The 68,874-nt window shown below is 53.1% G+C and overlaps 3 protein-coding genes across 8 annotated transcripts; all 3 read right to left on the reverse strand.

The window, feature by feature from the left end:
• Window positions 1-985: 985 nt before the first annotated feature.
• REXO1 (RNA exonuclease 1 homolog) lies at window positions 986-42,782 on the reverse strand. Of its 4 annotated transcripts, none has more exons than XM_027471801.3 (16): window positions 42,465-42,778; window positions 26,640-28,423; window positions 23,399-23,500; window positions 20,658-20,859; window positions 19,871-20,034; window positions 18,080-18,217; window positions 16,956-17,079; window positions 15,751-15,864; window positions 14,430-14,567; window positions 11,943-12,056; window positions 11,215-11,288; window positions 7,602-7,712; window positions 7,112-7,227; window positions 6,794-6,932; window positions 4,121-4,241; window positions 986-3,411 (listed from the first exon to the last, which is right to left on the reverse strand). In XM_027471801.3, exons 1-16 carry the CDS (start codon window positions 42,646-42,648, stop codon window positions 3,323-3,325), a joined length of 3,714 nt encoding a protein of 1,237 aa, XP_027327602.3. In that variant the 5' UTR covers window positions 42,649-42,778; the 3' UTR covers window positions 986-3,322. The 4 variants fall into 4 exon arrangements, 3 of the variants coding, with proteins under 3 accessions (XP_027327602.3, XP_071885359.1, XP_027327604.3); XM_072029258.1 differs by lacking the exon at window positions 42,465-42,778 and adding an exon at window positions 30,439-30,490; XM_027471803.3 differs by lacking the exon at window positions 6,794-6,932 and having other exon boundaries at window positions 42,465-42,782.
• Window positions 42,783-49,425: 6,643 nt separating this feature from the next.
• Window positions 49,426-56,509, reverse strand: ABHD17A (abhydrolase domain containing 17A, depalmitoylase). Its single transcript, XM_027472058.3, has 5 exons — window positions 56,297-56,509; window positions 54,670-55,164; window positions 52,389-52,583; window positions 51,344-51,523; window positions 49,426-50,425 (listed from the first exon to the last, which is right to left on the reverse strand). The coding sequence occupies exons 2-5, from the start codon at window positions 54,981-54,983 to the stop codon at window positions 50,200-50,202; spliced, it is 915 nt and encodes a 304-aa protein (XP_027327859.1). The 5' UTR covers window positions 54,984-55,164; window positions 56,297-56,509; the 3' UTR covers window positions 49,426-50,199.
• Window positions 56,510-58,230: 1,721 nt separating this feature from the next.
• On the reverse strand, window positions 58,231-68,131 carry LOC101790678 (AN1-type zinc finger protein 5). 3 transcript variants are annotated; one of them, XM_072029259.1, is made up of 7 exons: window positions 67,777-68,131; window positions 67,359-67,481; window positions 65,189-65,362; window positions 63,576-63,669; window positions 62,747-62,865; window positions 60,979-61,089; window positions 58,231-59,019 (listed from the first exon to the last, which is right to left on the reverse strand). In XM_072029259.1, exons 1-7 carry the CDS (start codon window positions 68,114-68,116, stop codon window positions 58,871-58,873), a joined length of 1,110 nt encoding a protein of 369 aa, XP_071885360.1. In that variant the 5' UTR covers window positions 68,117-68,131; the 3' UTR covers window positions 58,231-58,870. The 3 variants fall into 3 exon arrangements, with proteins under 3 accessions (XP_071885360.1, XP_071885361.1, XP_071885362.1); XM_072029260.1 differs by lacking the exon at window positions 67,359-67,481; XM_072029261.1 differs by lacking the exon at window positions 67,777-68,131 and having other exon boundaries at window positions 67,355-67,487.
• Between the last annotated feature and the right edge of the window lie 743 nt (window positions 68,132-68,874).

The following is a 68,874-nucleotide window of genomic DNA, read 5'->3' on the forward strand; positions in this document are numbered from 1 at the left end:
CCAAACACACACCTGCACCACCAGCGTCCATCTGTCCAACTGCACATCCATCTGCATGCCCAAGGCTGGGTGAGCTGTGCTTTCCTGGGACCAGAGCTCTTGCAGCCCTAAAATCCTGTCTGGCTCCAACTTTTGCAGTTTCCCCAAGATGAGACTCGGCCCCTTCCATCCGCTGGGCTCCGTTACAGCAGCTCCGGGCACCACAGGGAGCTCCCCTTGGGGCTGATGATGGGGCTCACCCCAAGGAATCCATCCCCTTCCAGCACCCCCCCAGGTGTCCTGCAGGAGGGGGACATCGCGGAGGGACAGAGACCACCCACTCCAAATGGGATCACACCAGGGGAGGGGACACCAGAGCTCAGCACCTCGTGGGCCCGTAGAGGTGGCTGAAAAAGCGGCTGAGCCGTGACTTTGACAGCATCCTAAGTAACCGCTGCCATCGCCAAGCCATCACCAGCACGTTAAATAAAACACATTGCCAGTGAGGTCATCTAATAGCCTATTATTTTTTTATTTGAACTTTTTACCTTCACCTCTTCCTCCGTGCTGAATCAGCTCCTTCACTTGGCACTTTAATTCCTGCCCCATTTGTGAGATTGATAGGGGCTCTCCCGAGGAGCCTGGTCAAGCAGCGAGAGCAGCAGGGCAGGCGCCAGCTCCCCGGGCTCTCGCCCCAGCTCGGGGGCAGAGGTGGGATCCGGGACCTGCCCCGCTCGGGGCTCCACGGGCACCACCTCTTCTCGGGCACCACCTCGCAGCCCCAGGGGCGCCCGGACTTCTGCAGCAGCCGAGGGGCAGGGATCTCTCAGAGCCACAAAGCTTGTAAAAGGATGGCAGAGCCACGTCGGGAGGACATGGAGGGAGTGAGGGTGGCATCAGGTTCAAGGGATGCTCGGGGAAGCCTGCCCAAGCTCCCCTTGGGCTGGCTCCAGCTCCCCTCCCAGCCCAGCTGCAGGTAAAGCAGAGCCAGACTCAGGAGCATGCATCTAGTCAACACCCTTTTATTAAAAACAATTACAAAAAAAGTTACAGGTTACAATATTTATATACAACCCAAAAACCTCTCACCAACCACAAACCTATTTTACAGTGTTACAGCGCCCAGGGGTGTGGGGGTTCAGGGGCTGCCCATCATCACGCTACGGGGAGGCAGTGACAGCACGCGGCTCTGACACTTGCTCTGACCCACACCAGCAGCGCTCGTCTCCTTTCCCCACTAACGTGCCATGGAAGGGGCAACCTCCCCCCATGGCATCCCACCCTGAAAGCCTCATTTTAGGGCATCTCAGCTGAACCGTGGGTAGACAAAGGGGAAATGACCGCGAGCCCTCCTGCCTGCACTGCGCTGCAGAGACACTCTGCCTTCCCCGAGCCCGGACGCTGGGATAAAGCTGGGGAAACGGCTCCCCAGCAGGACGCAGAGCACATCCTCGTCGGGAACAAGGGTGCTGGCTCTGCTGGGGAAGGCAGCTGCTTGGGAAGAGGGGAGCTGGGCCTGCATGCCCGGTACCTGGGGAACCTGGAGGCTTTGAAATCAGTGGGCTGCTACAGACAGGCACCATCGCTGCAGCCAGGGGTGAAGATAAACGTGGGGATAAACCAGGGAAAGAGGCAAAAGCAGGAAAAAAGCTTCCTGCCCTGGGAAAGAAGCTCTGAACTGTCCCTCTGTCTCTCCCATGGCCTGGACAGAGACAGCATCGTTCCCTGCAACTCGCAGCCTGCAAGGACAGCCAGATGTGGCATGGCCTGCAAAGCTCCGGGGAAGCAGCAGGGAGCTGCACAGCCCCTGCTTTGGGCAAAGAAGGGGCTGGGATGCCAAGCCACTGCCCACCAGTGGAAACAGAGCAGGGATCCCAGCAACAGGAGCTGGAGGCATCCCACCTGTATGCAAAGGGACCACAGCAGCCAGCGCTGGGAACAGATGCTGTCCTGGGAGGGGATGGGGCGATCGCTGCTCTCACACCACTGTCACAGTGCTGAAAGACCTCACCTACCAGGGAAATCAGCGCTGCTGTCCGCCATGAAAGCATTTAAGCCTTGGCAGAGAGAGACTGCCAGCACCTCTGAGTCTGCCCAAGCTGCTGCAAGCACAGGAGACACTCAAGAATTGCTTTTGTCAGGGGAGCCAGACAGACAACAAGTGGCTCTTCTGCTCTCATTAAAACTCCCAACATGTAAACTAGTTTAAAAGAGTATTTTCACCTATTGCTTTTGGTCTGACCTGCATCAAGTCCCTGCTATCAGGGACAGACTGGTGAGGAGCTCTGCGCACCTGTAGATTGTTGGGGCCATGGAGTACAGTCTTAGCTGTCCCCACGTCCCCCCAGAACTTTGATCCCTACACATGAGCTCGCGGGGGATGCTCTGGAAGCTCAGGGTGAGAGGGAGGACGGCTCATCCTGACCTGCAAAGCTGCAGCGCCTGCTTTCACTGCTGTCCTCCTCTGCACAGCTCCTGCCCTGGAAGGCTGCACGTCCCTCCTGGGCACAGCGAGCCCAGCTCGTCACAGCCCCGCTGTCCCTCGCATCCCTGAGGTCCGGGCAAGGTCTGAGGCTTGTGACTTCTCCCTCGTCCAGCTCCTGCAGAAGCAGGACGCCAGCACTCACCGATCACTTGGGTCACAGCAGCTGGGCACAACCCTGACCCAGGCTCATTCCTCAGACCTGCTGCTCCACACACGCTCTCAGGAGCTGCCTCCCTCTCTCGCAGCTCTTTCTCCTCCACGGTGGGTCTGCATTAGGATCTCTTTCAAGATGGCTTGGTCCTCTGCTCTCTCCACACCTCGCTCGCCATTCACACACCAGCTACATAATCCACTCACTTCACAGCTTCCTGCCAAACCTTATTCCATTTCCCTCCCTCTCCAAACCCTGCAGGAAGCTAACTGCTTTGAAGTACAGAGGCAATTTAAGTTACTTTTGAAAAGAAAAATAAAAATCTACCTTTAACTGAACCAGAAAGATCCTTCTGCATGTATCCAACCTACCTCTAAAAGCTTCTCCTAAGAAACAAGGAGTTCTCTCTGGTCGTGCTACTCAAAACCACCTTGCCATGCCTACAAGGCAACTGCTGTACCACAGAGAACCCCTCGGGCAGAGTAAAGAGGATCTGAGAGCCACTACCTGGACACAGGGACCGGCAAGCAGTGAGCTGGTGCCGTTCAGCTGCACCAGCAGCAGTCCTTAAGTCCTGTAGATACCTGCAAGTGCACGGGGAGTCTGGGGTAGCATGCTGCTGCGTACAGGTGGACAGTGTAACTCTGAGCATTTATTGCACTGCTTCAAAGAGGTGGAGGAGGAACAGGAGAGAGAGAAAGCGCAAGTCATCGTTTCACTTTAGCATCTTCTTTGATCTTCCAGACCATCAGCTCCATGCAAGCTCTGGCATCCTCGCTGGAGTCGTGCCCTTCCACTGGGGACAGAAAGACAAGGACAGCAGTTACGTCCCCTGCTGCATGGGGCTGCTGGCAGCACAAAGCCCAGAGCAAGGTTTCCCCAGAGCGGGTCCTGCCCGACACGGCCGGCCCAGCTGCTCACTGCCCTTCGCCACAGCAGGCACAGGGCATCTGTGATCGCTGTGAACTACAGATGGATTTGGAAGTGGAAGAGTTTTCACTAAACACACTTTTGCTGGACTTCAGCCTTGCACCATTCTTGTTTAATTAAGGGCTGAAGTGCTGCTACTCTGTAGGCCCCGAGGCTACTGGCCAGTGAGGCCTCAAGCTGCCCAGCAGCATGGCTCCAGCGTACTTGTTGAAGGCTGAAGGGAACACTCCATGCTTCAAACGGAAAGGTCAGTCCCACTTTGCCAGAGAGAGAAGAAAGACCACAACATGGCCTTGACAGGGCTGCCTCTGGCCCTCTCACCCCAGTCCCCTGGTCCCCTCTTAGGGCAGACAGGGAAGAAGCAAGTGCTGCTGGCCCTCAGACCAGGGTTCAAACAAACTGGCAGGGCCCGCACACGCTGGCCCATTCACAGCGACTGGCAGGCACTGCGCAGAGGGAAGTTCAGGAGCAAGAGGACAGGGCCGGGGGAGAGCAGGGAGGGAGGCAGGTCCAAGGAACTGCATCCAGGGGGAACGGGATGGCAGACCCTCACTCTCAGCTCTGCCTCATCTCACCGTTGTCCTGGATGATGCGCTTGAGGTAGTCTGCCATCAGCGTCCGGAGAGCCCGTTTGTAAGGTAAACCCAGCCGGTGGGGAAAGACAATCGCAGTATCCACCACTGTGCCATGGATAAGCTGGAGAGGGAACAGGAAAGCAACGTGTTTATTTTCCCTCTCCCACAGGGATGGGCGCTCCTCAGGATTAACCACGCTAACGCAACCTTCCGGTCAGCCTCCCAGGCCCTGCGCAATGCCCTGCCGAGCTGCAACACAACCAGTTTTGCAAGAGGCTCTGGCTGAATCAAAGATGACTCCCCCTCAAAGGCTGCGTGCAAACCAGCTTCCCAGTGCTCTGCCAGCCAATGTACGTGCCCTCAAAGGCCTGCCTACCCACGCGTTCAAAACAACAGAAATTCAGGGCTGCTTCAGTTCACGCAACTCCAATTCAGGACAGGTTACTCCTTAACACCCTGGCCTGGAGAAGCTGGCAGACCTCCAAGGTTGTCTTTTGCAATGAAAAAGCCAAGGAACCAGCTGACCCCACAAAGCTTGTTACAGCCTTCCAGCTGGTTCTCGAGATGTGAACCGAAGCAGGAAGGATGCCCAAATGGTACCCAGTCCATTGTGTATCACACTGCTTCTAGAGGAAAGGCTTAATCTTCAAGGTGCACACCCGCCTGAAAATTTCCAGTCTGTCAGCAATGAAAGTCAACAGGAGGTTTTTAACCAGCACAGCTGAGCAAGGCTGTAATGGGACAAGTACATCTTGTACTCCTGGGCATACAAATATACAGTAGATGGGAGGGAGGCCCTGGGCAGCCCCATGTTCAGGTCCAACTGCCTGGGGCACGCAGGGAAGACAAGAGGCTTTCTGTCCTCTAGGGTACAAAGTGTCATCACTCATCACGCTTCGCGAGGAACTGAGGATGCTGAGCAGGTCAACACACTGCCTTACCCTGCACTTTGGGTGCCTGTGGAAGACCTAAAACCCACATCTGACAGACACCATAAACATACAGTAAGCTGATTTTTTTTTTAATCTGAATTTCTTACTCTCAGGCTAAGACAAGATTAATCCTCTGTTGACCAAGAACGTATGCTCAGTGACAGCTAAAGAAACCTGCATGCAAGCAGTTCCACATAACGAGTACAGGAGCAAAACACGAGGTCCAAGAGATAAATTTATATGCCTGACCAAAAGAAAGCTCTGTAAGGCTCAGCACAGCGTGACTCAGACAGGACCCCGATAATCCAGTCTCCTCATCTGCCTCAACTCTTCCTAGGCACCAGCTAATGTTGCGTGACAATTCCTAACTTCGTCATTAATAGTTTCATAGCCCAGCTCCATAAATGCCTGAAAACAGCTGCAGTTTAACAGAAACAACCTGCTACGCTCTTTGGAGTGTAAAACTGCCAACATTATGGATAATCTCTCCTAGACTGCAGTCAAGTTTGGCACCCACCCAGGCACAATGATAATTACTTATGTAGATCAGGAAGACTGAGGAAACGGGATAATATAGCTTTAAATAAAAATTGAAATGCTATCACCATTTGGAGCTTGCCATGGCCATTAGCGAGATGTCGACTTTACTGCCACAGCCTTCAAACATTATGACTTGACATGCCACTGCCTGTCACACTCTGCTATATTGCTCTTGGGTTCGTTCTCTTGGCAGCGCCTGAGATGCTAAGAGAAAATCATGCTTCTAAGAGGCCAACAGTCATTTTGTACTGATAAAACTGTAAATAATTTTTTTTATGATGATGACGAACTCTCTTAGAGGCTGGGACAAAGGGTGCCATGGAGAGGTAAAGCGCTTTGCAGACATTAAAACCCCCTGCTTCCAAACCACTGCCGTGAGTTGGCAGCTCCAACTTCTTCATCAAAGAAGCTGCATGACAAAGAACGGCTGGAGGAAATTCTGGCTTGTGAGCACAGACTGAAGCCTTGGCTCCTGCCAGCCACATGCTTTCTCGGTGACCCTAGCCAAACCCCCTGGGACCCGTGTTCAGAAGGCAGCCCTCCCTCCAGGACAGCAGAGATGGCTGAGAGATGCACAGAGCAGGCTGACGCAGGCCAGGCAGGAAACAAGACTGCTGAAAGGTCAAAATAGCTTGATCAGAATAATGCCACAAATCACAGCAAACAAGGCAGAGAACCTCAAGGACAGCTTACAGTTAGGAGAAAAAAGGCAGTTATCTCCAGTGCAGAGGCAGAGAGACTTGTCCTGTTCCTCCAGCAGTTATTGTGGACATCCAGAGGGCACAGGAGACCCCTGAGCCTACCCTGCTCATGCCCTGATCCTGGCTGAGCACACCTTCAGGCCAGTCAAAGGATGCTGACACCACTGGAGGATACTTGACTATGTACACAGGTGAACAGCAAACGATTCGAGATCAGTCCTTCCAGCCAGCCCTGATCTACTCACCCCTCCCAGTCACCCCAGAGAGGTCTGTCCCCCAGGGCAGCACCAGTCACTAAAAGCTGGGGGGAGATCAGAAGTGATGCACACACCCCACTCCTCTACTCTTCCGTCTTCCCACTGCCTCAGAGACAAGAGAGACCCACTGCGTCCTCCAGGTTCTTCCTACAAATACACTTCCTAAATTAAAAGATGACATGTAACAGTCACCAGGGTGGGAAAGAACCAAAGAGAGATGCAAACACAAGACATGCGAATTACCTTTAGTGCAAATAAATCGCTTTCCAAGCTGTGCCCTATCAATATGGTATCTGCACTGAACATGTTCAATAGGACGGCTTGGACATCCCGCAGGGTGATACTAGTGTTCTCCAGGTCCTCTTCTGTCACACCTGAGAATCTGCAGTGTAAGAGCAGAGAGGAGGGCTTCCTTCACCAAAGGAACACCTCAAGACCCAAAAAAAAGTTCCAGCTGTTAGGAAGTAGCGCTCACTGGAGTTTCAACAAGTTCTTCCAGAAATTCCTCCTAAGTTCTTGATGCTGACCACAGAGCTCTAACCCAAGGAAGGCTGTCCTTACCTGGTGTTATAGTCCACCACCTTGGTGTCCGGTTTGACGAAGGTGTCATAAACCACTTTCAGGTCAGAGTTGATCACAGTTACTCTTGTCAACTCCAGTCCTTGCTTAGTGTAGCACTGCAAGTGACAAAGCAGACATGACGACAAATGCATGCCGACCACAGCATGGTACCTATAAGACTGTTCACCAAAGCACTGCAGATCCCAAAATGCAGTTGGTTCATTGCAGCAAAGCCAGCCAACAACCACTGCTCAATACAGGCCAACTAGCTGCTGCTTTTCAAAGTTAAATGTGGTCCCCAAATGAAGCACACAATGCCCCGACTAATTAAATTTACATTTCAATTAGCTCTTATTAATGTAAATGTCTGTGGTTTAGACTCCACAGCAGGAAGGAAAGAAGATGGTAGGGAAAGAGTTGCCCTTCAGACACAGCCTTCCTCAAAAAGCCTCATTTTGCTTGTGCATTGCCCCTCTGGTTAGGAACCCACCATTTCACAGTCTAATGCGTAGATTCCGGGGTAACCATCAGTCGTAGGCAACTTCTCAAAAGTCTTCACAAAGCCATCAAGGTTCTCTTTCCGCCCGTCATGTACATGTTGCTTAAAGGAAAAAAAAAGGAAAATGATTTGTTGATGGAAGGAACAAGAAACCCAAAACTCCATTTCAACAGAACCACTCACTTAAACAAAACAAAATTTTAAATAATTTCTAAAGGCTAACGAGAAATAAGACTTGCCTACTAGTTGGCCTGAGAAGCTCACCGCAAAAGCAATGTAGCAGCCATGTGTGAACCCAATTCCAAAGCAGGATCAGAACTAGAGGCACTGTATTAACAGCTCACTTAGTAGCAATGCATCGCATATCTAAGGACTAGGAGACGGCCGTCTCAGGTAGCTTCCAACTTTCAATTCAGAGTAGAATTACTCAGAAAGGCTCACTCGGTGGTCTTACATGGATCTACTCCAGCTGCTGGTTTCTGGATTCACCTGTGACTGAGACATGCCCAGCTGCAGGATTCTAATGTCAAACATTGCTGTCTGAGCTTTAGTATCAAGTGTATCACAGCCCAGAGATGACACGAGAAGCTAGTGGAATGAAGCAGCAGAAAATGTCAGTGTGTACAGACAAATAAGAGCCACTATATTCCGAAACCAGACAGTTCACAAACATGAGCTTACTGCCTTACCAGCACTTGAGGCAAAAAATGGAAACCATTTCCAGCCTCTCCTCATCATCCCCAGCTAAAGCTCTAGAGTCAACAATATTCAGCGCAGAAAAGCTCCCCAAGCTAGCAGGAAAATTCAGGGAGTGTTTCCATGAGTGGCATAAGCCAACGCAAGACTAAGCCACTGTTGCAAGAGGCACTCCCACTCTCCTTTCCTCCACAGCCACAGACCCCACCCTGCCTGCCCTGGTACTATTCAGTCAGCCTCAAAGCCTTCTTCTCTGGGGTGTTTTGAAGTGGATCATTGCACTGAGCCAGTTACCTTCATCACTGTGCCTGCAAGGAAGCAGGAACACAGAGGGCAAAGCAGAGGTGGTGACTGCCCACTAGCATGGTTTTAGGTCAAATTAAATTGCTGCACCACACCCAGAGGTGACATGCTCTCTCCCTTAGTTCCCAGTGGTTTCCTTTGTTTAAGTTTTGTTTATCCCTCAATCTCAACATATTTGTGCATAATCACAGCAGTCTGCATGCAGCCTCCGTCATGCTTCTGACAAATCTCACCCTGCAAGGAATCAGCCTGCACATGGCATCACCTCAGAACAGAAAGGCTAGAGAGGACAAACCCAGGCAGTTGTAGAACTGAAATATGTAGGCAGAGCAGGGATTTACATAATTTCCTTCACCAGTCATTACTGCGGGTAATAGAGTACATAATAATAAAACCAGCCAGAGTAGAGAGAACTGCATCATTTGCAGTTAACCAGGCGGCTGGGCCAATACCGAGCCTGACCTCTCCCTGCATCCAAAGCCAGCACTGCTCCAAGGCTGCATGGTTCAATTCCCAGGAGCAAGAGGCCACACTTGTCAATTCTGCATCTATGCCCACGAATCTGATTGTTTTGCTAAAGAAATGGGTAGAACACACTACCAGGCCAACAAATAGTAAAAATTCTCTCCCATTCAGCTTGATCCTTTCCCTTCTCTGCTATGCAACATAACTGAGCAGTGAAGGAAAAACAAATGAGGTGTTTTTCTACAACAGCTGATGTTCTACAACTGTCCAATTCTTCCTCGCTGAGAAGAAAGCAGAAAAGTTGTTTCGTTTTTTCAGATCCAAGAAAGAAGCGAGCAGACTCAGCTGTCACAAAGAACAGAGCAGCTCGACTGGTCTGCTCCTGGGGAGCTGTAGCTCCATGCACAGCTCCACCCTGCCACCTCCTGCCACAGGCGCTAACTGCAGCATGATCCAAACACACATCCCAAATGCGTTTGGAAGGAAAAGGCACAGCAATGCTTTTCTAACCAGCTATGCGCCCCGTTATTTAGAATAGTTTATTATAAATATTTGCTATTTTCAATGCCTTCAAAGCTGAAAGATGTAAAAAAAAAAGCTGTAGCCCAAACATCCCCAAATCCCATTCCATATTCTCATCCTGAGCAGACTGGGGACTCTGACCTTAAATTTACCAAAAAATTCATCTGGATGAAAAAAGCAAGAAAGCCAGAATGTAGTGATCTGTAGCAGCACAACAACTAGGAGGCAGATGTGAAAGGATGCCTGAGCCCTGGAGCACTGACAGCATGCTTCATTGAGTAGGAGGCTATTAGAGAAATTGTATGTTTCTTATAAGGCCATGAGGTTTTATGGTCTACAACAGCCACGTAAAAACATGCAGAGAAGTCATGTTTTTATAGCCCCATCAATTTCTCCCGACTTCCCTGCTGGATGTTTTTTTTGGAACACTGATTAAAAAAGAGATCCTGATATCAAATGAAAAAGAAATAGGAGGAGCAGCCACATGCCTGATCCCATCCATGCTTCAGACTGGGCAGGACAGGCTTTTAGGGTTCATGTGCTGACAGGTCTAGTTCTAGTTGACAAGCCTTAAATTTTGCCCCAGAATTCACTTCCTAGTTCTAGCTTTTGGCCAGAATAATGATGGCACACACCTCTCCAGAACTCTGCTGGCTCTGTATCACCTGAGCACTTTCAAACAGCAAGACAATAAGATGCCCTACAACAAATAGCTGTGGGAGCCCCTTCTACTGGACATGACCCTTTTAGATCATTTGGTTCTGAACCATCTCTCTCTGCATGGCAGCTGCCAAATGTAAAAATGCCACTGAAACAAGGGACCAGGAGAATCCCTAGACCTTGGGCAGAGGCCAGAGACAGATTGTTCCCTTCAGTCAATGGACTGAGAGCCAGGGGTGCCTGGCTGTTGCGTAAGGAAACAAGAAAAAGCACCTGTACAAAGGTATCCCAGACAGCATTCAGCTCGACCAAAGGGCCAAAGCTCAATTCCTGAGCAGGTTTTAGATTCTGCTTTCTACTGATGTGATCCTTTCCCCACCCTCCTCAAGAGGAAGCAATATCTATGGGTTACAACACACTCCTTGGGAAGGTTCCTCCCCTTAATAAAACAAAGGGCGTGCAATAAATGGAAAACTAAGAAAGGATTTGGCCTACAGCAGAAGTTACCTTAGCACAGGCATCTAAGAATTAAAAAAAAAAAAAAAAGGGAATAAAGGTTTTGGCCACTGTTGTCAAGGCTCTGAGCACGCTTCTTAAAAGGAATTTCCTTTTTTCTCACTTTTTCAGTGTTTCCCTAAAGAAGACTATATCCAAGTTTTTGCTGGGCAACTTAACCCGCTGTCATTTGCTTAGAAAAAGTGCTTACATTTTGCTTAGAAAAATGTTAAAAAATTTGCATCTGCAAAATAGAAACCACTTCAACTCCAAACATTTGAGATTCTTCCTTCTTGCCAAACACCAAATTTTCTTACCTTTGCATAGCAAAAGGCATTTAAGAAGTACTTGCTTTTTCTCCCCAGGGGAATCCACCATTCTTCTAAAGGCTCACACAGCCACCACCATTGCAAGCAGAGGACAAATGTCATTGAGAATAAAAAGGTGTTGCTCAATAACTTACTTTAGCAACCTGGCAGCCTGGTGAACCCACAGCTCCTGAGCAGCAGCTGTAATGAGTTTCCCATCCACCTGGTACTGAAAGAGCAAGAGTTAAGAGTCAGAGAGAAGAGACCTAAACTTCAGCTGACAAGTGCAGAGATGTCCTGAATGAACACAGCAACAATAATTTGCAAGCAAAGGGAAAAAAAAGAGATTCACAAGTCTCTCATATTCAAACTGCAGAAGCCACCTACCAGCAATGGCACAGATGAGCAAAGCAGTTTGACTTATTTAACCAGCACAGCTGATTCACTGATCATGGATGCATTAGCAGAAAACTACAGAGTTCCAACTAGGCTACTATCTTGCTGCAAATGAGTTTAACCAAGACCGGTAAACTCACTCAGGCAGCAGAGCTCTATTGTTCCTAAGTCTCCTAAAAGAATGATCTTTGAAAATGTACAAGATGGTTTGTGCCTTTTACTTTTTTCTTTTTTTTTTTAAGCCAAAAAGATGAACCACCTCAGTTCCAGACACGTTTTCATATTTTAGGGACTGTACCGCTGCTCCCCAGCAGCTCTTTACAAGGCTATGCCACCCAGTGACAAAACTAGGAACTGCCACAATCTGCGAGCGTGACAAGTCCCAAAGCTACAAAATGTTTCACAGCAACTCCAATCCAACACAGACTCTGTTTTCAGATCTAGAGTACGTCTAACACGTAACTGAGCCCTCTTTGAAGAGATGTACCTCTCTGCTTGCGTAGCCTTCCCCAGTGATGGACACACTCCTCCTTGCGAATGCAGTTTCCAGAGGCTGAGACCATGTACTCAGTGCCACAGCGACAACAAATCCTGCAGGAGGCTTTAAGAGAAGAAAGAAGTAAGGGTCAGGCCTCTCTAAATCCTGTTCCTGCTAAACGTGGCCAAAGCACAGGGAAATCAATCTCACTTAAAGCCCCAAACACTGTTGAAATCGGCAAACAACAGTTCCTGTTAAGGGATGGTAAATTTCTTTTCAAACTCTCACAAAGACAAAGCAAACCCTTTGAAAATGGCAGTCTTAATCATAGAATCAAAGAACATCCTGAGTTGGAAGGGACCCATAACTCCTGGGTCCCCAAAGGACCACCCAAGAATCAGACCGTGTGCCTGAGAGCAATGCCCAAATGCTTCTTGAGCTCCAGCAGGCTCGGGGCTGTCCCCACTGCCCTGGGCAGCCTGTCCCTGTGCCCAACCACCTCTGGGTGCAGAACCTTTCCCTAACACCCAGCCTGACCCTCCCCTGTCCCAGCTCCATCCCTCGGGTCCTGTCACTGTCCCCAGAGAGCAGAGCTCAGCGCCTGCCCCTCCGCTCCCCTCGTGAGGGAGCTGCAGGCCGCCATGAGGCCTCCCCTCAGCATGCCCTGCTCTGGGCTGAACAAACCAAGGGACCTCAGCTGCTCATCATGTCTTCCCCATCTTTGTAGCCCTCTTTTGGACACATGCTAACAATTTTATAACTTTCTTCACCCAAAACTGCACATAGTTGCAGCATTTACTCCAAATCACTTCTCAGAGGCAAACATAAAACTCCCCGCTGGTCTCGGTGTGCGGCTCCAACTCTGACTGTTCGCATTTGCTGTGCTGTTTCTCCATCCACAGCAAATTATGTTGTACCCTAACATGGTTATTTTAAGAAACAGGAGAAGTCATTCTTCGGACATGGGAGCTAAGGAGGCCTGGTTTCCAGGGGGTCTGTGACTTGACACTTCCAAGTGACATTCGAGTTCTTCCTGGGCACAGCTCTTCTGCAAGGGTTCCCTGGTATTTAAAACAGGGAACACTTACAGCACAGCCTGGCCCTCGAAGAGGCAGTCAGGGACTTCTCCATCCTGTCCCCTGTGCCCTCAGTAACAACAAAAATTCAGAAACAGGAGATGCAGAAAAACACAGAAAAGGAGCTGACTGTCACACACCTGCTCTCCCAGCAATTCCCTGAGTTCCAGTGTGAGCATTTAAACTGCTAACACATTGTCAGGTCCCCGACAGCTTGGCATAACACCAGTCCAGTCCATTTTCATCCACTGACCACAGTCACAGCATTAGCAGACTGACAAGAGATTTTTTCAAACAAGAACAAACTCAAAGATCAAAATGCATCTGCAGAAAACTACAGATGAAGAACCAGCAACACCATCTCGGATCCCCTAATGGAGCTGGCTGGGTAACCGAAGAAAAGGGCTCTAACAAATACAGTACTTAACAGTGTTAATGCAAGAGAGCTTTCGTACAGGTTGCTTCAGCAACCACGGGACAAATGTAGACACAAGGTGTTAACACGGATGAGCACTTAACACACTTTAGCAAGGTCTCTCCAAAGAGATGCTCGGAGGAGTGTGGCAAAGCACCTTAAAACATACCACAAGTACGCATTTTATCCCTACTGCATCACAGTCTGCTCTATTCAGCATTTGAGAAGCATAAAACCTACCACAGGATACCAAAAAATTCAAGGAGGGGAGGACCCTACCCTTTTCCAGAGGAAACCTGAGGGATTGTTTTGTCCAGCTGCAAAAAGGGCTGTTGGAAACTACTTTGCACAATGCCATCAAGTGACCAAGCCAACACCTGCGTGGTCCAAACCAGCACAGCACAGCCCACTGCAAAACCAGCCCAGCTCTGGTTCAGTCACTGTCACACCATAACAGCAATTTGTACGCAGAGACCCCAAAGAATCCTTCCCCTGGGAGAGGGAAGCATCACCAGATATTGACCAGGAGCTTCTCTACGCATTTCCCTGCGCCAGCAGCAGCCAACCTCCTGGCTGGTGTAATGTGCCTGGGGTTTGTCTAAGTCCTGAAGCCTGCGCTGAGTGAGCAAGTGCAAAACGTGCCCTCACAGGGGATGGCCAAAGGCAGCTTGCTGAGGGAGACAACCTGAGCGACTCAGTCTTTGGCAGCGATTAGAAACCTCACTGAGCCCCACACACCAGAAACTATAAAACTAACATTCTCATGGCATGCTAACTGAAGAAACTCATCCTTCAGAAAAGCAGCAGGCTCCTGCAGCCATGCTCCTCTCCTCCACAGCCGGCTGGCCTGCACATGTCTCAGCCAAGGAGACCCATCACAACAGGAGCACCATGCCGAAACCAGTAATGTCTTTATGCAAAAAGACCAGTTGCAAGCAGGACAGGCATCTTCACCTGTAATGTATCTAGCAAAGACTGCAGAATGAAATAGCCAGCAGAGCTTACAGTCAGTGGTTTTCTTCTCCTCTGCTGTGAAGAGGATGGCACGTCCTGGCTTCTCTGGGTGAGGCATTGGGTAACCATTTTCCTTTAGCTGCTCCTCGGTCATGAGATATTCCTTCAGTCGCCGGTACAAGGCAGCTCCTGCACGTTTCAAAGACAATGCTGAAGCCAAACCACAGAAACGGGTGCTGTTTCTTTTACTATTTTCTGCTTTGTCAAGCCACCTGGCAGAAACTCCCTCTATTTTCAACTCGCTTTCACTGCCTTTGTTCAGTATCGAGAGGGAAATAGGTATGGGGTTGCACTTTTCACATCTGGTCATCGGTGTACAAGCTTATTATTAACTTCTCCAACAACCAGCATTAGGTTAGTAAGTCTGGAAGATGCAACTGAAACAGAATTCTTCCACAGGGCTCACCTTCAGGCCTTCTTGTTAAAATGGGGGAAGTCTCACTTTAGTAATGTTTAAAATGCTTCAACAGATCATTTGTAACACAGCCCAAAGAATACCCCTCAAAGGCCACCCACAGTGAGCTAAAAAATTCCTTATCAGAAGCTTCTTCCCGCTGTTGGTTTTATTTTTTCATTCCATAGAATAATTATAACTTCTTGCACTCTGCTCAATATCTCTTCTTTCACTGCTATGCTAAACTCTTCCAATATTGCCGTGCACCCTTTGATGTTGCTTAGCTGAGCTATACAAGCCCTTTTAAGCTTTCTTCATGTCAATTCCTTCTGCTCTGTGGCATCTCCATCTCTTCTCTGATCTCCTCAACAATTTGCCTGTATCTCTTAGCAACCTGAATACCCATAACCGATTTGACCCCACGTAAATAATGCTCATGGCACAATCCTTTGGCTGTGATATGACCTTACTATGACATTCCTCAATGTGAAAATGAGCCCTGCAGAGCAGATGGAGATATCAGCATGTTTGTCTTGAATGTGACAGACACGTTGTAAAGTACTCCTTCAGGGCAAGAAAATTAAAGTAAAATCCAGACAGAAGAAAGCCTAAAAGTCAGCAATATCCAAAACACAAGAGGCAGTTCTGAACAGCTATTGATGCTACATCAAAGCCACATGGAGTACATCAGTGAACTCAGCCCAAAGCAGGGAAAGCAAGGAATGTGCTAATCGGTGTGGCGTATCGTTTACTGAGCAAGTCTGCAGCACCATACCACAGCTGGGTAATAACTCATAACATTATCCACAGATAAATCACAGCACTTCATGCATCAGCAAGATCCTGCTCTACCCAGTCAGTCTGTTATACCTCCAGCTACAATTGACAGGTTACAGCCTCATGGGAGCAGGGTCTTACCTGTTAAATCCTCTGCTCTCAAGCTCCCTGACCGGTTTAGGGTAAAGCTGGTCTTCGCAGCAAGCTTCCCTCCCAGCACAGCTTCGTGGGACACCACTTTCTTGTTACTTGTCTCTGCAGTGAGAAGAGGGAAGAAGCAAAACAGGACAGAGATCAAGTACCCAGGTGTAATCCTGGAAGAATAAGAGACTTCAGTCCTAGAGTTTGGGGCACTACACATAGGCAAAATGAGAACTGCGTTTATCCTCCTGAATTCTTGCTCTGCTCCAGAAATTGATACACATACAGTGGTGGCCTATTCCTAGCATTTCATTCCAGCGCTACAGGGACCTTTCTTTTCACACTGTTAGTCAACAGCAACTTTTTAAGGACATACAAGGACATTTTTACAGTTTCCCCAGAGGCTTTGGGAGCTCTACCTGCTTACTCTGCACACCGAGCCCCCAGACAAAGAGAGGACTGAACACAGAAGCAACTCGACCCAGTCAGGTGCTGCATGGTGGGATCATCCATCCCCAGCAAGCAGCTTTGTTGTTAGGTCCCCGCAGACCACACTCCCACACTGAATCTTTCAACTTGCTTTAGAAGGGCCTTCAGAGCTCTAGAATATGCTCAGCACATCAGATAATGGCAGATAGGTGTTTTTTACTAATCATTAACTGGCAGCCCTCTCCTAAAGGCCAGCCTCCCAAGTTCAGCCGCTCTGACTAATGGCCACGAAGGTAATGAAGACAGAGGGGAGAAAAAGGAAGAGACCAGGAAAAAAAAAATCACAAGAACAGCACAAATTGATTGTTTAATGTACCCTCTCGAGAGCCAATAATGAAATGTCTTAACCCTCTTCGTTTCTCTCTTGAAGCTTAATGTGTGTAACAGATTTCTGTGGTGATGGACGAGTCTATCACTTTGAAGGCATCATGTGAAAGTTACTCCATTAGCGGGGCTTTTCATTTTAAAGAACTTGTGCTAAAAAAAAAAATCCATGTGGCATTATCTCCATTTAGGCTCAGACAGCCAACAAAGCATTGCAGGACTTGCCTCTTGAAGGCCCATTAAAGCTTGCCAGACTATAAAAAGCTAACTGGAGTTGTTTGCCTTTCAGCATAATGCTTCTGAGAAATGGGTCTGTCTTTTCAACAAGTTCCTCTCCGTGGCTTCTAATCCAAGCAGGGCTCCAATTATTAAACCACAAACGTGGTACGTACTGTTCGTACTGGACGGGGAATTGGGCACTAGACTTCGGAGCTTCTTTAAGGTGTTCACTGCCACATTCAGGTAGATGTTGCGACTGGTGCTGCGTTCGTAAGCTACCTTCTCTTCTGCCAGAGCCTGCAAACAATGCAATTCATTACCACTCTTCCCACTGCTGCTTTTGGAGAAAAGAAACATTGCATCTTAAAACACAGAATCCAAGTAAAATAGCAAAAAAAAAAAAAAAAAAAAAAAAAAAAAAAAAAAAGCGTCAAGTAATAAACTGGAGCACGGTACAAATAAATCCTGGTTCTTGGGCCTGCTTAGGTGAGTCAGAGAAAAAAAAACACGTTTTGAACTAAGCACTGAAAACATTTTCACGCTAAACCTTCCCTGACAGGTTAACACAGCAGTTCTGGAACTGCCTTGGAATGGCTGTTTTCCCCACTTCAGTGGCAGCACAAGGGAAAAGCAAAGCTCCAAAATGCGCTAGAAAAAGACTGGCAAACAGCCACTCCTTGAGTGCGATAGAAACATTGTCCCTAAGGAGCTGTGAAGGTGAAATACCACAAAACATCCTCATAGCATTTTTTTCGGTTACAAAACATGTTGTGATGTCCCATATTTAACCAATTAACATTAATGCCAAAGTTTTCTAATAAAACATGTGAGATTCTCAACTCTGCTTTTGGAAATCCTACTGTAATATTCCCTACTGTTAAAAGGCTCCTTAAATGCTGCACAGCTCATAAGCAGCAAGTTTTGCCAATTACATCTACCTTACATCTACTGCGTGCCCAGATTCCTGGAGGTGTTTGCTACTCTACTAGAGCAAAAGGACTTTTGTCTAGCTTGAACATAACATGCATCCCCCTAAGCCCCTCTTCTGGGCTCATTAAAAACAGCATGCATGCTCTCCTAATGAAGAGAAAGATGTTTTTTTTTCTACTGGAAACCTCCACTGGAATTTTATCTTCTGTTGTCCAGTCTGGAATTATTTAGTGCCTGTCTCCTCTACAGACACATGTGGATAGGAGAGTTTTCTGGGTTTGCTGCAATTCTGGAAGGTTTTGGCCAACGCAGAGGACTTTATACTCTACTGCAGATTTATTCATAAGAAGCAAGCACTGGTACAGACCTTGTCAAATGCTTCCTGGGAGGAGGAACAGAATTTCAAGCACTCATCAATGAAGAGATTGAGGTATCTTTGACGAATGTTTGTTGGGACTTTAGCACCAAATTCTGTGGGAATAACAGGCCTCTGTAAGCTGGTGCTCTAGAGATGAGACAGAGAGAGAAAGAGGCTATTCGGGGTTCCAGAAGCATGATGCTTCAAGACTGACATTTTCTCTTATGTTACTAACAGCAGCATGACTTTCTTTCTCAAAACCTGCTCAAAGCTGAGCATAACATGCAGCATTTTGGTTCTAAAAACACTGCTTGAAGCTTTTGTGCTCCCCCACCCCCCTTCAATATTTGAACTACTTTAAAAAGCAACCACATTTCTTTATGCAACTCATCCAGCAGCCCGGGAGTCCCAGTAGCATTAGTCACGACACAACATTTGCATATACAAGCATCCCAGGCCATGAAAATAACGACATTTCCATTAAGAGAGTCGAGATTAGCACAGTACCAAGCATCACAATTTGAGTTTAAGGCATGAACACACACCACCAGTTAAGTGCATGACAAACATGTTTTTTCTTGCCAGTACTCTAGTCGTAACAAGGGAACAGAGGCTCACTTCTGGCAGGCTGGCAGCCAGCTAAGTCATCACGCTTTCTATGGGATTCCTGTAACTTTTCTGAAGTGTTTTTGTCTTCCTTTTTACTGCCAGTCATGATGGTCCTGAAAGGATTTTCCCTTGCATGACACGTTCTTTGTGTACAAAAACTGCATGTTGCAATGAGCTATGACCTACCACTGTAGTTTTCCCATTTAACACCAGTTTATCTTCCAGATTACACACTCTGCCTCTTTTTTTTCTTTTTTTTTTTTTGAGAAGAAACTGTACATTCACCTCTAAAGTACCCAATTGTTTTGTCAATTCTTTCTTCACCCCACCCAGGAGACGTACATTAACTAAACCATCTGCTGCAAGCTGTAATAAACATAGCTCTAAGGAAGATTCAGGCCTGCTCAAAGGGGAGCAACAGGACGTAGCTCAACAGGAAGAGTGCTCGTTTTCTTCATGAGTCTTCTGCTTCCATTTATCTCTTTCTATTCCTTTATCTTGTTTAAACCTGTTCAAGGGGTTTGGTCCTTTTCATTATGTATGTACACACATTTTCTCAGCCTCTAACATGACACTCTTAAGAACCTCTTTAACAATGAGAAGTATTTTATGCTTTCAGTTCTTTTATTTTTCTTTAGCTTCAGCTTACACGTCACTATCAAAAGTATGCTAAGGTTGGGCAGGTATCAAAAAAAAAGGGGAGAGAAAGAGAGCTTTTCCCCCAAATATTAACTGCAGCATGAAGTTTACACGATCACATTTTAATTACAGATGTTACTGTGGGACATTATTCATAAACACCTTCCTGAGTCTGACCCACAAAGGCTGGGAGGGCCTTTAATCCAGCCACGCCATTCGAACACGAGACTCCAACTCCCTGATACAAACAGCTACAAACCTAGCCAGACAGCACAACAGAAGACTCAAACTGAAAATGAGCGATCAATATTCAAAGAGATCAGAGCAGCACTTAAGTATTTCTATCTTTCTAAGCTCCTACCCCTCAAGTGTTTAATTTTTTATACAATGCTATCGAGGAAAACCACAGGAAGAGAGAAACCCATTTAATCAACCTAATCAAATCACCACTTCTCAGAGTGCTAAGTTTGGAACAGCATGGTTAAACATAGCACTCTCAATGGGGAATGACCAGAAAAGAAGCTGCAAAGGCAGATGTCACATCTCTTTTACCTGTAAGGAGGGAACGTGAGCTATCCTTTTCTGCACAGTGGTGCTGGTGGTCTTTGAAGCCATCCCAGCTAAGGTGCAAGACTTCAGAGAAAGGGTGGGTGCTTCAGAGTCATTGGAAGGTGTGACACTCCTGCCAGCAACAGCCTTCTTGCTGCTCACGAGGCCTGCAAGGAACAGAAAACATATTTAAGTAGAAATCCTACCACTAGGCATCAAGTTGTGATCATGAACTTACGGTGCTGCAAGCTTAGATTTTCAAATGGAAACCTCCCAAGGGATAAAAATCGGGTAATTTTACCTCCTTCCAGGCAAGGATGAAGGAACCTTCTGCCAGGAAACATGCCTTGTTTTTTTGTTGTTGTTGTTTTGGGGCAACTGAGTCAGTCGAGTTTAAAGAGTTAACCCTGTCACCTACGATGCACTACCTGCCCATCAGGTCAGCGCTGAGGCCTTCCGACCACAAAGGGATGCTGATGAGCATGAATTAGTACTTCCCTCTGCTTCAGCCACCTCCTCAAAAGCTTCAGCGGAAGCACGAGTGAGGAGCAAACACACTCCAAAGATGAAACAGGAAAGAGATGCGCACTTAGCCTGTTGCTTTTCAGAAAAGGACAGCACTTGTCAGTGGAAAGGCCTTCCACTGGTCCCCAAAAGCAACGATTAAAATTGTGGCTAGTACTACACCTCTTCTGATAGCTGTATCCTGGGAAAAATTTAAGCAGAAGGCGGTGTCTTTTCAACAGCAGGGAGGACAGGATAGGGATCACAAGTATTGCTGCTGGCTTACTTTGTTTGACTGCTGCAGAAATGGCTACATTTGGCACGTGAGCAATCCTCCTCTTTTCTCCTGGCAAAGAGAGAGACGCCTTTTGAACTGCCACAGCCAGCTGTGCTGCCTGCTGCTGAGCCAGCTGGATCCTCTGGTAGCAGACCTCCTGAGCGGTGGGTGGACGGTACGGCCGGACTACGGGCTTGCTCGGGACCTCTGCCTGCACAGACAAAAAGGTTTCTACAGCCACCAGTCCCCACCCTTTAGCTTTCATCCAGCCAAGCAAGGCCTCTATTCCCTGACCCTTCCATGTTAGCAAATACAAGTTTTTGAGAGAAGACCCCAACCGTCTCCCAGAACAACTTAGTCACCCACCAAAGTGCAGCATTAACGAGTCGCCCTCTGGCAAGACCTCTCATCGCTGTGGGATCTTCCTAAATTGGTAGGTGGCATTTGAATTGCTTGTTTAATGGCCAGGGTGCCTGTTCTCCATCACGGTGCCCAGCCCACTTCTGGGCTCCACGGCCACTCTCAGCTCTACATCTCGCACTGGAAATCAATCTGGCCCCGTGCTCCTGAGCCCCCCTGTGTGCTTCTTTACCTTACACTGTGAGGAAAAAGCAGCCAACTATTCTTTCCTCTTTGCTACACGATGGGGGAGGTTTGCAGCTCCCTCTCCTCCTTCACTGTCTTCCCCATGCTGAATTACCAGTGTCATCCACCCTTGCAGCAGTTCCCCACCTCCCAACAGCTTTGTTTTAACACTCTAGTTCCTATAGCTAGCTACAAGCTGCACATGCACACATTTATGGGATCAGACCACTACATAAACTGAGCGCTGAATTTTGAGCAGCCTCTGCCCCTGCCTGCTTGTGAAGGCATTTCACCCTGCAGCCGTTACTGGCACAACCCCATTACACATGTATTTCCTTTGATGTCCAAATTCAGGTTGCAGGAAAGGTGCCAAACATTATGCCAACAAAGAGAGAAAAGTTTTCTGGTAGCAGAAACACAAGAGAAGCAGCAGTAGTACAAACTTCCCCATGTTACTTAACAACCTCTCAAGTCTGAGAAGTGGCCCCTCCCTCCTGAAACGCCTTCAGGGGACAGTGCCCCTGCTCAGCCCGTGTACCACGGCATTTCCGAGACCACAAATTGGGGGGGCAAGCTGGCTCCTCCTGCATTCCTGGCCTCTGATGCTGACACCAGCTTCTGGAAACCAAACTGAGCGCAGCCAGCCATTAAATGATAATTACAGACTTCCTAGCAGGACGGGACACTCATTTTCTGCCTCACCTTCAATTCCTTTGACCCACCATTCCCCCCTGAAAATTAAACTCAAACTCACGCAGAACAGAATCACAGAACAGCTTGGGTTGGAAAGGACCTCAAAGAATATGTAATTCCCACCTCCCTGCCGTGGGCAGGGACACCAGCTCGGCTCCCTCCCCTTCAGGCTGCTCAGTTTTTGAGCTATAAATCACAAGCGAGGCTGAGCAAATATTAAACTTGGAGGGACGTGGCAAAGCACGAGCCTCAACTCTGCACGCAAAAGCAGCACTTCGAGTCTTGCAGCACCTCCTGAACAGACTTGGCAGCAGCAGCGCTGAGCTGAGATACTCCAGGGCAGGCACGTCCTGGTGCATGTGCACAGCAGCTGCTGCTGAACACACCAGATCGGCTCTGTTTGCCCGTGCAATGACTGCACTGGTGCTCACATCTTTGGAAAGCGTTTTGGGATCAGTTGTCACATTAAGAAAATGTATTTAAAGATTTGTACATGTCTAAAAGGCACCCATTTGCAATAAATATTTGAGTTAATGAATTTCCAACCCATTTGTTTCAGTCTCTTATCTCTTCACTTGGAAGAAAGGGTCCTTATCAAAGCACATGGACTGGCTGAAGATATGTAGTTAAATAAACAGCATTGTATTGACCTCAGGGCTTCAAATTATTAAAAGCAAAGAAACCTTTTTCAGGCAGAGCAGAAAGGAAGAACAATTAATTTGGGCTTCCCAACTCAAATCAGTGCTTAAGCTTCCATTCTTATCCTGCTGGGACATAAAACTGACTATCTGTACTCAGCACCTGGAGGGAAACACATTAAACCCTCAGAGAAAAAACATGAATTAAAATCCCAGTGAGAAAGAAAGAAAAAAAATCAGAATATCTTTTTTTTTCTCCTCTGTACTTAGACTATTTTCACAATTGCAAAAGAACGGTATCAAACAAGACCCTGTTGGTATCTTTCTTGAATCTGAACAGATATAAATGTAGTAAAGGTTTTCAACATCTGACAAGATTCTTACAGCTATCTTTTAGTTCCATGAGATAAGAAGTACTATCAGACTCAGACTGACCTTGTGTAGATTTAATTATTTAATCTTAGTGATTGAATAAAGTTATACTGTAGAAAAATGAACTCCCCCAACGAGTTACAAGATGCACTTACTCTTCCTCAGCTTGTACTTGTTTTTATGAGAGCTCATCAGAGTTCTGCTGCTGTTTGTAGCAGATGCCTAACCATGTTTTTCAGAAATCAGAAAGGGGAAGAAAGACATCTGATGTACGAGGATTCCAGTGCAAACAGTTCGTACGCTACTATCACAGTGGGGGGGTTGAAACTCTATGATCTTTCATGTCCCTTCCAACCCAAGCTGTTGTACGAATCTGGGACTACACCCTTTTCCAGTGGCATAACAGGACAGAAAATCCTCACTTTAGACATCTAAACTTTTGCTCCTGAGAGCTGCACTTACATTTCCTTGTTTGACAAGATGAGAGATCCTTCTTTTTTGGCCAGGAAATAAGGTAGTTAAATTATCTTCTGTTTTTTCTTCACTTACTTCCTCTTTCGACAGCTGGAAAACAAAACAACAAGCTTCCAAAATTGAACAGACTCGAAGATCCCTCCCAAAAAGAGCTGAAAAGCCTCCTTTTGGACTAACAGAAAGACCTTGCAGGTGGCAGGTGAAAACAACACGTGGTCAGCTGCTGAACTACAGAAATAAGACTTGTTTGGAAGCCCGGAGCCGCCAGTGAAGCCAAGGAACAGCAGCACCACTGCTCCCACCCGGGCAGCCGGCCGTGAGCTGGGCAGCTCTGGCACCACGCAGCACAGCCCCTGCCTGCCCCGGAGACAGGAGCTCCCTTCCCTGCCAGCCGCTCACACCTCACCTTTCACGGCATGCTTAAAATCCAGGATGTTTTGTTGCTTAGTTTTGGGGGTGGCTTTTTTTTTTTTTTTTTTTGGAAGAACTTCTGAGCTGACTCATTTTCCCGTGGCACAGCGTGCTCCCGGAGCACATCCTGAAAGTGTGCCCAACACCAAACCACCCTGCCCTCACACCACGTTTAGGGGAACCCTTCTCTGCAGTTTTATCTGTGGCCATATCCACAGAACGACTGCGGTGACAAATGCCCAGGTGATAGGTCTGAACAGCAGAAACCCAGGAGGACGTCAGAGCACCTCTCTAGCTAAAGCAGCTTCTGAGCTAACGTCTCCGGCTTACTCCCAGGGGAGAAGAGAAAGAACAAATGAAAAACAAGCTTTAACATCTTCTTTGGATTTGACTGGGCTGTTCATTTATATAAACACACTTCACGGGTCTATTTCTCAAAACTCTAGCTGCTCTCCCCTCAATCTCGCTTTCAGTTTTCCACTGCAGCCTCTGGGGAGGCTCTGAGCCGAGGTAAGGCCGGCAGCCCTCCAAAAATCGGGGACAGAGCCGAGGGCGGCTTTGGGATGAGCTCAGGCACCTCAGCAGAGCTGTGCTCGTCACCACAAGGGCATCCTGCAGGACTCACGCTGAATCACTCAGCTCTCGAGGAACTTGCTAGGCCTGTCAGTTCGGTCGCATCCCGAACAACCTCACAAAGTTATCCTTCCAAGTGGAAAAGTACCACGCTGCTCGTAGGGACCTTCCCTCCAGACCCAGCACATGGCTGAGACCAGACCACAGGGGCTCCAGCTACAAATGATTCAGGAAACAAAACCAAATCCCCAAATCCCCAGTGATCACTGCCCCCCTCCCAAAAAGCAGCAGGGAAGCAGGTAACCACCAGCAAGCACCCCCCCAAAAAGCACCTCCCCACTGCAGCGCGTGTTCCTCCCCTCCAGAAGAGCACAAAATTAAGCTTTGGTGCAGGAATATAGGGAAACAGGCGTGGAAAGGCTACTTGAAATGGGAAACGCAGGTGGCTGCTGACAGCTGGGCATTGCCACCAGATGCCCGGAATAACTGCTCGAAGAGTACCGCAGCCCCCGGGTCGGTGCTTTCTGAATCCAGCCCATTTCGAGTCTTCTCACATTTGGAAAGCCCTAAATGAATAACTGTTTCCCCTCTATAGATGGCGTGCCCTTAAAATATTCTCGCTTAAGTTGGGCAATTTGAAGAAACAAATCCAAAAATAAAGCTCTCTTTCCTAGCTGAGAATTACCCTGAACTGAAAAAGAAGAGCAGCTGAATTTTAAACAAGCAAAATCGAGTAACGCTGATAGTTCGAAAGAAAATTGTTATACTGAGAACTGCTTTATACTAAGGCACTTCGTATTAGTGTAAAAAAGGTCTTTAGGATTCAGCAGGACAGAAGAAGCTTGAGTGCTCCTGCTTCTCCCCTCCCCACGCCGCAGATCCCAGCTCACTTCATCCTCCACAGCCGGAATCGTGGCTGGGAGAATTTTGTTCACGGCCACTTCACCCACCCAACTACCAAAAGCCTCAAAACCAGCAAGTTTCTGATGTCGTTTTCAGAGAGAATAAAACTCAACAAACAAACCCACTGGGAGAAACAGGTTTTCAACCACGCAGTCGTGTGGCTCCTGCTGCACTCTCCCTGCCCCTCTTCCAGATCAATGACCCCACAGGGAACCTCGCTGGGTTTGAAGGGCTCTGAACTGGAACTCACTGGAAGCCCCAGTGGAGTCCCAGTACCCCCACTATCTTTTGGATGCGGGACAGATGCAACTGAAGCTGCTGAGCCATTCCTTGTCACTTGGAAGCACTCGTCCTTCTGTGCCCCGTGTCCCCCAGCAAGTCCCCTGCCTTTGCCAGCTGTCCCCATTGAGCCTCCCGGGGGACACAGCTGGCTCAGCCACCTCGGTACCTGCGGGCAGATGTGCCAGCTGATAACACTCGAAACACATCTGGGCTGTTTGCTCAACAGAGCCAAATTTGTCACTTTTCTTTTTTTAAAGCTCTTTTCACTCCAACTCCACGAACACCTGCTGTGCGTGCAAGCACAACCAGAAAACCTGGGCTCCACAGCAAGTCCCAGCCCTGCCCGTGCCCCCCCCAGGACGGAGACTTTGCTCTTGCTGCCTGGCTGAACTCGGATGTCAGAAGATGAAAGATGAGTTTGTCTGCTCCTACTTCCATCTCTCTGAGCCTGGCTGAGGGTCGCTGCCAGCAGCTGCTTTCCAGCCTTTTTTACTTGCTCAGTTCTGTTTTAAACCTTGGCAAGTGAGGGCTCCCCGTCCTCTGGGGACCACCTCACAACAACAGAAACCTTTTTAGGTAAAGGCTGTCTTTTTACCTCCTTCTTCCAAAACCCCCTTCTACCTTTTGAAGCAGTTTTAAAGCTAATTTCTTACTTACAGCCCCTGTGAGGTACCCAGAGATCCCGACACAGTAACTGCAGCACGCGTTTAGAGCAGGGAGCAGCGGTTTGGGGAGTCTGAAGCCCAAAACTTCTTCTCCAGCCAGCCACAGATCTTAGGCCAAATGGAGACAGAAGTACCTGACAACCCTGAAAGGTAAAGGCCTTCCACACAAAGGGCAGTTGAATCCTTACATTTCCCAATGGCCTTCAATCCAGCAGGTAAATTCAGGTGCAAGTTCTTCAAAGCATTCATTCAGGACAAGGATGAGATTCGTCCAACATATGGAATCTCCCTCCGTAGCCCTCTTCAGCTACTTGAAATAAGCAACACGACTAAACTAAACCAGAATCCTCTCCCATTTGGATTTGAGACAAGCAACCAACTCAAACAAGCATTACCTGCTTCCCCAGCCTCCCCTTGTCTTCAGTTTTCACATCTGTAGATTCATTAAAAATCCTGAGACACTCTTCCATTGGGTCTGACTCTAAGTCCAAGTCTTTCTCAAGGACGGAATAATCGATGTCATCGGATGTTGAGGAAGAAGATGATGACTTTGACAATTTAGACCGCTTCACTTTCTTTGTCCCTTCATTTTCACTCTGAGAGCTTGAACCACAGTCATCACCATCCGAATCTGAGCTCACGTCAGGTAAAGTGGATGGCATCGGTTTGCCTTTGTCATCATCGTCCCCACTCTCATCTCCAAACAGATCAACGTGACTCAGGCTCTGCTGCTTCCGACTCTTCTTCGGCTCTCCTTTTTCTGCAGAGCTGACCTTTTCTTTCTTTCGTTCCAGTGCTGGGGTCTTGGTCCCTTTGTCTTTGTTTTTACGACCAGAGGTTTCCTTACCATTTTTCACATCGGCCGTTTTCAGTTTGGAATCTTTCTTGCTGCTGCCCAGCTTTTCCGTGCTAGAGCCTTTGGTGACACCCTCACTCTTGCTTTTCCCTGAACTACTGCTGCCAGACTTGGATTTGTCTTTCTTAAGCCCATCCACTTTTTCTGACTTCTGTTTTTCAGGTTTCTTTAAATTCCCATCACTTTTCACTTTGATGCTTTTATCTTTGCAGTTTTTCTCCTCGTTCTTTGTTTTTAATTTTTCTTCCTTCTTGAGTATTTTGTCTTTTTCCATATTTTTACTTTTCTCTTTCTTACCAACCTCACTGAGGCTAGGCACTTTACTAACATCTGATTTCCTCCTCTTTGTTTTGTCTTTCAAGTCTTTGTTTTTATTTTCAGTTTCCTGGTCATTCTTTCCAGAACACGATTTCACTGCTTTTGCATTCTTGTCTGATAAGTTTTTGGCAAGGTTTTTCTGTGAACCTGAAAGGTCCTCCATGCCATACTGTGCTGCCATTTCTTTGCTATCCTGAGAAGCAAAGTCGTCCAGTCTGGTGCTCCGCTCTTTGCTGGAGATTCCATCGTTTGATTCACTTTCAGAACCAGCTTTTGACTGTGAACTAACAGAAGTTGGCTTATATTCTGCATCAGCCTCATCTTCAGAGGAGGAGAACCTGGCATAGACTTCATATTCGTCAGGTATTTCACAGAGCTTCTTTCTTGAAGGAGAGTAAGACTCCTCATAGCTAGGGACCCTACCTCTTTTAGACCCCTTTGACTCCTTTGTTGTAGCTTTGCTCAGAAGCCTGGCTGAGTAGTTTGAAAGTGGGTCATATTCCAAGTCTGTAGAAGGCTTAGAGTCATCGATCACGTATTTATTGTTAGTGACAGTGCTACTGTATTTTTTACTCTGTGCTACAGCCTTGGGAACATATTCCAGTGAGCTACCTTTAGATCGCGCAGTATCCAAAGTATATTTACTTGACTGGCTAGCAGCAGCGAGAGGAGTAGGATTGTAGTCTGGGTTATTATTAAAGTTGTAGCTACCTGGATTATACTCTAAGGAGGTAAATGAATCATTTTGTGTCACAGCAGCTGACACAGGTGCTTTGGAAATGAGCGAGGAGGCCTCTGAAGCACTGAGCTCCTTTGTCGTTTCCAACAGCTCCTCATACTTTTTCTGTTCTCTCTCAACTTCATTTTTGACTGCCTCGATGGCCTTGTTGACCAGCTCCAGCTCCAGAATGCCCGGTGGCATGTCTGTAACGTCTGCCAGAGCATCATCCTCCGCCTCCAGCGAGTGCCTCGGAAGCTCTGGGTTGTAGGGATCATAGCCCCGTTCTGTAAAAGAGAAGGGAAAAATAACTTATCTAAACTGCTGGCAGTAAAACTTTCTCTGCAGTAAATTTTGAAAAGGTCTTTTTTACGGTTTACTCTCATCAAAACCCAATGCTGACAGACAATGCAGAGAGCCGTGCTCTCCCTACTACACAATACACATTTGATAGTGAAAGCCACCAGTGACATTCCCCGGCCAGTGGCAGGTACATGGCTAGAAGAGGTTTCCCAAACTTCCTGGGCCTTAAGGACTACAGATCTGTTAACAAAGTGCTGTTATTACTCATGGAAAAGCTCTGTAAGTGAAATATTCTTTGGGGCATTAAAGGATAATCACTGTATTAGGACCAAGAGGAGCCGAGTATGCGCAGAATTATCTGCTTAATTCAATGAAGTGAGCAAAGAAGGACAGAGGATTCCAGTACGAGAACTGGGGATTAGGTTCTCATTTATCGATGGCAATGCCCAAAGCCCACTGAAAAGCCTCCAATATTCCTCGAAGCTCAGCATTTCTCACAGCAGCAGCAGGAAAACGAGTCTTACTCGGACCGACAAATCAAGTGCTGATACAAAGAAAAAAAACACAGGTACAGAGGGGACCCCAGAACTCAACGGCAAAGACCCACCACCGAGATGTGCAGGTTAAACACTCCCGTTTCCCTTTTCACACCAGCCCTTAGGCATTCTGCCTTACCCAGGCACTTCCAGGACTGCAAGCCGCGGGTACCAGAGCACACAGCAGCTCCGCAGTCACCGCTCAGCACCAGGCCTGCCACGCACCTGCTGTTTTCTCTTTTACTGACGAGCAGAGAAGAGCTGCTGAGAAAGGATCCACCCCTCGGTGTTCTGGTGTCCCTTGCGAGCTTGTTTATCGGAGTGGCAGTGACTCTGCCTTCAAAGGAAGTGCGGCAGAACCCAGCAGGTCAGAAACTCCCCGCACAGCTTCACGAGTTCCCAATGCCTGGAGAGCAAATTGCACTCCCCTTCTCCCCCCCATCTCTTTTTCCCCTCGCCATTCTCTCCTTGCTCTCATGATTTTGCTGCCCTCCGCTCCCCTCCTGCAGCCCCCAGCCCTCTCCCCCGTGTGGGGTGGCTAACCCCACGCCGAACGTCGCAACCCCTTGCAAGAAAGCTGAGCTGTCAGCTGGGACAGCGCTGCACCAGGGCACACATTTCCATAGCAATTAGGTGATCAGCAAGCAACCACCACGGGGTATTAGAGTGGTATTAGCAGCAGCTCTCGCAGGAATTCCCAATTACCACTTGATTCAGGAGCATGGCACGGGCTGCTTACCCCTGTGCATATCTAAGAAACAAAGAAAAGCTCTACATCACGAGTCTCACGAAACCCTGACGGTCATTTGAAATACCTGATGCTTTATAGTGAAAGCAAAGTGCATTTCAGAAGGAAAACAGAAGAGCTTGCTCACGTTCAGAAAGCTAGGGCTCTGCAGGATGAAACCCATGCTGTTCGCATGTGGCTGGCTCAGCAAGGACAGCAAAATAAAATAATAATAATACCACAACAGGAATTGGGGTGTGCACCAGGCATCTAGTTTCGTCTCTGCTATGGGCTAAAAATTGGGCTGCAGTATGTCCTATTGTCATAGCACGGGTTTATGGCTTACAATCAACAATAAAACACAAAATGCAGACCACCCCATGGCAAGAAGCTCTAAAAGCTAAAGCTGTCACCCTAAACTAGCAGCCGCAGCTACCTCTGCTCTGGCTGACTAAGGACTATGGAGAAAGCACAGAAGAAAATGCTGAAGAGGGGGCTCCCCTGAAGCCCCAGAGGCCAGGACACGCTCTGGCCCTTCCAACCCCAGCTCCACAGCAGAGCTTTCAGCAAGCAACAGCCTGAAAATGCTAAAGCAACCCATCCATGGGATGACTTACACCTGGAGGGTCTGTTAAAGCTCGTCCTGCAACGTTCTTCTTGACGAGGAGATGGAAGCAGCTCACAGGTATAAATGCTCTCTGTGCTCCACCACGCTGTCCCAAACTTTCCCACCTACCTTTCCAACTCGTGGTGAAAAGGAAGGGCTGGAGCATCTCATGTCAATGTGCAGAGCAACTGGAATCTGCCTGCCACAGGACAGGCAGGGAAGTAACTTCACCTGGAAGGAACCCAGCAGTGAAGTTGCCTGCATTTAGCCAGTTATCGGCAGCTACCTACTGCTTTTTGACTTTGAACAGTTTGCAACACCAGTTTTATCACAGTGCCTGAGTGCTACTATTCCAGAACACTGTGTTCCTTGCTAGAAAGACAGTAGTAAAACTGGCTCACCAACGTGAATATGTAAAAGAACCGAACAATAAACAGCGTGATAAAAGATAGGAAAAAACCCTCTCAGGTCTAACAGGGGTGAGAGAATTTCTTGCAACAGCCAGAATTAACAGTGTTTACAGGAGTTGTTTCTACCACTCTCACAAGTTTTTCCTGATTTATTTTTTTGACAGCTCAGCTCCCTTTGGCAGTATAAAAAAAAAAAAAAAAAGAGAGAGAGAGAGAACAGTAGAGACCAGGTTAAAATAAGGGCTCTGGTTTCATAAAATACTTTCTACCCCCTTGGGTTTGCAAAGGATTTTTTGCAAGCCAATTAGCTCCTGGTTGAGCAGGGACTGGGCAAACACTGCAGGTTGTGATCACCTTCCACATGACAGCCAGAGCTGGGCTCAGGACCAGGAAGGTGGGAAAAAGGAGCGAGGCAGTGTATTTGTATAACCACCCACTGCAAAGTGCTTTACAACCAAGACACAAAGAGGATTCCCAAAGCACAGTCCTCACAGGCACCGTGGACTGAACTCTTCCTTTCCTCCTGGCTCCGTTGTGCAGGGATCTGAAACCACCACCTCCACCTGCTCTGCGGAGGAGGAGCTGCTCCCTGCTGTCCCCATTGCAACGCCCTGCACAAATCCCCAGGAACACACTCACTGCCTGGGGAGAGAGGGAGGGACAAGGTGGCAACCCTGAACATCTCCGGGGATGGATGACACACGGCAGGCACAGCAATACCCAGAGCTTGCTGAGGAGAAGAAACCATGAAGAAACACGGACAAGAAAAAAACAGGAACAAAAGTAGGTGCAAACAGCATCGTCATGGAGGCAAGTATAAATAAACAGAACATCAAAGTAGTTAGGTATAAATATTAGCTTTGTCAGCTAAATATCAGCTGACAAAGAACTGGGAGCCCTCCAGACCCCCACTTCATTTCCCACCAGCTGTGCCGTGGTAGAAGAGCAGCGCAGTGACGTCTGGAGGAAGCAGCTCAGGGTGGGGACCTGAAGTTTAGTGAAAGAGTTGTTAGAGGAGCAACAGAGAGCCTGGTAATTTGTTCAGTGTTAAGTATTTGGTGCCCTGTAAACAAAGGTGAGAACGCAGTCTGGATCTAATGATTTGCTCACCAAAAAAAAAAAAAAAAACTACTCTATGAACAGCATTTTCTCCACACAGAAAGCAAAAACTGTTTTAAATATGTCAGAATACAGAGAAAGCCAAAGACAACCTGACTCTGGTGCCCTGCGAGGGAAGCACGCCCAGCAGAACGGCTCGGTACATAAATGAGAATAAACACCACCAGCACAGCTGCATCCCTGCCAGGAACTCCCCCAACCAAACTAGAGGTCAGCTGCAATTGCTTTCCTGCCGTACCCCGACATACATCAGGATCCGTCCCTACATCAGGTTTTCCAAACAAACTGGCTGATTCTGTCATTCATCTAGGGTATAAAACTCACCCCTTGTCTTTCAGTGGAACAACCAGGTGTAAAAACACATTACAAACTCTGAGAATGCCAGCGGGCTTTGAGATACCGTCATGAAAGAGCTCTTTTGTAGGTGTGGAGGAGGCCTGATGGATTACCCCAGCCACGCTGATCAAAGGCTACCTTTGCCATGAAAGCCACTTGTGTAAGCGGGGCCCCACAGCACTAATCAGGACCGGCACCTTTGGCCACGATGCATTTGCAGATAATGTGGAAACACACGCAGAAGGAAATTCTGTACGGATGGAAAGCCACACAGACACACAGGCAGGTCCCCAAAGTCAGAGGGATTAAAAACGCTATCTGAAATCAGGCCACCTCTTTAGATGCTTAATTACACTCCTGGGAAGCCGGGAGAGGAAAGGGCTGCGGGGAGGGCTGAGCCTCGTGCCGTGCAGGCAGGCACCCCCGCACGCACAGCCCTTCCCGCAGCCCGGGTGCACAACTCAGAGGAGTTTTCACCGGGTTTTGCATTTGTTGCTTTCCGTTCCGAACACTAATATGAAGGTCCACATGGTCACAGTAAGGAAAATTACTAAAAATTGAACTCTGTTGTTCTTGCTGTTCCGATACACGCGATGGCTGCTGCAGAGAAATGAGTAAGTGAGAAGCACTTTGCAAAACGACTTTTTGGAGGATGTAGAACTGAGAGTCTGCGCTCTCCTGAGAGTCACGAGATAATGAGCCTTGCGATGACAACTCCTTGTAGGACTGGGAGCTGAACTGTGATCGGGACACTCTAAAATGCAAACTATTTTAATAAATTAATGTACCTCAGAAATATGGAATAGTCCCTCTGAGACACAGGAAGGTGAAGTTAACATCAACACTATAAAAACCAAGTTATTAAGAATTTACATAGCACCTCGGGGAACAATTTATTTAAACCAGACGACAGCTTTAGAAGACACCGAAACGAATCGCATTAAAATCACCTGGTTTGGCAAAGACTACGCAGAAGCATAAAAAAAGATCCTTCTGAAAACCCAAGGCCGCTTGTTTCCCCAGATACGTTTGTTTTGGTGCTAGAAAACGAGGCCTCTGTTCTGAGGCGGGGGGGTTCTTACAAACCTCCTCCAGGCCAGCGACTCCTTGCTGTGCCCTGGCCCTTCTGGGCTTTGCAGACAGCGAAAGCAGCAAACAAAGGCTGGCATTACAGGGAGAACGGGAGGCATCCAGTACAAGGTCACCTGTTTGATGCGAAAACTTATCTTACAGTGAATCTTTCTGCAGAAAAATACATTTGTTTTTTTTTTGTTTTTTTTTAAACCAAGCACCCTGGCAGAGCGCATATTTCAGATGCTTTAAATACATAAGAGCCCGAAAGTACAACGTGTGCCAGTCACCGCAAGCCTGCAGGTTTGGGGAGAGGAGCGAAGCTCGGCACGCACGTGGGCCACGGACAACAACGCCTTCCCTCCGGACACATCACCAGCCGGAGCTGCTGAGCAGCAGCAGCTGCTGCTAAACGAAACAGAGATGAAAATTAGAAGCGTTCACATCGATGGCAATCCCGACCTCAAAACGGACAAACTGGCACAGGTCAGACAGCAAACACTGCCCATCGCCCATCTCCCTGAGTCACTGGGAGCTGGCGACAAGAGGTGCATTCAACAGGAGATGGGGAAGGTGGAAACTGTTGGGAGACCTCCTTGGAAAAAAAAAAAAAATATTTTAATGTTGTCTGAACAGCCGTGTTAGCTTAACAGCTTGCCTGTGTTTACCGTGCCGGTACTTAGCAAACGGCCAACCTCTGCGATTACAGAAAAATTATCACCGTTGGAAAATTATTTAAAGCTTTTCATCTTCAGCCTCACAGAAAAGACAGCAGTTTCACAAGAACAAAACGTTTCAAAAGAGCTTTGCCAGCAGGCCGAGCTTTTGCTATTCTTTGCTATTAAGCAGTGCAAAAGAAATGGCATTTTTTTGGCGCAGACCTCATTTGCAAGTACCCATAGCAAATTTTCAACAATTAACAATATCCAACTACTTGGAAATAATTAACGTTGAGATTTAAAATAGCACATTTCAAACAAGTATTCAGAGTAAACGGGCTAGGAGGGCAGGTGAGAGGAACTAAGAGAAATGTTTATTCCTCTTTCAACATAAACGCAGTCCTAACGATTTCTCACGCCTTCTCTCTAAATGTTAGCTTTAATTATTAACATTAAATAATACAAATGTAGGTAACTTTGTACCAGTCTAAGGAGAGCAGGGTAGGAGAGGTTTTATTGTCAGTCCAGTCAAAACTGGCCTCTCCCCGTGCGCCCCACTCCCTGCGTGTTCCTCCGTACGAGGGATCGGATGCCAGAGCTACAAACATCTTATGAACCCAAGCGATCATTTCTTCGGTAGAAAAAAAGGAAGCAAACACAAGAAAAGAAAGTCTTATATTAGCAAGGCCGAAAAAAGGTTGAACAGTCATCCATCACGCTGTGGTATTTTTAAACCAGCTCGTGACAAAGCCCGGGGATGGTTTCACCAGGTGGTGCCAGCCTCCGAAGGGCCGTCTCGGCGCACCGAGCTGGCCGGAGGTCCCGCGACCAGCACCGGGATGGGTGGCTCATGCCAGGGGGTCGAGAGCAGCTGGGGACGATGATCCCAGCACACGCAGCAGCACGCTGCTGAGCGGAGAGGAGGCACAGCATGGCCGTGTCAAAGCCGAGCCGGCGGCGCTCGCTGCAGTGGTGTGCTCGCACCGGGAGGGACACGGTGGGGCACAGCGCGCACAGCAGCTCACAAGGCAGGACGCAGCTCCTGCTTTCATTCAAGAAAATGCGACTGTGCAGAGATTTGCCTCCAGTGCAGCAGAAGAGGCACCAGGAAGGTCCTCACACTTACTGCGGGTGATGCTGCAGCCTCCTGACAGCCTCGCCAGCAGTCCCAAAGGAAGTCTGGGACCTCCACTGCTTGCCCCGGTGACGGCAGCTAACTCTAGGATGCAGAAGCCAGAACAGGATGCTCTGGCCCGTGCAAAAGCCATCACTCAGCCCGTGCAAAAGCCATCACTCATGCTGCTCTACTGCCACAGTGATTTACAGTGCCGTCCGCTCGGGTGCTACAACAGGCAAAGAGCACCAGAGGCACGTCCGTATCTGTGCTAAACGGAACATTTTCCAAAGGGGAAACAGCACGCCAGCACGTCTCTCCCCTAGCCTCAGACAGAACTCAAGAAATAAGCGGTGTGTTACCAGGGCTGGCACCCGAAGTATCACGATTGTTCCCCGGGCTGTACCCGACCGGCGGCGCGGCACCACGCGGGCTCGAAGGCGTCTCGCTGCTTTAAAACCGACGGGACACGAATCTGGACGGTGTTCGGGTTCCTTGGAGAACTTTCCATTCCCATTCTCATTTTAGCTTTAAAGTTAGTTCTCAATATGCAAGAAAACTTGAAATTCTATTTGGAAAATAAAAAAATAACAGACTTCTGTTTCCAATAAAGAGACAGACTGAAAATATTTCCACCTCTCTTGTACAAGCACAAGGTACAAATAAGCATCTGCTTCACCATTTCAACAGCAGAGCAACTCTCCTTTCAAAGAATGAAGAGAAAAAGAAATTCCTCCAAGTATTCTGGTGGCCAGCATGGTCACAAGCAGTAATTCTACCCCTGACCCTCCACTCCCTCCATTTTCCAGCCTTTCTCTGACTTGCTCAAGATAAGTTATCGTCTCAGCACCTGTCTTACTTCTTTAACTATTTCAAGGGAAGAACTCCAATTTAAGAGAAAAAAAAAAACAAAACAAAACAAAAAAAACCTATTTCAATACAGTCACAACTGGACGCTTTGAAAAACAAAGTTAAAAAATAAAGAAAAAAAAACTTTTAGGCTATACAACATTTAAAAGCTTCAGCTGTGACCTACAAAGAGCTAACACCAAAATATAAACTGGTTTTCAAACCCGTCCAGCTTTAGTTACCTCAAAAGCCTAAATTAAAACTCTGCAGCTCCTTTACGACGCCGACACCTGTGGCTCCCCGGGCTCTTTTAGCCAACACACTCCCTGGCTCTCAGCACGAATCCTCTCTCAATACAAAGGCAAGTTCTCACCGGGAAACTAAAATCCTCGTGCAAGCAAACCTGGCAGAGCAGGGCTGAGTTTTTGCATAGTCTGTAGATTTTAAACACAAGCACAACGCCAAGGACCGAGGTCTCATGTTAAATGAATGGCTGACAGGGGAAGCCTCTCTGGAGAAGTCGCCTCTCCGGCAGGTGCTTCACATCCTGCAACCCACACAAAACCCAAGTTCACTTCCCAGGACGTCCAAAACTTCAAAGAATTACCTGAGCTCCCCGCGGTTAATAGGTATTGCAGATATTTGTTCATGCTGTACTTGAGGCTTTGAATATCTGCTTGGCACAGCTGAGGCTCCGGCACAGGCTTATGGCACACCACGCTGACCATGTGCTGACACAGCACTTTCTGGGCTGCAGAGATAATTAGGGCAGGACTTCCCACCCCAAAGTCCCGCCTTCACCCTCATTTACTCCAAAGTCAGATTGGTTTTTACTCGAGTTTCTGCAGGGGCTTTTTGACTCTTTCTTTCTTTCCTAGTACTGTGACTGTCACCCTGGGGACTTCGTGGCATCTCCTTTCCCCCCCCGTCCTACCGTACAAGTCGCTTTTTACTGTGTTTAAGCAACACAAGGTGGCAAGCAGGGTGCTTTCCCAAGCTGCTGGCCTGGGGTAGTGCTGAGCAGCCCCACAGGGCCACCCCGAGCCCAACACCACCCCCGTGCTCCCAGTGGGGAAGGAGCTGTGGGGCAGGGAGCGGGCCTGGTGCGGCTCCTCGCTGCGTGCCGGGCTGTGCCCAGCGCTGCTGCCTGTCCGGGTGCCGGCACGTCCCAGCTGCTTCGCCCACCACGGGGCTCCCACGGAGAGGTTTGGGAGATCCGGGATTTAGAACCTGGCTTTGTGCTTCTCCGGCGCTAAGGCAGCACCACAGTGCTTGACTCGAGGAATGAAACCAGAGGACGTGTTTAAATGTCAAGGAAGGTATTTCACGCTGCAGAAAGAAATCCTTCAGGACTTCCTGTCAGCGCGCAGAGGGGAGCCCAGGGAGTTTGCAAACCCCAGTGCCTCCAGGAGGCCCCTGCACCTTTATCGTTCACCACCCTTCTGGTTTTGTGAGGCCGCTGCACCTCCAGCATTCACCACCCTTCTGGTTCTGCTCCCACCTCCCCGCTGCTGCTTTCCATGCTGGACAGGGGAAGAGCTGAGCACAGCTCACGGCCAAGGGGACGCCGCTGAGCAGCTCTGCCCCCTGTACCTGCCCTTCCAAGCCAGCAGCACTGCCCCACAACCCCACACAAAATCCCAGCACACAGAGCAGCTGCGCCTGCCCCCAAAGTTAACCTGCCCCAAGCACAGGTCAGTAAATTACAAGAGATCTCCCGCTGCTGGAAGGTCGTTGCTCTGATTTACATGAGAAGACCCATCCTGACCTCAAGTGGGTTTTTTCTTCTTCATTTCAGAACTCTTAGAAAACACGCACCAGCAACGATTTGGTAATTACTGTCCTAAACGCAACCGAGGAAAAACCTTAGCGAGGTCCCCACACAACCCGCAAGGGCGCACCCGGCCCTGAACCACACGACCTCTCCTCAGAAACACCAAACGCTGTCGGCAGCTTTCCCCACTTCTGCTCGTTCCATTTCCCTTTTAGCAAACGTACCAACAGCAGCGCTTTCCTACAAGAAGCTGATCTCACACAGCAACCACAGGAAGGAAAACACGTTACAGACTTGTCCTTCACGCGGCACCAACCTGCACGGCACGATACGTGGCACAGGGGCACTCACAGGGCACAGAGGCTGCTCCCTCCCAGCAGCTCTGGGGTCATCGCGCAGCCCCACATGGCGCTGAACAAGGCTCCTGACACCTGGAGACTCTTCTACGGCCTCGGTCCTACAGCGACGCGTGGGCTGAGGATGGTTAAAGTCAGGTTTTAAAGCTTGCAGAGCCACTTTAGGTTTTATCAAGCATCATTTTGCACAGCACTTCGCATACAAGCCATGGCCACCCCGTACAGTTGTATTTTTTGGCTGAAGGGAGAGCTGCAGTGTCTCGCTGGGCCCTTGCTGCACCGGTGGCAGGACCAACAGAACCCAGGAGACGAGCCCAAGGGCTTTGCAGCACCTGACAGGAACCAGACGGCGTTGGTACAGCACCTCGCTTGGGGGCTGGGTGGCACAAATCACCCAGAGGGGAAAAGCTCTGTAGGACAGTGCCACAGAAACCTGCCCGGACACCTTTCTAAGGTGCCATCCAGAGCTGATCTGCAGAGCTTTGCCCGTCTGGACAGCAAATCTGCACAAAGAAAGCTTTGGGCCATAGGGGAGGGCTGCCATGTGCTCGTCACCACGCGCTGCTCGAGGCTCAAGTGCTTCAAGGCAGGGTGCTGAAAGCTTCGCTCCCCCACCGCCGGATCAGAGCAAAGAGGAACTGGCACCTCCAGACCCAGCTGCTGCTTTCTGCTCTGTGCTCAGAACGCATCCGCCTCTCAAGCATCTCCTGACAGCTACTTCCAAAGCCACCAAACCAGAGCCGGGTTTCCTTCGGGTGTTTGTGAAGAGATGCATTCTGCTTCTTTCATGTCTTTCGGTATACTCAGGACCTAGACTTTAAAGACAGACCCATTTTTCTCCTCCACAGCTCTTGAAGAGACGCTTTTAGGACTGAAGGCAGTTCTCCCCTCCTACTTAGGCAGCACGCTTTCAAGGCACTTCACACACATTCAATAATCTTTTCATCCCGCTCTGAAGCAGGTGGGTTTCTGTCATTTGGTAGATGGAAAAAGCACTTCAGCCAAGTCAGGATTAGAGTTTACAACCCCCGGGTTCCCAGCCCCGCACAGGCTCACGTCCCGTCTCTCAGCCCACCACCAGCACCATGGAAATACCACGGTGCTGAGGCCTCAGCCCCCAGCCAGTACTGCGTTTCCACGAGCCTCGGGGAGCCACAGCCACCTGCGACAAAGACACGGGAACATGCATCACATGAAGCACTCACACAGCTCAAAGCCCTGCTCAGCCGTGCCCCGTGCACCACTCTCATCACACCACTGCCCTCCTCACCTGCCAAGTTTGCATTTACCAAGCTGCTTTCGGAGGGGAAGGGAAGTGAACACCTGCCCCATGCAAACAGCAGCACAAAGGGGGGAGCGAGCTCCGTCCCCACTGGAGATGGCCCCCACCAGGCACAGAGGCCCCTTCACTGCTCTGTAAGTGGCTGGGACCACGGGAGCACTGCAGAAGAAACGAGGATCACCTACTGCCAACACCACACTCCTCAGGAAGTCTGCAACAGCAACAAGGAGGTGGGGGACAGCGCTGCACCCCACTAATTCCTCTCCTCCCCTCCTCTCCGCTCCCCCCAGCACACGTCCCCAGCCTCCTCCACCACAGCCGATCCCCTCCCCGGTTTTCAAAAGCAACTTCAAAGCCCCAGAAGTCCTACTAGGAGTTTTGGGGTTGTTGCCAGTCCTAAGGTGATCCTCAAACATCAAAGTGAGCACCAGCCTCGAATCAATATGCTTCGCAGGCCGGTTCTTTAGATGTTCTCTTTTTTTTTTTTTGCCCAGGCTCTATCCCAGAAAACACAGATCTACACTGGAACTCTTGGTGCAGGAACCACCTGTTTGGCAAAAAAAAAAAAAAAAAAAGGAAAAAAAAAGTTTTTAAAGCTCACCGCAATTAAATAGGTCAAAAATGCCTGTTATGGGGCTGCTTTAAAACCAGACAGGCAGCTTCGCTGACCAGGAGCAACTTGTGCTGGATGGAGAGCCTGCTTGCAAGAAGATGGTTGCCTGCTTGCAGCTACACGACTGCACCCTCTAGCGTAAGTCTCCAGCACATCCTTCCAGGCTCGTGGCTTCAGCAGGAAGGGCAGGAGCACATCTGAAGCCATCAGATGAAGCTAAGCCTTGGCACTGCTTAAAAATAACAGCAAAAGCATCCTCTGCTCCCACAGACACTCGGCACCTTACACAGCACCCTTCTAAAGGTCAGCGCTCTGTAGCGGGTTCCTCGCGTATTTTCCATTTCTCAATCTAAATTAACACAAAAAAAGACCAAAGTCCAGCTCTAGGTGGAGGCAGAACGTGCAGGGCCGTGGCTGTGACAGCCGCGCAGATGTCAAGGGGCTGGGGACGAGGCAGAGCAGGCGCCGAGCGGCAGACACTTCACCTGAGAAAACTAAACCACTACAGCTTTTATTTTTCAAAAAGCTGAAGCTTCTCTAAGAGCCGTAACACAACCAACAAACCTCTCTCCCTCCCTAAAACACGGACTTCTCCTGGCTCACCAACGCAGCCGAGCCAGGCCCAGCGGGAGCGGGACGGGGATCACTTCTACCAGCAGCTCCGCTCCCGCTCAGCTCTCACGTGAACGCTTTCGACCATCATCAGAAGCTGCACAAACTTTTCAGGTGCCCTGAGAGGTTTTGCTAGACACCAACCCTTGCTTCCCCATTTCGTAACCAAAAACTTGAAGCTGTTCAAAAAGCAAAACCAGCACCAGGTTTATTTAGTAGAGCAGCAGCTGTTTCAGGTGGGAGCCCAACACGGGCAAACCTTGCTCTCAAACTGACAGTCTGCAGATGTTTAAAGGCACTGAAAGGTGACTGAAATATTAAGCACACCTAAAGGGCCCCACAGAGCTTTGCAAATTCAACAGAGCACTGAAAGAGGCAGGAGTTTTTGGTTTTATAACAGTGTATGTGTCTGACTGTGACTGCCCTGAACACGCTTATTTATTTTAAATTTGACAGCTGTCGTGGTAAGACGAGCTGGTGATCAGGGGACACACAGAATTAGTAATTTCTCAAGTTTATGAATAAGCCAATGTAAAGCAAGCATAATTATAAAAAAAAAATAAGCTGTGCTTTATTTTGACAACTTTGGCCTGAGGTCATTAGACCACACACACGAGCATGTATGGCCTAGCAGAGTAACAGCTTGACCAAGAAGAAAGCGAGCAGCAGCCTTCTGGGGGGAAGAACGAAGGCTTTCCTCTGCCAGTACAATAAGCAGCCCAGCAAATAATGACTAAGTAAAATGACGAGAGCTGCTGGAAGAACCAAGCAGAACAGCAGCGATCTTTCCCGTAGCCAAGCTTCTTTTTGAGAGAGCTGGCGTTGCTCCACGCCTCGCTGAAGTCCTGCTGGGGCTTCCCGCAGCCCCACCGGCAGGACCAGCAGCTGCTGGCGCGGCTCCTGCATCACCTCCAGGCCCACGGACAGCACAGCAGGTCAGAAGGCTGCCCCGACAGCTCACAGCTCGCTGCTGTGTGAGTTTGGCTGCCTGGGGGCACAGGGAAAGGGCTGAGCACAGAGCTGTCCTCCAGCAGCCTGGCGACAGGAGGAGGCTGTCCTGGGGCGATCGGTTATTGCAGGAAGCTGCTCCCCACCGCCCGTGGGTCAGGAGGTGCCTGCAGGATCCTGCCGGTGACCAGGGGATGGTTTGGGTTGGAAGGGATCCTCGATGATCACAGCCTTCTCCAGAGCAGGGGGCTCAGAATCACAGCACGGCTGAGGCTGGAGGGGGGCCTCTGAGGATCAGCCAGGCCAGAGCACCCAGAGCACATCACGCAGGACGGCACCCAGGTGGGGTTTGGCTATCTCCAGAGCAGGAGCCTCCAGCACAGCCGCTCTGGGCAGCCTGTCCCAGCCCTCTGTCCCCCTCCCATGCTTCAGTTTGTGCCCGCTGCCTCCCGTCCTGTCACCGGGCACAACCCGCAGAGCCCGGCTCCATCCTCTTGCACCCTCCCATACACACAGAGGAGATCGAAGCCCTGGGCTCCAAGGATCATGGAATCATTACGGTTGGAAAAGGTCCCCAACCGCACCTGCTCCAACCCCCGCGCCGTGTCCCCAAGCACCAGGCCCAGCCCCTCCTCGAGCACCCCCCGTGCCGGTGACTCCAGCAGCTCCCCGGGCTCTGTCGATGTGTCCCCGCTCCCAGCCGGGCCCCCCTCGAGGCCGTTCCCTCTGCTGCGGGCAGAGCCCGGCCCCAGCTCCCCACAGCCCCCAGGGAGCGGGGGGGGGCCCCTGAGCCTGCTCCATCCCCAGCCCCCCCCCAGCTCCCTCACCACAGGGCCCGTGCGGAGCCCCCCCCCCCCACCTCACCTCACGAGACCCACCCCCGGTTTCTCTCCGCACACCGAGCGGCCCCAGGGGCTCCCCCTCCCCCCGGGGCGCCGCAGTTTTGTGGCCGGGAGCCCCGGGGAGGCCCCGGGCCGGCAGAAGGGAGGCGGGGAGGGGGCCGGGGCCGTACCTGCGCCGTGGCCCAACGCGGCGGTGGCGGCGGCCGCACCGGGGGCTCCGCAGCGCGCCGCCACCGGGGGGTGTCGGAAATGGCAGTAGGGCCGGCGGCAGGGGGGGCCCCCGGCCGGCCCCGACCCCCCGGAGCCGAGGAAGGGGCAGTCGATGCCGCGGAAGTAGCCGCTGGAGCGCAGCATGGCGGCACCGGGCGGCTCCGGGCGGCTCCGGGCTCCGGGCCCCGCGCTCCCGCCTCAGCGCCCCGGGCCCGCCGCCATCTTGGGAGCGCCGCGGCCCGGCCCGCGAGGTCCCCCCCGCGAAGCCGCTGCCAGCACCGGGCTGCCCGCGGCGCGCCTGAGCGGGAGGGGACGGGAAATGGCGGGCGGGGCCCCGGCGGGAAAAGGGGCGGGGGGAAAATGGCGGCCGGGCCGCGTGAGGCGGGGAGGGAGCGGGAGGGCTGGGGGCTGTCCGCTGAGGGGCCGTGGGGGTCTGCGGCTCCCTCAGGACGGGAGCGGGGCGCTGCTCGCTGGGGACAGCGGCAGGGCGAGGACGGGGAAGGGGTCGGAACCCAGAGGTGCTGGGGCACGGAGCTGCTGCAGCTCAGGGAGCGCTGGGACGCGGCTCGGTGCGGTTCTGGGGTGGTCCTTTGGGGTCCCAGGGGTTGTGCCCGGTGATCCCAGCTCCACACAGCCCCCAAAACGGCCTCGGCTTTGAGGTGTTGGAGGAAGGAGCCTGCCCACATCCCGCCCTGGGACCGTTGCATCCCCAGCAAAGGAGGCCAGGCTGGGACAACAGCAAGAAATGAAGCAAGAAACGAAGGGATTTCCAGGAGAAATCCCACCGGGTGCAGGCAGGAGCCACGGTTCAGAGACAAGGAAACCAGGACAAGGAAACCAGAGACAAGGAAACCAGGAAAGCCTCGTCCCACGTGAAAGCGAGGATAGGAGACAGGGTGGAAAGTACTGGGGAGGTGCAGGGAGCCAGCTGGATGGCTGGAGAAAGGTCCTCAGCTGGTGGCAGGAGGAATTCGTGGCCCCAAGGAAGGACAAACGAAGGATGACAGAATTCATGTTTCAAAGGCATCTTAAAGAAACAAAAAAACTTTTATTTTCAATGATCCTTCCTGTATGTTACCCCCCCACACCCAATATCCCAGCAGAGCAAACCCAGGTGCTGAAGGTGAGGGAGGAACCCACCTCCTGCTGCTGCCCAAAGCACGGGGAGAATTGAGCAAGAGACCCGTGCCCCAGCACTGCCAGGGCTTTGGAAAACCTGAATGATAAACGAAAAGCATCGCTAAAGCTCCTCCCAGCAGAAGGAAGCACACGTGCACCACCGCATACCTCATTCCCTTTCAGACTCTTCAGTTATAGTCAAAAAACGCAGGGTTGGGATTTTCCAAAAGTTTAACACAGGTGGTTCATTTAGAAAATGATTTCTGCCCCCCAAACCTGGTTATTTTTGGCAGCAAGGAATCCTTTCTGGTAATCCCCATCCCTCGCTGCTGGAGCAAGTGGCACCCATTAGGAACAGTCACACAAGCACATGTGGGCTGAGGGCTCCTCTCAGCGCTGCTTCAGACAAACACAACAACTGCATAGACATATTTTTTAAACCAGGAGGGTGGAAACACCGGGGGATAGCAGCTTGCCTCGGGCAGAAACACGCCACCAACACAAAGTGCTTTACAAGGTACCAGGCAGTGCTCACACCAAGCATCCCCACGCACACTCCTGCCAGCCAGCTCTCTGCCTCTCACGAGCACTAAAAAAGAAAGCTGTTCTTCCCCCCCCAAAAAAAGACAGCATTTTTATTTTTATGAGAAAGGAATTCATTTTATATAACATCAGCTCTAATAGAGAAGACCATACAGGAACATCGCATATGCAGACACACTGAATAATGTTGTTTCCCTGCCTTATAATTCTTGCCCCAAGTTTACTCAACTTAGAAGCTGACAAAATAATACAAAATACTATAATATACCATTTCTGCCCAGACCTGCAGGATCCCATGTGGAAAAACGAACCCAAATCGATTCAGGCTGTCTCTTCCCTCACTTGTGTACGTGATGGTGCTGGTTCAGCTCCTCTGAGTGCACAAACGCCGCAGTCAGACCAGGTACATGGAAACGGGCACTCGCCTTCAGGGCAGAGGGAGAGGGGGGCAAGCACCTTTTGGGGGGGCTCAGCACCCCAGAAGAGTTCCTCCAACGCTGCTGAGGGATTCCCAGATCAACTACTGGGTTCCCAAGAGTGACCCCATCTCCCCCCCAGTGCTCCCACCTCCTCACAAAATACCCTGATTTGATTTAATTTAAATAAGGAACAGGGCTGGGACAGACAGACCGACGTGTGTGCCAGCTTTTAAACTGAAAGCCTTGCTGCAAAACTAGAAGTACTGGCTTAAAAATGACACGGGAAGGGGTTTCACACCTTTTCACTACCCTGTTTCTCAAGGAAGGTTGCTGCTTGCATTTTCCCCATCCCATTTCAACCCTCTTTTTAAAACCTTTTTTCAAACCTCTTTTAAAAACTGCAAAGCTGCGAGCCTCGAGCCCTGTAAGACGTGCCCTGCAGAGGAAAAAGCTGCCAAAAAGCCATCCCTGGCCCTCCAAATCCCCCCTTTTCTATTTTCCTGGCTTGGCCCAGAGGATTTGCAGGGGAGGCCAAGGCACCAGGCAGCCTCCGCAGCCACCCCACCTCCAGGGAAAAGACATGGGATGCACGGGGTGCCCACAAATGCCTCAGCACCCACTGGGATGGGAAGAGGGAACCTGGGTGCCAGAGCTGCACCCTCCAATTTGGGCTCCCCAAACCCAGTCCCAGGTTTCCATCCCATTACGAAGCCTGGGCTGCCCCGTTGTGGGGACGGGGCGGGGTCAGCCCTGCCAGTGGGGTCTCGGGATGAGCCTCCCCAGGCCACCGGGGCCGGGTCCCCCCCTGGAACCCAGTCCCAAACTTCTGCCACACTCAGCCCCGCAGCATGGGACTGGACCATGGGTGCCAGCACCCAAAACACCTCCTGCAAGGAGAGGGTCTCTGGAGCCCCAGCAGGCACTTGGTCCCCCATTTCCCCCCTATTTCCCACCCAAAATAATCTCACTTTCAGGAGCAGAGTGAATTTTATGAAGTTTTTGAGGGAAAAAGACCAAAAAAGTATCAAACAGAAATCTTCGTATTTTGGTCACTGAATGCTTCTCGTGTTGCAGATCTCCATTTGTCGCACGTTACTGCGTGTCACCACCAACATGGAACCGCCAGGGCAGGTTTTGTTTCTGCTCCGCACCGCAAGTTTGTCACCTTTTCTCCACATCCACATGGAAAATTCCCTGTTGTCCCAACACAGGCCCTGACACCCAGTGAAATGTGCCACCAAAGACTTTATAAAGTTTACAAAGTAAAAATAAAAAAAGAAGAAGAAAATAATAATAATAAAGAAAAGGCGATTTCTCAGAGCTGCTAAAACTTCCTCCTGCAGGGTCGTCTCTTCGCAGGGACCAGCTTTTCGGTGTGTGGGGCGATGCCTGTCCTGCCCCCCCCATCCTGGCACCCCCCGCCCTGCATCCCCCCAACCCCAGGGGTGCTCCAGCCCCCCAAGGACGCCCCCAGCCCTACAGGAGATGCTTCAGCCCCCAGGGTGCTCCCAGCCCCGCCGGCTCCCTGGTCCCGCATGCACCGTGTCCAGGCATCGTCGCGGCAGGGCTGTGGCAGCCCGTGGGCCTCCCTTCACCGTCCCAGCCTCCAGGCATCGCTCAGGCATAGGATGACAAAGGGAAGCTCACAGGGGGCGAGGGGCCGCTGGCCCCGCAATCCTCCGGGGATGGGACGCGCTCCTGCAGAGGGAGGAGAGAAGTGAGCCGGGAGGGGAGGAAAGCGGGCAGGAGCCTGGGGGAGCCGATGGATCCCCAAACCCATGGCCATGGGAAGCGGCAACCAGCCCATGGCCAGTGCCAGCCAACGGCCCCAGCGCTGCTTCTGCCCGGGGGGCGGTTTGGGGTGCGGGCAGGGGGACGCGCACATGTAACCTCAGTGTGTGGGTGTGCATGGAGGGGGTGAGGAGTGTGCCCCTGAAAAAGGCAGCGGGGGGACTGTGTGTGTGTGTGTGTGTGTGCCCCCGGGGGTGTGTGTGTGCCCCCAGGGGTGTGCATGCCGCTGTGCTCCCCTGCCTGTGCTCACACGGATGCCTGTGCACACATCTGCAGGCACACAGAGCACACACGGGAGTGTGCCGAGCTGTGTGGGTACCCCCGTGGGTGCACACCCGCAGAGGCCCGGCCCAGGCACAACCCGCCACAGGGGGACCCCAGGGACCCCCAGGACCCCACCACCCCCCACAGTGTGGGCTGGGATTGCCCCAGCTGCACCCCAAGGTCCCTCCTGCCCATGACACGGCGCTGCCACCGCCGTCGTCTCTCCCCAGGGCCGGTCTCTGCTCCAGGATGCTCGCAGCAGCGCTGCTGCCCCGGGGCAGGTGGGCCCTGCTCCCCCAGAGCCACCGCTGTCCCCATCCCCTGCTGTCCCCGCCAGCCCCCAGTTCGCTGCCCACTCACCTGGTGGGGCAGAGCCAGGCGCTGCTGCCAGAGCATCGCGTCCTCTCCTCTCCTCTCCCTTCCCTTCCCTTTCCCCTTCCCTCCATCTTAGCCGGCGCTGCGCAGAGCCCCTCGCCCCGGCTTCCCTGCTCCAACGCCTTCCTGAGTCCCCAGCCCCAGCGCAGATGGGACCCTTCCCCGCTGCCCTTTTATACCGTCCTTGTTCATATGACAAGCACGTGAAAAACCAGAGCAGAGCTTGGAAAAAAGCTCCTTAAGACGCTTGAATTCAGTTTCCTGGATCCCATGACTGAGCTCGGGCTGTGAGCGGGGTCTCATGACTGTGGCACACAGGCCCCGGCCATCAAAAGGCTCCTTTATGTCCCAAAAGACTTAAACCCCTCTTGGCCGGTCACTCAGCGAGCCACAGGTCCTCCGTGCCCAGCCTGGGCCGCAGCCCCATCGGCACCGGCATCGTGCCCCTGCCTGGGGTGCCCCAGCAGGGCTGTCCTTGTCCCCCGAGGAGCTCCAAGGTATCCGGGGTGTCCCCTCCCACAGCCCCTGCACACACAGGTACAGACACAAGTACAGACACACACACAGGTACAGACAGACAGACGTACACACGAGTACAGACACCCACGTGTACAGACGCACACAGTCCCCAGCCCAGCTGTGTGCCCGTGACTGCAGCAATGGGAGCAGGAGCCGCGTTTGCTTCCAGGCTTGGGGGATTCCAGATGGCCCAGGGGGACCCCTGCCCTGTCCCCTCTTCTGTGCTGAGGTTGCAGGAGGGAACCTGGGCACTCGGAGGCCTGACTCTGCCCTTTGCCTCCTCCACGCCCTGCAGGTTTTGGCTGGGTCCCCCAGCAGCACCTCCTGGGCACCAGACCCCATCCCACCACTTCCCTCCCCTTGCGGTGTTCCCAATATATGGCACCAACAGCAGGGACAGAGGTGACATCCCAGTGGTTCCCAGCCCATTGTGGCCCCAATGATGGGGGACACCGGGCCCAGGACCCCTGAGGTGGGTCTGGCTCAGGCACTCTGGGGTCTCTGCAGCTCCCTCCTGGGGCCTGTGTAAGGACCGAGCCCCCTCAACCAGGACCAGCAAAGGGTCCGGCCCCAGAAATCCCCCAAACCACAGGGGAGCCCCCACTGGGTCTAAACTTTATGGATCGAGCTGAACTTTTCTGCCTTTTTGCTTTTTTCTTAACTGAGACGCAGTAAATACAACCGCAAGCTGCCCTCGTGTCCCCCCGAACCCCACCGCCAGCTGCGAGACGTCCCGCCGGCGATGCAGCCGCTCCAAAGCATCCGCGGCTCAACAGGAAACAGGCGGCAGTAAGAGGATAAAAATACACCCGGTGCGAACAAAACGCCTCTGTGCCGGGATTAGGGTGCTGCGGGCTGCTCCAGCCCCGCTAATCGGGGTCGGGGCTGGTGGCACTGCCGGGTGCTGGGGGCAGCGGGGCCAGGCGACCGCGGCGGCTTCCAGCACACGTGTGAGCCCGAGGCTGTCGCAGCCACGCAGCGAGGTGAAGGCTGGGGGACGCTCAGGGAGAGCCCGGGCATCCCAGCTGCCAAAATCCCCCAGAAGGGGAGAGACAACCCAAAGCTGCCCCCCAAATCCTCCTCTAGTGCCTGCAGTCCCACTGCCAAGGAAGGGTCCCCCCACCTCCATGGCACTGCAGAGGGGACGTGGCTTTGGATGCCACAGGGGTGCTGGGGGCAGCCAAGGGGTACGTGGGGAGCAGGGACCCCTGTGCCCCCCGCCCCAAACAATGGGGGCATTTGAGTGCTCCGAGTGTGGGCCCACAGCAAGGCCCCACCACGAGGCCCCTCTGAGTGCAGCTTAAGGAGATTATCGCTCCTCACATGAGCGACAGGAGGGGACAGGAGGGGGACAGGGACACAGCGGGGAAATGGCACCCAGGAGGCCCCTGAGGCCCCGCTGGCAGCAGAAGAGCCCGAGCCATTGTGGTTTGAGCCAGCGACGAGGGATGTGTGGGAACACCCTCAGCCACTTCCACCAGCTCATCCCAAGGTGATCGCACCCCAAAAGCACAAACCTGAGTGCTGTGTCCTTGTGTGGGGCAAAACAGCCCCATCCCCAGGCAGGAGGGAGGGGGACATCCCACACACCCATCCCCGTGGCCAGTGCACACCCCACAGCCCCTCGCTGTACCTGAAATCAGAGGGGTCCCCGTGCAGTCAGCGGCACGGCTGGGAGCAGAGCCCATCACAAACAAGATTTGCCCCCGCTTTCCCTCACAGACCTGAGGGTGGTCCCAGGAGGGGATCCACAACTGCCCCCCACCCTGGGGACACGTCCAGGCACAACCCAGGTGAGGCATCGGCTGCTGGGGGAAGGAGAGGGGCTGGAACCGTGGGGCTGGGGCAGGGGGAGCAGCCCCAGGAGCCCCCGGAAGGGTGCACGCAGGTAAAATGTTAAACCTCAGCTCTTTATTTGGTGCCCGGTTTCCTCACCCCGCTCCCCGAGGGAACCGAGAGCGAGGGGCAGGGGAGAAGTGTCAGAGGGGGAGACCTGAACGCAGGGAACACTCCGAGAAGGCAGAGCAGGGCCAGAGCTCAGGGGGCAAGGCAGAGAGCACCCCTCCATGCATCCCCAGCCCCCCCTGGAGAGGCAGCTCTGTCCAGCCAGAGCCAAGCACCAGGCACCCTGCTGCCACCACCAGCTCCAGGCCCAGAAGCTCCCTCGGGAGCAGGAGCTGCCACCTCCTCCGTCCTGCAGCGGGGCACACAGCACGCAGCGACGCTGGGGGGGGGCGGACAGGCTCCCACCCTGCTGCTGCCTCCGGCCCAGCCCCTCTCCAACTCGCCTTATTGCTATAGTCAGAGCAGCAGAGCAGCCAGGAGTAATCGGAGAGTTTGTTGTTTTAGGAGAGGGGACGAGGACGTGTCCGAAGCCGAGGATTCGCCATCAGGAGGGTGGGCTCTCGTCTGTCCGGGGAGGGGGGAAGGAGCGAGCTGCCGTCTCTTGCCAGCCCGGCTGGTGGTGCCAGCAGCGCCGGGGCTGACGCAGGGAGGGAGGAGAGCTGAGCCCACGTCCTACAGGAAATGTGCCGCCTGCTCAAGCCACCTCCCGAGGCTGAGGCTGTACAAACTCACTGCACCTCCAGCAGAAGGGACCGGGGGGCGCTGGGAGAACGGACGTGCACGCAGAAACCCCCACCCCGCCCCGCTCCCCACCCCGCAGCTAGTTGCGTTGGCTGGCCAGCTCCTGGGAGATGAATTTCCGAAGGCGCTCGAGGTACTGGCTGTACAGTTCAATGTCATTGTGCCCGGCCCCATCCACCCACAGCGGCTCCACGGCCTTGGGGCAGCGTTCAAAGAGCGCCAGGCCATGGGAGAAGTCGATGACTTCGTCCTCCGTGCCGTGGATGATGAGGACGGGAGAGGTGATTTTGGAGATCTTCTCAATGCTGTCAAGAAAGGGGGTGGGGAAGAGACGAGAGACAGGGTAAGCACAAGGATCGAGGCACCCCTGTTCCTTCTGCCCCCTGAAACAGCCCCTCAGGGAAAGGCACCAGGAAATGCTCTCTGATCACAGCAGAGTGCAGGGATGCGGAGCTGCCGCTAACACTCTGGGACAAGATCCCCACCAGCGTGACAGCCAAGGGCCAGACAGCAGTGACAACAGCCCCACGGGACCCAGGCAGGGCTGAGGGAAACCACTGCGGGACAGCGGGATCAGCCGTGCCGTGCTGCAGGGCAGGGAAGTGAGGCTGTTCTCAGCACGGCCCCCGAGGCCCAGAACACAAAGGCCGAGCGAGGCCGTCGGGACGCAGAGCGTGGGCTGGTGGCTCCCAGCCACAGCTTCCAGCTCAGGGACAGTCCCTCGGGCCCCGCTGGCCTGGCTGCAAGGGAGAGGCAAAGCAAGAGCCTGGCCTGCCTGGAAACACCACCCCAGCCCTCCTCGGAGCAGGGGAAGGAGCCCAAAATACTGCCCTTGAGGGAGAGACAGGTCCCAGAGACCCCTCAGGGACTTGTGACGTGCAGGAAGGTGCCAGGGGGATGGCCCCAGCGCCGACGGGCAAAGACACTGGGACAGGGTGGCTGCGAGGTGATGCCACCAGGGGATGTGGGGGGGACACACAGTGTGGTCCTCAGGAGGTGGCACAGCAACTGCAGAAAGGGTCACCGATCCCCCTTGAGGGGCCTAAATGCAAGGCAGGAGGATCCTGATGGGCACATTTAGGGCTATCCTAGGAAACGGGTCCCCCAGTTTTCCCCATAACCCCTTTGTGGTCAGGGCTGGTGTTGAGGACAGAGCTGGTCCAGGCACTGCCCCCCTCCAGAGGCGAACCCGTGCCCCAGCCCCTCGCCCTCAGGCCACCTACTTGGGGAAGGCATCGAACCAGTAGGTCTTCTTGGTCTCGGGGAAGGCGACTCTCATGCCAGAGGTGAGCGGGGAGTGGAGCACGATGGCAGCGCACTCGTAGCGGGAAGCCAGATCAACCGTGGGCACGGTGCCGATGCTTTGTCCGTACAAAATGATGTTCTCTGGGCTGATCCCGTACCTAGGAGAGGGGAGGGCAGCTCAGCGCCCACGTGGCGGGCAGCAGAATCACGTCACCAGAAGTCGCCTGCTCTGGCCACAGCACACGCAGGGTGGAAAACGAGGGAAGGCAGCGGGGCCAGCCCCAGCTCCTCCAGGCTGTGCCCAAAGCAGCTGCCCTGCATCCCCAGCTGCCTGCTAATGCTGTAGCAATTAGCGCTAATTAAGAGCTGCACTCAGCTTCCCCAGCTGGAGCACCAACCCGGGGATAATCCTGTCTGGGAGGTGGAGGGGCTGTCCCCACCACGGACCCAGAGCTGCCGGGTGAGCTGTGGGGGTGTCAGGGCTCAGCCTCGCTGGCAGCGGGGTGCAGGGGGGGGGGTCACAGCCCCCCAGGGCAGCAGCCAGACCTCGGGCAAACTGCAAGCCAGGCCCAGCTCCCACCAGGTCTCGGCACAGGCACGACAGAGCACGGCTTGTGCCAGCAGTGGGAACCCCTGCATCCATCCCTGCGAGCCTCAAGGCAGCCGCCCAGAGCAAGGCCAGACCCCGCAGCATCCCCACAGCTCTGGGTGCCCCCGCCCGCAGGCTTTCCGCTCCCCCCTCTCCCATTCCGAGCAGCCTGGGCCCCTCTCAAGGAGATTTCCTGTTTTCCACAGCTCCAGCCCGCAGGGTTTTCCTGGCGGCCTCGGCAGCTGCACGCACCCCCACCAGGGACACCTCAGCGCTCGTCACCGCAGCGCAGCGGTGGCAGACGGCGATTGCAGGCCGCCCACGCGCACCGGGGAGCCTGGAGACACGGCGCAAGCACGGTGCTAAAAACCCAGCACCCTGCGCTGCCTCCCGACCCGAGCCCGCTTCATCCTGCCCTCCCCGGCCCCGCTCACCGCGTCCGCAGCGCCTGCCACGCGGCGTCGATGTCGGAGTAGAGGTTCCTCTCCGAGGGCTTGCCCGTGCTGGCGCCGTAGCCCGAGTAGTCGTAGGAGAAGATGTTGCAGTTGATGCGGGTGCCCAGCCCGATGTAGAAGCTGCTCATCTGCCCCAGGTCCACGGCGTTGCCGTGCGAGAAGAGCACCGTGTACCTGCAGCACCGGGGTGAGACGGGCACGGAGGGTTAATTGGGGACACTGCTGGGGTACCCGGGACACCCCCTGTGGAGACCGAAAGCCAAACCCCAGCACCCAGAGGGCCACAAGAAGGTCCCTGCGACAGCCCCGGCCCGAGCCCAGAGATGCCCCCGACCTCCCTCACCGCCTGGGGCTCGCTACCAGTGGAAACAGGCAGCCCACGGGCAGGATGCTTTTGTTGAAGTTTTTGAGCCTATTTTTGGTAGAAAGCTCAGGATTCGGGGCCATTTGCCCAATGGGGATTTAAAGTAAGGATTCTGACAGCAGCTTTTTTTTCTCTCCTGAGCCTGGCAAGATACCAGACCTTGGGAGAGAAGTGAATTGTGGGAGTGACAAGACGCAAAAAATTTCCACCATAAGGGGAAAAACAATGTTAATCATAAAAATTAACACTAATAGCGTGCTGATGGAAGCCTGGCTCTCTCCTGCTGGGGGGGAGACTCCTTGCTGAGCCCTCGCAGCCAGTGACAGATGCCTGCGGCCAGGTCAGACCCTCACATCCCAGCCCAGCCACCCCGGTTTGGCTCCTCTGAGCAACGCCCGATGGTTGGTGACCTTGCCAGGGCAGGAGCAGGGGGACAAACAGCACAACGGCACGGAGAGGACAGCAAGGGCAGGACCCAAGGCCTCGCTTCTGCTTTTAGATGATTGAGCAACAACGAGCTCCCGTTTGGCTTTGCACCCTCCAGACCGGGCTGTAAGCACTTAGACTTAGTGGCCTCACGTCGGGGGGCAGCACACCTCGGCGCTGCCACGCCAGCAGCCAAGGCTCCCCAGGGAATCCAACCCCTCCACCCAGGAATGGAAACTAAAAAAAAAAATTTTAAAAAAGCTTGAAATCCACCAGAGCTAAACCATGGCAACAGAGGGCTCGGGGAGCCCCAGGAACCAGGCGCGCTGCTCAGCCTGAGCCACTGGGTGCTGGAGGAGCGGCCCCGACGTGGGGACAAAGCCGGCCCCGGCCCCTTCCCTGCAGCCCCGCACCGAGCGCCACTTCCGCGGGCTGGGGGGACGGCGCCAAAGCCCGGATGCGCAGGCAGAGCAATCCTGCCGCCAGCTTCCTCCCTCTGGGGACCTGCGAGATGACGGGGCTGGAGCAGACATCCCCGGGGGACAGCCACCCCACCTGAACCCGCCCCACAGCCCCACAGTGCCGCCAGCTCGGGGAGCAGCTGCCACACGCCCAGCCCAGCCAGGGGGGGTCTCCATCCCCACCCCACGCCCGCGCTGCCCCCCACCAGCTGTCCAAGCGGATCCCAGGAAGCTGCCGTGAATTCCTGGAGGCTCTGCCCGAGGCGTTTGGCTCCGCCGCCTGCAGGGAGACCCCCAACCCCTCGGCAGCTCCATGAGGGGGAGGTGCAGGGGCTGACCCCACGCCATCAGAAACGGCCACTGTGCAGGGCAGGGGCATCACGAGCACGGTCACGTCCTCCCTCCCCGATGGAGCAACTGCACATCGAGCTCTTCCCAGCTCACGGACGTGCAGGATGACGTGGGGCAAGTTGTGCCTAAATCCCTCCTGGCTTTCACCCCTATTGCTCTTCTCCTTACAAAATCAAACATGCCCAGCAAATTAGACCAAACGTGCAAACAGCCTGCGAGGGCTCATGCTGACGCCCTGCGCTCAGTGCAATCCTCATGCCGAGGCTGGGCACGCACCCAGAGCATTGTGTCAGCGGCGTGACATCAGGAGGACACCTCTTGGGCGGCCCAGGGAACGCCGGCACCCAGGAGGGGACGCCGAGGTCCCTGTGGCCTTCGGCTGCGCCTCGACTCGCTCCCTCGACCTGCTCAGTGCCATTCCCAGTTCAGCCACAAGCCAAACAGGTTCTGAGAGCTGAGCTCACCCATGCCGTCAGATGCCTCCGAAGCCCCGCGGCAGGGCCAGCTCCTTCGGCAAGGCGCTGGGTCAGGCTGGGGCAGGGAGGCTGCCACCCGAGCAGGACGGCCCCAAGCCCTCCAGCACCGCCGCAGCCCAGTGTCCACCTGGCCAGGGTCAGACCGACGGCAGCGCCAGGCTGGCACCTCCACCACCACTCACCTGGCGCCCGGCACGCAGCGGACGTACATGCAGCCGATGCGGTTCCCTCGGCTGCTCTTGGTGACAAACACCTCGATGTTGTCCAGCTCCCGCTGGGAGTACTGGAAATCCGCCCGGTCCTTCAAGTGCAGCTTCCACCGCCCCGCGGCGCCGCCTCGCAGGGACCCGGTGCTGGTGCTGCCGACGGGCTCTGGCTCGGGGACCACGGCGTAGGTGGGCTCCGGGGGCAGGAAGGCCAGCTTGGCGGCGATGCGGCTGGGGCACGGGGGGCAGCAGAAGAGGCAGCAGAGCTGGCTGATCGACAGCCCGTTCATGACGGCGGCTTGGAAGCCGAGCGTGCCAGCAGCGAGGGAGGAGGCGAGCTGGACAGGGGCTGGCGGCGGCCGGCAGAGGCCCCGTCCTCGTCACAGCTGCCAGCAGCACGGGGTGGCCGGCAGTCCTTGGAGGGCCGTGGGTCTGGGGGGGGCGGCCGCCATCCGTCTGTCCGCTGGCAGCCTGCAGGAGGGACAGCCAGCCAGCAGTGAGGGGCTCGCGGTGCGCTCACACACAACCAAACCCAGCCCCCGTGAGCCCCTCGCCCACACAACGCACCACCACGTGTAACACCCTCCCGCCCCACGCACCCAAAACCACCCCCCCCCCCGGTGCTTTCTGAGCATCCCCCATCGCACACCGCAACCCCCGCAGGGATCTGCGGCGTCCTCGCGCTGGCCCACGCCGGGGAGGCGAGGACAGGGGGACAGCAGCGCGGGATCGCACGCCTGGTGCCACAAAGGCCGCGGTCCCTTGGTGCCCCCCCCGGGTGCTGGCACGCGTGTGTGGCTGGAGGGCAAAACTCCTGAATAAGGCAGGGGAAGAAGGGGGGGGGAAGCAACTATTTTCTGCAAGTTCGGGCACAGGCTCGCGGCTGAGGAATGTCAGAGCAGCCCACACCCCGAGGAATTCGCTCCATCTGCTTCCGAAGGGCTGGGAAAGAGGAGGAAAGGGTGGAGGGGGCGGCTGCAGCCTGTGGGGGGAGGCACAGAAATATTCGGAGGAGAAGGACGAGGACGCCGCTGCCTGGAGCTGGACTCGGGCCCCCCCCACCCTGCACACCGCAGCCCCACGCTGGGCACGGCAGGGGGGGGTGGGGGGGTGCTGAGCACCTCGGTGGCCACCACCGGGGGGTGCCCGGTGCCCACGCAGGCGGCAGCGCCCACGGCCGTGCCCTCACCTGTGTCACTGCAGCTGGGGGGGGGGTGACGCGAGCACCCCGCTGTGGGGGGGGGGGGGGGGTCTGTGAGGTGGCCGCAGACGCAGCCGGACCCCCCCCACCCCCGCGTGGTGCTGCGGGGGCGCTGGGGGCTCAAGGCCGGGTCCTGCTCGGGGCCTTCCCAGCCCCCCCCCCTCCGTGCCCCCTCCTCACACAACCCCCAGGCTGAGGGGGGAAAATGGGGGGGGGAGGGGGCTGTCACTGGGCCCCCGGCTTCTCCTGGAGCACGCAGCGGCCCCAGGCCCCCCGGTAACCCCCCAGGGCCCCCCCTTGAACCTCAGGGCCCCCCCTCAGCCCCACGACCCCCCCCCTTCAGCCTCTGAGCCCCCCCTTCAGCCCCAGGCCCCCCCTCAAGCCCCCCCCGCCCCCCGCTACCTGCACATGCCGGGGCTCCGCCGCAGCGCAGGCCGGGCTCCGGGCTCCGGGCTCCAGGCTCCGGGCTCGGCTCAGCCCAGCTCGGGGCTCCCCCCGGGGCCGCCTCCTCCGGGCCGGTCGGGCTCGGGCTCGGGCCGGGCCGGCCGCTGCGGGCCGCCGAGGCGGGGGCGGCGCTGCATGGCGGCCCCCCCCCCTTCCCGGCCCCGCCCGCCGCCACCACTGCCGCCGCCGACCGCCGCGCGGCGGAAGTGACGCCCACGCCCCGCCCACGCCGCCCGCGCGCCCGTTGCCGGGGCAGCGCCGCGCGCCCGCGCTGCAACCGCCGCGTGCAAGCGGGGCTGTGCTGCAAGCGCGCTGCGTGCAAGGGGTGCGTGCAACGGCTGCGTGCAAACACTGCGTGCAACCGGGCTGCAGTGCAGCTGCTGCATGCAACCGGGCTGCGTGCAACCGCTTTGTGCAACCAGGCTGCATGCAACTGAGCTGCAGTGCAGCCAGGCTGCGTGCACACACTGTGTTGCTGCATTCCTCCCTGTGCCGCATCGTTGCTTCCCCGCAGCAGTTGCAGGGCCCCCATGGACGTTGCACTGTTCTGTTCCTTGTGGGGGTGCTGCACGCCCCGCTGCTTGTGCTGCAGCAGGGAGGCCCTGGCAGGATGGGGTTGCACCCCACAGAGCGTGCAGTGAGGGGTCCTGCCGTTCCTGGGCACCATGGAGGCGAGGGGTGCTCCTGGGGCCAGGAAACCAACCCTGGGGGTTTCCTCGCAGCCTGTGGCCTTGTCCCCCCAGACTGCAGCATCACCTGGACCCCATCTCCAAGCCCTGCAGCACAAGGCCCTGCACAACCCCACTGCTTCTACCAGGGCTGCTGCTTGAACCGCCCCCCACTTGCTGCTGGAGGTGGAGAAACTGAGGCACGGCGTGTCGAGGGCAGGCACACGGCCACGGTGTCCCCACCGCCCCCAAAGAGCCCCGAGCCACCCCAGGTGGAAACCCCTGCCCACAGAGAATCTCGCACAGCATCCAAGCAAATGAGGCCGTGTTCGTATTCATAGATCCAGGCTCGTACTTTCTACAAGGAAGGAAATAGAAAAAGGGAGGTGGGGGGAAGCTGGTGTCTGCCCTGCTGCCCCAGGGCCTTCCCTGTCCCCTCCAGCCCCGTTCCCTCCCCAGGGGCGCATAAACTTTGTGAAAATTCGACCCGAGGGGTGGGGGCGATACCTGGTGCTTGGTGCAGGCAGGGGAGCCAAGCTGTGCTTCCCCCCGCCCACTGGCAGACCCTGAGATCTCCACACCGCACTGAAACCTGTGAAATTCTGAAATCTGTGAAATTCTGAAATCTCCCCAGGCACAAATGAGGCAGGATTCCCGTGGGGCTCACTCAGTGCCAAGGCTCGTTCCCAGCCAGCACGACACCAAACCCCAGGGCACGGAGCCGCTCTGGCAGCCCCGACACATCCCAGCACTAAAACGTGCCGCCACTCACACGCCCTGGTGAAGTAAAACCTGAGGAAAACGTTGGCAAGGGGCAGCTGAAGCGGGGCAGAGGCTGCTGTTGCCCCCGGGACCCATCAGGACGTCAGTGCTGGTGAGAGCTGGAAGCTGGCAGTCCCAGCCCCACTTTCCCCAAAAGCGGAGCCCTGGTGTCCCCCCTGCCCCTTCCTTGCCCCCCCCCCGAACCCTCTGTGTGTGTTTTGGTGCTCCCCAGATGCTGCCACGTGTGGTTCTGAGCTCCCCAGAGCCCCCTGGGTGCCCTTCTGTGTTCCCCAGGGCTCTCCATGTGCTTTCTGGAAAGCCCCGGAGCCTCTCTATGCACTTCTGGGCACCCCAGAACCCCCCCTGTGACTTTGTGCCTGCCCCAGAGCCCTCTGCACGCCCTTCCCCAGGTGGAGCAGTGCTTGCTTCCACGTCCTGACCTGTGGCTGGAGGGTGTCTGTGTCACGGCAAGCCACAAAATAACTTTACTGTGCCACACTCTGCAGCTTAAGGATGCAGTTGCTTCAACAACAGCTTCTGAAAGGGAAGGGAGGGGTTTAGGAGGCATTAAACTACAGAATCCGCTTTTCTGCGTCTGAGACCAAACACCGCTCGGCGGGCAGGGGTGGGACGGCTGCTGGGAACCCTCAGCTTCCCCTTCTGCGTCCTGCAAGAGGAGACGGTGGGGCAGAGGGAGGGAAGTCCGGGGGCAGCTCAGGGGCTCCAGCCACGAGTCCCGGGCAGTTTGCAGGGCCCGGAGCCGCGGGCTGGGGGGGACGGGCTGGCTGAGCGCTGCTGCCTGCGCCCACGCGCTGCCCCGGCAGAAGACGAGCGCCAAGGTGGCACGTGGAGCACGTGAGGGCCGTCATCCTCGTGGGAGCTGGGCAGAAATGGATCGGCTGAGCCCTGGAGGACTGCGGGGAGAGGAGGAACACCATGCTTCTGCCAAGGAGGTGCAAGGAGCCACCCTGCCCAGGTGCTGGTTTGCGTGTGCTGCTGGATCCCCATGTCCACTGGTGGGGCTGGGAGGAGGAGGAGGGAGGCTGGGAGGACGGGGGGAGCACCAGGCCACCAGGCTGTAGTTCGCGCCGCTCAGCCCCGTTCACAGCTTCTGGATCTTCTCAGCTACGACGACGGGGTTCTCCTTCCGGATCTTCTCAGCGGCTTCTGCCTTGTAGTCATAGGGGCAGGCGTGCATGTCTGAGTACCGGTGAATGGCACAGAACAGGTTCCCGCAGCGGCAGTCAAAGCCTGTGGGGGAAGAAGAGCAGAGACAAACCCACATCGGTCACCAGCCAGCAGGGTTCAGCCCTCTCCTGCTACACCGTGAAGCTCCACTAACACAGAAAGAGGAGGCCGAGCCAGTGAGGGGGGGTCTGTGTCCTCCCTGGGCGAGAGGGAGCTGGGGTAGGGCACGATCTTGGGCCACAGTTTTGGTCTCTTCTGGTTGAGCCGCTCTCAGGGCTGCTGTGAGCACACACGTGCTCCGGGCAGGGCCAGCTGCCACAGCAGTGGGAAAAGCTCCCCAAGCAGCTGCTCTCCTCCTTCCCCAGGGACAAGGAATATGCAGGAGACTGCAGAGAGCCTGATTTCTAGCCCAGGCCGTGAGCAGGCAGCCGCAGCCGAGCCCTCCAGAGCATCACGGCAGCAGCACCTGGACTGGCCAGCAGCGAGGTGGTGAGCAGCAAAACCTTGACCTCATCAGCATCACTTTCAAGCTGTTTAGGCCTTAAAAATTTGTAATTTAGTCACTTCACTTAGACACAGTGCTGTCCAGAAGTGCGACTGTTATCACAGCACATGGGGAAACTGAGGCACGGAGAAGGGAAGGGATTTGCTGCCGCACAGATCAGCACAGATCAGCTCCCCATTGTGCCAGCAGTGAAGCACGCTCTCCCTTGTAGCAACTACAGGCTGTACAGATCCTAAACACAAGGCTATGAGGTGCCAGTTTACACCTGCTTGAGAAAACCCGTTTTATCCTAAATGCCTTGAATTCTCAGGAGTTCCCTGCAAGTTGATTCCTACAGGAGAAGTGACTTCTGAGCCTGAAGCTCTTAAGGAAACACCCGTCCAGGAAATCTATCCTCCCTGCAGATCTGAAGGCTATGCACAGCCACAAAATAACTTCATTATGCCGTACTCTGCAGCTTAAGGATGCAGTTGCTTCAACAACAGCTTCTCAAAAGGAAGGAAAGGGCTTAGGGGGCATTAAAACTACAGAATCCACTTTCCTACATCTAACACCAAACATTGCCTTCCCTACAGTCCCAGCCTTATAAACCTGCACTTATTCTATGACAGTGCCCTCAAATCTCCAAGCTCTGAAGTGCCAGGTGCTGGACAAACCTTCTGGGCCGGACTCTGCCAAAGCAGCTTACATCAATGAAAGCACAAGTGCAAGTGCAGCTGCTGACTGCTGAACGCACTAAGGAGGCTAAAGAGGAGAGAGCTCTGCTAGAACAGGGTGACCTGCACGGCGCTAAGGTTAACTTCTGCCAGGGAAAACTAAATGCCAAGAGTCTCTGTTTAGGGGAATTATGTTTTTATTAACAAATTGCAGGCAAGTTAACTGCTTCACGAATTTCCTTCCAGGGCCAGTTTTCCCAGTGATTCTACAATTGATACCAGCCACCCGACACCACTGCAGCACCTCTCGCTATTTGGCTTTACAGGCTCAATGCTCAGCGCCACCCTGCTCTAAGAAAGCTAATGGCACAAGTCAAGCAACTTGAACAAATAGGATGAGTCCTAGAGTGGGATTTTCAGTTTGACTCTAACTCCCTTCATATCAGTATCACCAAGGTTTTACTGCTGATTCGAACAGGAGCAGAATCAGATCGACAGTGAGCACTGCCTTTGCTTCTGCAAACAGCTTTTGCCAAGCAGCAGAAATAACCCCACAGACACTGCTCCATCCAGTTCTGCAACCCAGAATTCAAGGGCTGGCAGGGAAACCATGACGAGCGTCAGATTCCCCACGCTACTGCCAGGGACAGCTCTGTTTGCAGATCAGAGTTCTCTTCCCACCTGCCCCATGGCACCACGTCTTGCAGAGGTGAAATACTTTTGGGAGGGGTACCTCCAAGCACTGACCCATGCCAGCCCTCTGAACTCAGGCAGCATCACAGCACGAAGTGATCTGTTTGCAGGGCTACAAAACCCGACTGCTGAGGCTGCAGGCAGGTTTCCTCACAGTCAGGGTCTTACCAGTCAGCCCTATCTTCTTCCGGCACGTGAAGCAGCGATTCTTTTTCTGTTTTGGTTTTTCTGAAGATGTCTTGCTCTCAGCTGTGTTCTGAGAAGTTTCGAGGAGAGTACCTGAAACAAAGACCAGGGTTTTGTTACCTGTCTTGATGAACTACACCACACATTCATTTTATTCCTGTAGCTGCTTGATTCTGGGTCTGTGCCAGACAAACACCTCCACCTGCACACTCTGGCCCCGACAGTTAACAGCCTGCAGACATCGAACCCCTAACTGAGGTTTGTCTTCTTCCACAGACAGAGATCTGTGTGCCTCACACAGCTTCATGTTCTTTCTCAGTTCCCTAAATCCAAGACTCAGAAACACCACCAAGATATTAAGGTTTAGCTAAGGCATACATCGGGTAACGTGACGCTATTTAGCTCATGCTGAGAAAAGGTAATGCTAAGTAGAATTACCTGGTGCTTGCTGTGGGCTAAGAATGCACACAGACAGTCAGCTTAGCTGATGTTCAGTAATACAAGTGCACATCTGAGCCTGGAGTTAATCTTTGTTTAAAAAAAAAAAAAATTAACCCCTTGTAAGTACTAATAATTATTTTTGTTGACTCTTATGTAAGTGTTCCTCGTATGTAGGTCTCAGAATGCTTTGCACAGATACTCATCACTGTCTCTAATCTACCAAAAGGAAAACTGAGCTCTGAAAGCCAGATTGTTAAAGGTCACTGATGCTTAGCAGGATTTCCTACAGCACCTAAGCAGGCTAGAGTCAACAGGAGGGAGGAGCTCCAGCTGCTAGAAGATACACACCTGCAGCGCACATGGCGCTGAAAACCAGGCTAAGGAGACCAACAGAGACAGAGACAGCTTTGTGGATCTGACCCTAAACAACTTTCTAGTAACCCCACAACCAGATGAGAGGGGCAGGCTCTTTCAAGTCTCTCTTTGACTGAACAGTCTCTCACTTGCCTGTTGTAAACTGTCTCCTGGGCTTGCAAGCAAGGGATTACCAAACAAAAAATGCACAATCACACACAGTGACTGGAGCCTTTGTTGCTTTTTTTTAAAACAGCTAACAACCCTGTGTTGTTTTTTGTTTTTTTTTTTAGCTTTGTACACAAGCAAACTGTCAGTTTTAGCTAAAGGTGGGTGCCTCCAATGCAATGTCGCTTGGTCACAGCTGTGCTGCAGCATGAAGTCTTGCCTTGTAACAGATCAACCAGAGGATGTGTCCTGCTGGCCAGTGACACCCACACTGCCCTACCACTTCCCCGTATCCTCTCTGCAAACAGACTGACAGCGTTACATCCCTCTGAGGAGCAGGGATGCCTCCGATCACACAGCACGACGCCTGGGCCACCAGCTGCCCTTGGCCACCATCACAAACACTGCTCCAGGGTCTCAGCTCCTCTCCCAGCACTACACTGGATCCATCTCTGCTCCTCCCTCGAGAGCTGGCACAGCCCTGCAGCGTGCAGCCGACAGCAGCCATGCAGCAGGCTGTGGGACGCTCTGGGCTTCCTGCCATTCACTAAGATAGGCGTCATGGAAGATGATCCTCCTGCCAGCAAGCTGAGGGCTGGCAGACACTCAGCACTCAGCCCACGAAGCAATCTCTCGGCCTGCCCTCGGGGGCAGAGTTTTCTCTCCCTGTTACCTTCACTGCCAGTGGCTAACAACCATCCCCTGGCCAGTGTTGTGCTTGCTGCTGAAACTGACTTGCTAGATTGGTGTCATCTTAACTTGTGCAAGGCCAAACCAATCAGTCTACCTGATGAAGAAGATGCTGATGTGCCTTCCTCTGTCTTGACGAACCCTTCCGTCTCGCTGCTGTTTTCTTCTCTGGATATGCTCATGGCTGTCATCTGATGGGTCACAGGAGTCTGAGCACTGGGAGCATTTGCAACGAACAAACCATAGAGCAAACACAAATATTTTCCTTGATGAACAGTTAGGCAGGAGAGATCTTCAGCTCATAAACTTAGTTTCATTATACTTGGAGGGAGCTCAGGAGTACAGTAGGCCACATGCCCTTGACACTTGGGATCAAAGTTCTTTATAGGCACAAATGTGTGATAATCTCAGTTTCCTTTTCTACCCAACTATATCTCAAAGCCAAGGTAGCAGCCCCACAAACAAGACCAAGGCCAAGGAAACAGAGTTATGAGTCATGACTGTAATGTAATGGGAGAGCTCAAAAAAGTAGTAGTAGTGTCTTCCTTCCTATCAAATATGACTGAGGTCCCTAATTCTGCTCTCGCAGCTCCCAGACTGGATCATCACCAGGTGCCTTCACTTAGGACTGAGTTGAAACTGAGCAGTTTAACATAGCTAGTGATGGACACAGAGCACCGGCTGTAAGAGAACCAGTTTACTATGGGGTTTTAATTTACTACTGACCTCTGGTACCTGACTCTGAACCAGTAATCATCGTCAGGAACATCTCAGTCCTCCAGTTAAACCAGGGTCACAGTGACCTGTGTTTGATCCAGCCTGTTGTACAGATTTCTTTGGCCATGCAAAGGATGAGAGCCTACCCCTTGTGTCCCAGGGTTGGTTTGTATCACGGCTGTAGAGACCCCCTCAGACTACGCCCCTACCTGGCTTTCACATCCTCAGGTGTGGAGTCTCCTTCTGCATGCTGCCCTGCAATCGAGTCTGCTGCCATGGGGCTGCTGTTGGGACCACTGGCTGCTAAGAAACAAGATCACAATCTCAGAAAAGTTTTAGAAATGTTAGCAAGTTCCTCAGGTGCTAGGAGAAAGCAGGATGGAGCATTTCCAGCAGGCTTAAACCTCCTGCTCTCTAGCAGAAGCTGGCAGGGCACAGCCAGGTTGGGATCACTCCCAGCTCCCCTATTCTTGTGTGTAGGTCTCTGTGGGGACAGAACACCAGGCCAAATAGACCTCGCCATGACCCGGTGCAGCTATTCTTACACTAGATCAGGAATGGCTCCTTAATCAGGATCAGAGCAACCTTCTGAAATGAGCTGCTCATCTTCCTGAGAGCCGAAGACCTCACTTATGGAGATCTGCTCAGCTCCTCAGGATCTGTTAGCTCCTTTTCGAGGGGTGAGTGTTTATTTGCAGCAGTTATATGCTGTGTACCTTCCACTACTGTGTGTTTTTTTAACATCTGGTACAATCTGACTTCAGCCACCCATGACACCTCTGGCACTCTTTGATTTCCCTTCTTTTCCTTCAGCATTGCAAAGCAAATGCCTCATCATCAGCAGAATTCTCCTATGAGTATAAATAGAAGAGTTGTAGTACCAACATCCCTCCAATCCAGTGTTACTTCTCTTAAGTATAAGAACCAGATCCCTCTCTGCTGAAAAGAACTGGCCTCAATAGAACCGTGTTGTTTTATGTCATTCAAGGATCTAAACAGGCTGCCCAGGGAAGTGGTGGAGTCACCATCCCTGGAGGTCTTTAAAAGACGTTTAGATGTAGAGCTTAGGGATATGGTTTAGTGGGGACTGTTAGTGTTAGGTCAGAGGTTGGACTTGGTGATCTTGAGGTCTCTTCCAACCTAGAAATTCTGTAATCTGTAATTCTGTGATCTGTGATTAATCCTTTGTCAGCAAGAGCTGATATACATTTTGAGTGGGTAATTCAAGCAACGCCATTACTATGCTCAGGAACAAAACTAGAGACCTCCAGAAGGCATTTCTCACTGGTGTTGTAAAGTCAGTACAGGGGGCATCTGCACAGACTCTCAGCAAGAAAAAACCCTGCTGCTGATGCTAAGACACCCCTTCTGTGTGCCTGGTTTCTTCCCAACTCACTGATATGTCAGCTGTGCTTAGCTGCCAGAAACAAAGCTTTTATTTCATTGGTTTTCCCTATCAAGCTTGTTGAGAAAATTATGCAAACTCAAAAGGCCAAATAAAATTCCGTTTGTTTGGAGGGACCAAACAAATGGTTTGGAGGGTCATGGTTTCCAGCAGTCACCACAGAACTCAGGGAGAAGGTAATAGTTATAAATCTGGGCCACTGTTAGGGCAAGTGAAGTTTTACAGTTTACTGGAAGGTGCTGACTTAGACGGGGTTTCACAAACAGCTGGGTCTTGGAAGAGAACAACCAACCCTCTTACAAGGAACAGAGTTTTTTTGGGGTCAATCTGCTGGTGGCTAATACCAGTATCACGCTCGAACACAGTTTGCATCCAGGCACTTATTTAAGATAGATTTCTTGGACAAAAATGCTCTACCTGATGGGCTTATCCGGTCACTGCTCTGTTGCCTCTGCAGAAATTCCTTATAGCAAATGGAGCACATCCCATTGGTTCGGGGGCTGCCATAAAATCCACAGCCAGTGGTGCACAGCAGAGGCACCTGGGTTTGATTCGTCTCTTGAGCCATTCTTTCTCCCTCAAGACACCAAGCTAAAAACAGGAATGAAAATGAGACAGCTGTTAGGGTCAAAGAACTAGTTCATTGTATACTGCAGCTGATCAGGAAGGAGCACAAAGGATCCCAAGAGCCTGGTTCCTGCATGCACACAACAATGCAATCCGAGCCCCCTGAGCTACAGAGGGCTTGTAAGCAGCGATAGAATACACAACTCCACTGCCACAAAGCCTGAAAAGTCAACAGGAGTCCCTCCAAACCACAGAGCTTGCTAAACTCTCTGTAAGATACGCACATAAGGCCTGGACGATCCGCTCTCAAATGTAGCAAGTGCCATCACAGCATGACTAATGACTCCTGCAAACACCGGAGCAACAAATACAGGTCAAACGGCCAGCATCCAGGTTAATTAGTTACAGTCTGTGCTCAGCACCATTCATTTTCACTACCAGACAGTTTTCGTTTTTTAATTCTCAGGAAGATGATGCAAGTGATTCAAAAGGAACCTACTGACTCTCATGTCTGACATATTAAAGTGTTTCCTGACATATGCTGCTGGATAAGGAGAACCAGAGGTTTCTATATTTAGGCTGGAAATAAGAATAAGGCTTCTTTCCATCAATAAGGTGCGGTTCTGGAACGCCTCCCTAAGAGGAACAATAGAAATCGTGATCCTACTTTCAAAATGAATCTTACTCTCTGCATCCCGTGCTGTTGCCTACATACCCAGGAGCTGACCCCTTCCAGCCACACGTGGCACAGCATTTATATGGCCAGACTGCACTGCACTCTCTAAACCGTAAGCAGTAACTCCCAGCAATAAAAAAAAAAAGAAAAAGAAAAACAAAAACAAAATCAGATGGAACAAAGAGATATAAAACATAAAACATCATCAGTAGCTGGAACTATGCACTGTTCTGCAGGCAAGATCCTGCTTCCAGGGTAGCACCGAGCAGTGCCCCAGCACTACAGATTTACACCAGACAAAAAGGAGCACAGCACCCAGCCCGAGTGGCAGGACGAGTTCTTTCAGCTGGGTGCCAGAGCTCTGCAGCAAGGATTTCCCCCTTCCCTCATCCGTGTTTCCTCAGGAAGCAGAGCAGAGCCAGCTTCCCCGGCCTGGTCCCTTTGTGCGAACAACGTGGCCGTGGCCTGTCCAGCTTTGGCACAGGACGAGGGACGTGGATATTCACAGGTGGCTCTCGCTTGGAAGTGCCCTAGCAGACACGAGGCGCTGCTCTGAGGAGCTCCCTGCAGCGTGCCTCCTTCTCCCAGCACAGCAGACACACAAAGCATCCACAGCTTCACAACTAACTCGGCCACTTTCTTTCACGCACCCACAAAACTTGCTCTGCAAAAGGAATAAGGTGACAGGATCACAAAATAACAACCCCCAGGAGCGCTCCTGTGGGAAGGAAGTGAATCAGCTCTGCTTTGTTCCTCCTTGTCCTCAGCTGTGCGATAGGAATCTCAGCTCTGCAACTGGGGTTTCCTTTGCAGAGCTCGGACCAGTGTTCCCGTTACCAGACCTGGGGTTCCTCAATCCAGACCAACCTCTCCTTCAGCACAAGCAGCCGCAGGAGCCTCCTCCGCACTCAGCTCCCCTGGCCAGGCTGCACAAAGGTTGTGGTTAGCACAGAGCAAACCTGAAAGGCTGAATCCCTGCGACTGCAACCAGGTGGCAACCACCACCACTCACAGAATGATTTTCATAGGTTGTTTCTAATTTTGAGTGACCCTAGAGACAGAAATAGAGGATTGCTGCTACATTTGACAGGTTTAGCTACCCCTCAGCAGGCTGCCTTACCTAGCCATCCACGGGCAGCCCGCAGATGGTCGCAAGCAGCACGTAGCCTTCCTGCAAAACCCACTGAAATACAGAACCCGAGGGGAGATCTGACCTCTTCCCCTTTTGCTGCTCCGTCCACGAGCCAGCCCCAGGCAGCCTGGAGGCGGCACCAGCTCAAGGCCGTCAGAAGCCAGGGCTAACCCCGCTCCTGGGCCACCCAAATCCCCCGGCCACTCACCCACCGGGCCTCCCGTCCGCCGCTCCGCTCAGAGAGGCGCCCCGAGGAAGCCGCCCCGCAGCTGAGCCGCTCCCTGCTCCAAGGCCGAGGCCGCCCCGAGCTGCCCGTGCGGGGCCGAGACCCCCACCTGAAAGAGAAACCCCAAACCCGAGTCACGGCCACGGCGCTCGGGACCCCTCCGGGACCCCAGCAGCTGCCGTTGGCGCGGGGCCCGCCGCGGGGAGGCCCCGCAGGGCGCTGTGGAGCCCCCGCGGCCTCGCCGGCCCGGGGGGTGGGCAGGGCAGGGCTGGGGGGGGGCCCTCCCCGGGGCTCGCCCGCAGCCGGGGCCGGGCGCCCGCTCCCCGGCTCGCCGCAGAAATCGAGGCCGAGGCTTCGCGGCCTACGCGGAGGCTGCGGGCAGGGCCGGGCCGGGCCGCACTCACCGGCGGAGGCGGGCGGCCGCCGGGCCGGGCCGGGCCGGGCAGGGCCAGGCCGGGCCGGGCCGGGGGCGGCCGCCGGGAGGCTCAGGCGGGCGGCGGGCAGGGCGGGCGGCCGCGAAACATGGCGGGCGCGGCGGAGGGACCGCGGCCCCCGAGCGCCCTCCCCCGGGGAGGGCCCGACCGGGCGGGACGGGACGGGACGGGACGGGGAGACGGGGCCGGAGGGGAGGGCTGGGGACCCCCGGGCACAGGGCTGGGGACCCGCGGTTATCGGTTTGGGGAACCTCCTGGCACCGGGCGTGGGTGATGCCCGCTGTAGGGAAGGGCCCTGGGGCCACCCCATCGGCACCCCCCTGCTCTGGCTGTGAGGGTCTGGGAGGCCCTGCTGCAGGGGCTGGTAGCAGGGCGATGGTTGGAGCAGGTGGCCTTGGAGGGCTTTTCCAGCCCCAATGATTCCGTGATTCTGTGACGCAGTCGGACACAGGCTATAGGAGAAGGGCCTGGGACCTCTGTGCCCTAAAGCTATGGGGCCAGGGCACAGCTGATGGTGCCCCAGCTGTAGGGGGAGAGCTGGGAGTGGGGAGCCCGCTGCACATGGACATTGTTAACACAAAGTTAATTCAGAGATCATTTAGTCCCAAACAGGCCGTGTCGCTGCTGCTTCACACACAGACGGGGATGTCGGGGTGCTCTGAGGCCCAGCATGATGCTGCAGAGCCACGCTTCCATTGCACAGGCCGTGGACCTGCCAGCCCCGGCAGCGGCTGCAATCAACCCCTCGGAGTTTGCCAGCCGCCATCTCCCACGTTTTGTTCTGCTTCGTCAGCAGAATGAAAAAGCAGCGGAGTAGGAGAGCTCTTCCCTCTGCAGGCACTGGGCAATGGTGGTCAAACTGCTCCTTAGTGAACTATGCAGAGCCGAGTTCTGGAGGTTTCCAGCTGCAAGGCAGGCTGTGCAGGCTGCAAATCATCCCTGCTGCTCTTCTCTGAACCTTTTTTTTTTTTTTTTTTTTCTTAAACTCTGCTTGGGTATTGTCACGACATCTCACTATAAGGCTGGTCCATCTGTGAGCTGGTGCCCAAGGTGCAGCCTCCTCCCTAG

Source organism: Anas platyrhynchos, chromosome 29 (genome assembly GCF_047663525.1).
Source record: "Anas platyrhynchos isolate ZD024472 breed Pekin duck chromosome 29, IASCAAS_PekinDuck_T2T, whole genome shotgun sequence".
NCBI lineage: Eukaryota > Metazoa > Chordata > Aves > Anseriformes > Anatidae > Anas > Anas platyrhynchos.

Excerpts from the sequence above, each read along its gene's own strand:
- REXO1 (XM_027471801.3), bottom strand. The coding sequence starts at position 42,648 with ATGCTGCGCTCCAGCGGCTACTTCCGCGGCATCGACTGCCCCTTCCTC. Across the intron at positions 18,218-19,870 it reads CTCACGTTCCCTCCTTACAG|AGCACCAGCTTACAGAGGCC; the intron begins GTAAAAGAGATG and ends TCTCATCTCTAG. Across the intron at positions 11,289-11,942 it reads AAGGCTACGCAAGCAGAGAG|TACCAGGTGGATGGGAAACT; the intron begins GTACATCTCTTC and ends TTGCTCTTTCAG.
- LOC101790678 (XM_072029259.1), bottom strand. The coding sequence starts at position 68,116 with ATGGGGTGGCCCCAGGGCCCTTCCCTACAGCGGGCATCACCCACGCCC. Across the intron at positions 63,670-65,188 it reads TGACCGGATAAGCCCATCAG|CAGCCAGTGGTCCCAACAGC; the intron begins GTAGAGCATTTT and ends CTTGTTTCTTAG. Across the intron at positions 59,020-60,978 it reads GAAGAAGATAGGGCTGACTG|GCTTTGACTGCCGCTGCGGG; the intron begins GTAAGACCCTGA and ends CTTCCCCCACAG.
- ABHD17A (XM_027472058.3), bottom strand. The coding sequence starts at position 54,983 with ATGAACGGGCTGTCGATCAGCCAGCTCTGCTGCCTCTTCTGCTGCCCC. Across the intron at positions 52,584-54,669 it reads CGCTGCGTGCCGGGCGCCAG|GTACACGGTGCTCTTCTCGC; the intron begins GTGAGTGGTGGT and ends CCGGTGCTGCAG. Across the intron at positions 51,524-52,388 it reads TGGCAGGCGCTGCGGACGCG|GTACGGGATCAGCCCAGAGA; the intron begins GTGAGCGGGGCC and ends CCCCTCTCCTAG.